The sequence below is a fragment of the Triturus cristatus genome, chromosome 2_2 (assembly GCF_964204655.1).
Source record: "Triturus cristatus chromosome 2_2, aTriCri1.1, whole genome shotgun sequence".
Classification (NCBI taxonomy): domain Eukaryota; kingdom Metazoa; phylum Chordata; class Amphibia; order Caudata; family Salamandridae; genus Triturus; species Triturus cristatus.
The window spans coordinates 1,012,050,577-1,012,122,665 of NC_140582.1; the positions used below are offsets into that span (position 1 = coordinate 1,012,050,577).

The 72,089-nt window shown below is 47.5% G+C and overlaps 1 protein-coding gene across 1 annotated transcript; it reads left to right on the forward strand.

The window, feature by feature from the left end:
* The first annotated feature begins 17,876 nt into the window (after positions 1–17,876).
* S100P (S100 calcium binding protein P) lies at positions 17,877–32,931 on the forward strand. Its single transcript, XM_085642447.1, has 2 exons — positions 17,877–18,132; positions 32,647–32,931. The coding sequence occupies exons 1-2, from the start codon at positions 17,995–17,997 to the stop codon at positions 32,794–32,796; spliced, it is 288 nt and encodes a 95-aa protein (XP_085498573.1). The 5' UTR covers positions 17,877–17,994; the 3' UTR covers positions 32,797–32,931.
* The last annotated feature ends 39,158 nt before the right edge of the window (positions 32,932–72,089 follow it).

Sequence of the window (72,089 nt, forward strand, 5' to 3'; positions counted from 1 at the left end):
CAAGTCCGTGCTAATATTGATCACCAGCTACTGGGAAGCATACCTAACGTCCCACTGCCACAAAGACTGAAAATTAATAAAGGTACACCCGTGTATATAAGTTTGTGCTACTCTAGATCAACAGCGACTGGGAAGCGTACCTTAAAGTACTGCAGTACATGGATTCTGATATCAATACGCTGAATCAATCAATACACAATAAATGGGGTTATAACAAGACTGTCGTTGTCGTAAAATATCTGTAATCCAAAAGAGACTGCATCAATATGGGGTGCCTGTAATCAAGACTATACGTATCGATGACCAACAGGATCCGCTTACCAACCAACAGACTAACGTCGCCTCAACAGTAAAAGTCCAACACCCATCTTTGTACCAATGCGAATTTTCAACACGGATATCTGTAGCAGGAAATACATAAAATATAAATACAATGCTTGCCTTATGTACAAGATATCCATCCTCGAACCAACTGGATGTAGCGCTAAAGATTACGCGCTTACCAACAAGCTTTGAATACAGCGTCAACTCCACGACCAGACACGCCAAGTTTTTGGCTCGAGAAACATTGCGTGATCACGTTTGTCAAAAAAGACGAAACTAACATAGAAACAGGACTAAGTTAGTAGTTCATCTAGCGGGCCACCCGCCCATGTTGAATATCATGCTGTGCAACAGTTAACCTCGAGAACAGGCTGTAAAAACAGCCGCCATATTGAAGCGTGAAGCCCATCACCAAGTGAAAATGAATACAAAATAAATAAAAAATAAAAAATGAGCAATGTCGAGAGACGACGTTAAACAAGAACAATAAAGTTAGAATGAAAGGAATAAAAAGGAATAAAATTAGGAGACCTTAGGGCAAATGGAAATACCTAATGAGAAAGCAATAAACATAAAATTTAACATAGAACAACATCACAGTTTCAACTTTGTTACAAAATGTGTCATCATAACAATCAAAAAGGGAAAAGGGGGTCCAAGGGAACGAGTTTAAAGACCTGCAAGAAGTTTTACCCCAATAAGTAATCACAAGACACACAAATAACCTCTCGGGTCTGAGCAACTTTAAAACATGAGCATGGGAAAGAAGAATACTATGATCAAACTGTGTCTAGAGTGACAGTGCCCTAGTAAGGAAAAGAATCCCTTTCAGGATGAATGCCCTCACTCACCAGAAGGTGACATGCTTCATCATTTGGGCTTTCTCCTCTCAGTGAGAAAACCTAGTCCCACTGAGGGCTACAACCACCGCTCTGAGAGGTGGGAGCTCAGGGATGTTTTACTGTTTTATGGAGAATTAGGATACTAAAATCCCAAAGACGAGCACTTATGTGATGTGAGGGCGCAGCGCAAACAATTATAGAAAAATGTGTGAATGTGATTTAAAACTGGCTAGTGCAAAAATGATTTTTATTGGCTCATTAGCCCTGCCAGGAATAAAAAACAGTGCAAAGCAGTAACTATTGAAAACTGCTTGGTGACAAAGGTCGACATGTTTCAGCCAATAACCATCTCGAGAGTATGTATGGCTTTCATCAGGACCAAAACAAAGCTGCTGCTAAGAGGTGTTACACATGTGCAAATAAAGTTTGAAAAAGACCAATCCAGTTAAAGCTCTTGCGGATACAATCTCGCTGGAACTTGTCCAATCTGTGGGACAAGTAGGCCCACCTCAACCTGGTTACAACTCAGGAAAGGGAGCCCCGCTCTCTCCGTCGATACTCCGTCGTAGTACAGAAGTTGCAACAACAATCTCAGTTTTGTTACAGAATATAAGAACAATACAATGTCAACATGAAGTGAGCAAATAACAGCTACTCACTTAGTAATGTACATAATGCGCATCAGGAACCAACCAGGAAAGAATCGTTTTTAAAAAAACATGCCAGTTCAAATTTATCATTTAACCCCTTTAGGAGTAAAGTTTGCAAAAACCAAATCCAATAGGATTCGCGTTGTGACAAAAGTTTCATCATGTCCCTGTCTAAACGTGGTGAAACTTTTTCTAGAACGCAGAATCTCAATTGAGCAATGGAGTGCTTCTTCTCTAACCAGTGCAATGCTAGCGGTGAACTTATGGTTTTAGTACGTATTCTACTCTTATGTTCAGTTATACGAATACGTAGAACCCTCTCAGTTTTGCCAACATAATACAAATCACACGGACATTTGATCAAATAAATCACATGACGACTGTTGCAATTCGCATCAAAATTCAACATAATCTTTTTACCAGTCCACGGATGGGTAACATACCTGCCCATGATAACATTGTTGCAATGTGAGCAATTCATGCATTTCGTCATACCTCTAAAGGCAATGTCAGAACTGACTGTGGTGCGACTCAAAATTTCTTTTAGATTGCTAGATCTTTTATATGCAAACAAAGGTCGCTCAGAAAAGATTCCTTTAAAATCAGATTCTGTCTGCAACAAATCCCATCTTTGTAAAATGCTTTTTTTAACTGAATCAGAGTTAGTAGAAGAAGTCGATACAAATACTTCGCGATTAGGTCCTGGTGGCTTGTCTTGCTTTTGTAATAAAGCCTCACCACTTTTCATCAATGATCTACTTGCGGCTTTGTTAATCACCTGCAAAGGGTAACCCCTGTAGGAGAGCAGGGTCTGCTTTCTATGTTCACCCCCACTTTTTGCTTTTGCTTTACTGGTTTCCGACTTAGATGTGGCTGTGGGCCTGCTAATCAGACCCACAGCCCTGCTGTTCTCTCTCTAAATTGATACTATGTACTTTAGGTGCATAACCCATTTGGATAGGATCACCTTATTGGCTCCTGTACAGTGTACCCTAGGTACCCAGGGCATAGGTGTACCCTAGGCCTACCAGGGGCTGCAGCATGTATTATGCCACCTCTGGCCTGGCCTTCCATTTTGACACAACTGGCTGATCACTCAGCTGGGGCAAGGTCATGTAATCATCCCTTGCTTAGGTGTAGTATTCCTATACCTAACTTACATATAGACACATGTGTACCTATCAGCCACTCCTATGGCAGGCCTTAACAATCCTGGAGGCAGAGTGCTTGGTAACATGTGAGATGGTGCTCTAGCATGAGCTGAGCCTGTCTGCAGCTTTCGGAACCATGTCCTTATAGCTGTTCTATGATATCGCCTACCATATACTCTTAAAGTGCCTTATAATCTTAAACGGTTATGGTAACTATGGTTTGGCTTTATCGAAACATGTTGTGTAAGGTGTCTAACACTGTGGAATAATACCCCCATACCATTTCTGGACATGAGGATATTATTCCCCCCTTCTAGAGGGAAAGACATGTTAAAATCATACTTTACTGTTAGCCTCTGACCAAAGCCTCAGCATCACAAAATGGATGCTGCTGCCACGACACAAGTCTGACCTCCTGCTGCTGGGAGTGATCCCAGCCAGGGAGGCCTGGACAATAGGTTTCCTGCTTGTGGAGGTGCTAGCACCTCCCCAGACAACCTTTAGTGTATTGGGGCAGGGTGGGCTGAAAGGAATGAGACATGCCTGGGGCACACAAGGTGTTCCTTGCATAGTCCAGTTCAAACCGGCGCTGGGGCACTCCGGCCCCAGCTCTGGCGCGAAACTGGACAAAGGGAAGTGGGTGTAACCACCCCCTCCCAGGTCCCACCCATAAGGCGTGACCTAGCAGGTATCCCAGCCCCCCAGATTAGTATAAGAGTGGGAGTTGGGCCTCAAGACTTTAGATTATCCTGAACCTGCAACTTGAACAGAAACTCTGGACCTTCGACATTCGACGAAAGAAGAAGACTGAAGAATCTCCATTGTGGCCAAGGAGTGGCTACCCCGTGCAAACAGGCACCATCAAGAGACTACCCTTTGCTTTGCTAAAGTTCTACGAGGGACCGACTGCAGAGCCTGTCCAGAGCCTTGACTTCCAGACTTCTCCGACCCTGATCCACATCCACAGCAGAGCTGAGATCCGTGGAGGCGACGAGAGACGTGGGACCGGCTACCTGGGAAAAGTGGCTAGTATCTTCAAGCGCAGCTTCTGAGGCACCCTCGAAGTTGTGCACCAGGGATTGAGAAGCCCCAACCCCAAGCACCATCTGCACCGAAGACCAGCCCCCCACACTCCACGAGTCCTGCGTGGGGCCCTTCTGCATTTTCCTGCTTGCCGCGTCTGTCCGGTTGCTTGCCCGCTGGCTAGTGGCCTTTGTGACGACGCATCCCGTAATCTTCAGCGCTGGTTTGGCTCCTCCAGACTGGCTCCTGCTTCTTTGAAAAAGAGAAGCACCCCAGACCCTCCTGGTCTGCACCAGAAGCAAGTCCTCCGTTCTTCGTGGGTTCCGCTTGCCAAGGCTGGGTGAGTCCTAGTCCAACTTCGACGCCGCCGACAGCAAGAGCCTTCGTGGGACAGCTTGCCTCCTGGTCCTGGTCGTCCTCGACGTTCCCTGGTCCTCGTGGCTGCAGCGACAAGCTTCACCTTCACCTGCAATCTTCACGACATCGCCTGGTTCCTTCCTGGTTCCACGTGGTCACTGGCTAGTGACCTTGACTCTGTCCCTTCTGCTTGCAGGTCTCCTCTCTTCTTGATCCCAGCCTTGGGGTCCACCGGACACTCTTCACTGACTGCCTGTCAGCATCTTTCTTCAGGCATCCATAGGAGTCGACGACGAAACCCGACGCAACTTCACCCCTATGCACCCGCAGCCTGTGGGCTAGGTAACTTGGGTACTCCGGTGCTCATCAGGATAGTGACTATCCTAGTGTCTAGTTTTCCAGTCTCGACTTCCTAGCTACTCCGGAAGTGTCCTAAATCTATCTATTCCTAAACTGTACTATTGCTATTGACTTTTACGCATTACGCGTGAGTGTTTCCACTCTGCACCTGAATCCCGTGGGCCTCCCACTTCCTAACCTTTGGTAGTATAGTGTAGCCCCAGCGATTCCCTAGGCCTAGGCCTATCCTATTTCCGTGACAGTGGTCCTGATACCACTTACTTAGTATATGGTTTGCGTGGCCCCTAGGGCCTAACTGTATTACTTACCTGTGTGACTTAATGTATGCTTGAATAAGACTGTGTTGTACTTACCTCTAATCTCATAAAGAGTGCTGAGGGTTTGACTAGAATAAATACACTTTATTTTATATATATCTGTTGTGGTGTCCTTTCATTTGGTATTCAAGGTATTATATATGGTATCACAGCTGGCTTCACATGCCATTCAGAGTTTAGCCTAAGACTGCTCTTGTCCATGCTACCACTAGGATAGCTGGTCTATAAGGTTGACTTTACAACCAATCACCATAAGGGTATTTGGACTGATATAAGGTGTACACTAGAACTAGTGACATCATACATCAGGCCAACTTCTCACATTGGTGAGCAGCGGTTGGGATCTGAGCTTGCTGTTGTAATACCATTGTAATCTTGAGATACTAAATTGAAAGATCACACAGATATTGTCTAGGTACATATAACATAGATTATAATACTTACGTCCTACTGGACTTAGTGGTTGTAGGTTGAAGGGAGTAACACACCCTGACTACAACTACCAGAGAGGTTTAGTAGAAACAACTAGTGTAGGTAGGTGCACACACCACACCCTCACTAGATCATGTCTCTGGGAGGAGATCAAGTAGATGCTCTCTCAGGAGGGGCAGGTCTGCAGAAGACCCCCTCTAGATATGATACCCTAACTTTCCAGGAGATGAGACAATTGTGTACCTCCAGAGGAATAAAACAGGGTGCAAACCCTACCCTCCTTCAGCTAAGACAACTCCTAGAGGAGTATGATGCTCTTAAAGCCTCACAGGCAGGTACCCTAGGTACAAAGGAGGGTCTACCCACCACAGATGAGTCAGATGGGACTTCAGATGAAGAGGTAGACAGCCAGGGCCAAGTAGGAAGACTTAGCCAGGCTAACCGAAGCTTACATGGGAGTTTGCATGGGGTCCCCCCATACAGACCCCCAAGTGGGCTTACACAGAGAAGCAGGAGGGACAGATCCCCTTCAAGGGAATCCATTCACTCCCATGTCTCTAGCATCTCTAGTGTTTCCTCTCACAGGGGAATGACTTCCCCCTGAGAGAAAGGAACATGAAGCCAGAATGAGGGAAGCTAATCTGAGGATTCAGAGGGAAGAACTTGCCCTTGCCAAGGAGAAGCTTGCTCTGGCTAGAGAGCAAACGTTAAGTGGGTCAGAGCCCACTGGTGGCAGCAATATCCCTAAGGATAGAGACAGGCACTATGATAATAGAAACCTGAGCAAGATTGTCCCTCCCTACAAGTGTGGGGATGACATCCACAAATGGATAACTGCTTTGGAGAGAGCTTGCAAAGTACAGCAGGTACCCCAAAGTCAGTGGGCAGCTATCTTGTGGCTCTCCTTCTCTGAGAAAGGTAGAGACAAGCTCCTCACAGTTAGTGATGAGGATGCAGATAATTACACTGTCCTGAAGAGTGCTCTAATTGATGGGTTTGGCCTAACCACTGAACAGTACAGGTTGTTGTTCAGGGATACCCAGAAGACACAGACTCAGGACTGGACTGACTTTGTAGATTGTGCCACTAAGGCTCTGGAAGGCTGGCTAATGGGAAGTAAGGTTAAGGACTATACAGGATTGTATAATTTGATCATGAGAGAACAAATCCTTAACAACTGTCAAAACCAGCTATTGCATCAACACCTGATTGATTCTGATCTGACTTCTCCCCAAGAATTGGGAAAGAAGGCAGATAGATGGGTCAGGACTAGAGTTAAGCAGAAAAACCAGAACCAGGGCGGTGATCAGAAAAAGGCAGACCAGAAGGGTAATGATCAGAAACAAAAAGACCAGAAGTCTTCACCAGGCCCCCAAAAGGCTCAGGGGGAGGGTGGTCCCAAAAAGGATAAAAAGAAAGAAGGCCAAAAGAAACCATGGTGCAACTATTGTAAGTCCAACTCACATTGGTTTAGTGAGTGCACCAAAAAGGATAAGCCCCCAGCCACCATTGCCCCTAAGGCAACTGTACCCCCTAGTTCAGCTGTAAGTGGTGGTTCCCAGCAAAAGGGTGTAGTAGGGTTAACCCTGGGAACTGAGGAGGATTCTGGCCTAGTCAGAATACCTACTCAGGCTGTTCTGATCTGTGATGGGGACTTAGCTTTGTCCTCTACTGTAGGCCCCAGTAACCTGGGCAAGTACAGACAGACTCCTTTTATCAACCAAAGAATGGCTCAGGCCTACAGGGACACTGGGGCTAGTGTCACAATGGTGACACCTGCTTTTGTGGACCCTGGACAGATCATACTAGGTGAGAATTACCTAGTGACCAACGCTAGCAATGCCACTACCTCCCATAGTGTGGCTATTGTTAACTTCTCCTGGGGAGGGGTAACTGGCCTCAAGAAAGTTGTTGTTAGTTCAGACCTTCCTGTAGAGTGTTTACTGGGCAATGATCTTGAAACTTCAGTTTGGTCTGAAGTGGAGTATAGGACCCATGCAGAAATGCTGGGGATAGATGCACATGTCCTTGCTGTGACCAAGTCACAGGCCAAAAAGTGCACCACTGAACAAGTGCTGGATCCTGAAACTATGGACCAGTCACAACCCAAGAGAAAGAGCAGTAGGGTTAAGGCTGTGCCTTCCCCCCTGCCTCAGGTGGTGGATCAGCCCTCCCAGGAGGATGATTCTGCGAGCCCTGAAGGAACTGTCCTAGAAGAACTTGAACCTGATCAGGTTGAGTTTCTTGGGACAGGGGGACCTTCAAGGGCTGATCTGAGGCAGGCTCAATTAGACTGCCCCTCAGACAGCTGGCTGCTGCTGACGCTGCAGGGAATGCTCAAGGTACCCATAGAGTGTATTGGGATGAAGGGCTACTGTATTCAGAGGCTAGAGACCCCAAGCCTGGTGCATCCAGGAGGTTGGTCATACCACTGAAGTTCAGAGGCTTCCTTCTTACCTTGGCCCATGATATTCCCCTTGCAGGACATTTAGGCCAGAACAAGACTTGGGACAGGCTTGTCCCTCACTTTCACTGGCCCCATATGTCAGAAGATACTAAGGAGTTTTGTCGCTCCTGTGTCACCTGCCAAGCCAGTGGCAAATCAGGTGGCACCACAAAGGCCCCCTCATACCACTACCTGTGGTGGGGGTCCCCTTTGAAAGAGTGGGCATAGATATTGTAGGACCAATGGACCCACAAACAGCATCTGGGCACAGATTCATACTGGTGATAGTGGACCATGCCACCAGGTATCCAGAAGCTATTCCCCTGAGGACCACAACAGCTCCTGTTGTGGCAAGGGCCCTGCTTGGAGTATTCTCCAGAGTGGGCTTTCCAAAGGAGGTCATTTCTGACAGAGGTGCCAACTTCATGTCAGGATACTTGACTGCAATGTGGAAGGAGTGTGGTGTGAACTACAAGTTCACCACACCCTATCACCCACAGTGCAATGGGCTTGTTGAGAGATTCAACAAGACCCTAAAGGGAATGATAAAAGGTTTACCAGACAAGCTTAGGCGAAGATGGGACATCCTTTTACCCTGCCTTCTGTTTGCTTACAGAGAGGTCCCACAAAAGGGGGTTGGCTACAGCCCTTTTGAGCTTTTGTTTGGGCATCCTGTAAGAGGACCCCTGTGTTTGGTAAGGGAAGGATGGGAGAGACCTCTCAGACAACCCAAACTTGACATAGTGGAGTATGTACTTGGTCTCCGCTCCAGGATGGCAGAGTATATGAAGAAGGCTTCTAAAAACCTTGAGGCAAGCCAAGAACTCCAAAAAGCTTGGCATGACCAAAAGGCTGTACTGACTGTTTACCAGCCAGGACAGAAAGTGTGGGTGTTGGAGCCAGTGGCCCCAGCAGCACTCCAAGACAAATGGTCTGGACCCCACACTATTGTTGAGAAAAAGGGAGAAGTCACCTACTTGGTGGACCTTGGGACTCCCAGAAGCCCCCACAGGGTGCTTCATGTCAACAGATTGAAGGCATATGTTGACAGGGCAGACATGGGGCTACTCATGGCTACAGATGAGGGGCAGGAGGAAGAGAGTGACCCTCTCCCAGACCTGTTGACTCAGAACCCTGATGATGGCTCAGTTGATGGTGTGGTCTTTTCTGACAGCCTCACTGCCCATCAGCAACAGGACTGCAGGCAAGTTCTGCAGTCCTACAGACATATGTTCTCTCTGACCCCAAGTCAGACAAACTGGTGCACCCATGAGGTGGACACTGGTGACAGTCTGCCTGTGAAGAGTAAAATCTACAAGCAACCTGACCATGTCAGGGACTGCATAAAAGTTGAGGTACAAAAGATGTTGGAGCTGGGAGTCATTGAACCTTCAGAGAGCCCTTGGGCTAGTCCTGTAGTCCTTGTGCCAAAACCTCACACCCAAGATGGTAAGAGAGAGATGAGGTTTTGCGTGGATTACAGAGGTCTCAATGCTGTCACTAGGACAGATGCCCACCCAATACCTAGGGCAGATGAGCTCATTGACAGACTGGCAGCTGCTAAGTTTTTGAGCACATTTGACCTGACAGCAGGCTACTGGCAAATCAGACTAGCTGAGAGTGCAAAGGCCAAAACTGCTTTCTCGACCCCAGGAGGACATTATCAATTTGTGGTAATGCCCTTTGGTTTGAAGAATGCACCTGCCACTTTCCAAAGGTTGGTGAATCAAGTCCTTACTGGGTTGGATGATTATTGTGCAGCTTATCTTGATGATATTGCTGTCTTTAGCTCCACCTGGGAGGATCACCTGGTCCACCTGAGGAATGTTTTAGAGGCCCTGCAAAAGGCAGGCCTCACTATCAAGGCCACTAAGTGCCAGATAGGGCAGAGCAAGGTTGTATACCTGGGCCACCTAGTTGGTGGGGGTCAGGTTCAACCACTGGAGAGCAAGATCCAGACCATAAAAGACTGGACTCCTCCACCTACCCAGACTCAGGTCAGAGCTTTCTTGGGCCTGACTGGGTACTACAGAAAGTTTGTTAAGAACTATGGGTCCATTGTGACACCACTTAATGACTTGACCTCCAAGAAGATGCCAAAGAAAGTTCAGTGGACAGTAAGCTGTCAAAAAGCATTTGATGACCTGAAGCAGGCCATGTGCAGTGCACCTATTCTGAAAAGTCCAGACTACTCCAAAGAGTTCATTGTCCAGACAGATGCTTGTGAGTTAGGTGTGGGAGCTGTTCTTTCACAACTGAATGTAGATGGTCAAGACCAGCCCATTGCTTTTATAAGTAGAAGGCTGGCCCCTAGAGAGAAACGTTGGTCAGCTATTGAGAGGGAGGCCTTTGCTGTGGTTTGGGCCCTGAAGAAGCTGAGGCCATACTTGTTTGGCACCCACTTCAAGATTCAGACAGACCATAAGCCCCTCTTGTGGCTAAATCAGATGAAGGGTGAAAATCCCAAACTTCTTAGGTGGTCCATTTCCCTACAGGGGATGGACTTCACAGTGGAACATAGACCTGGGACTGACCATGCCAATGCAGATGGACTCTCCAGATATTTCCACTTAGAACATGAAGACTCAACTGGTCAAGGTTAGTTTAATGTACCTAAGCTTGGGGGGGGGTTGTGTAGGAGAGTAGGGTCTGCTTTCTATGTTCACCCCCACTTTTTGCTTTTGCTTTACTGGTTTCCGACTTAGATGTGGCTGTGGGCCTGCTAATCAGACCCACAGCCCTGCTGTTCTCTCTCTAAATTGATACTATGTACTTTAGGTGCATAACCCATTTGGATAGGATCACCTTATTGGCCCCTGTACAGTGTACCCTAGGTACCCAGGGCATAGGTGTACCCTAGGCCTACCAGGGGCTGCAGCATGTATTATGCCACCCCTGGCCTGGCCTTCCATTTTGACACAACTGGCTGATCACTCAGCTGGGGCAAGGTCGTGTAATCACCCCTTGCTTAGGTGTAGTATTCCTATACCTAACTTACATATAGACACATGTGTACCTATCAGCCACTCCTATGGCAGGCCTTAACAATCCTGGAGGCAGAGTGCTTGGTAACATGTGAGATGGTGCTCTAGCATGAGCTGAGCCTGTCTGCAGCTTTCGGAACCATGTCCTTATAGCTGTTCTATGATATTGCCTACCATATACTCTTAAAGTGCCTTATAATCTTAAACGGTTATGGTAACTATGGTTTGGCTTTATCGAAACATGTTGTGTAAGGTGTCTAACACTGTGGAATAATACCCCCATACCATTTCTGGACATGAGGATATTATTCCCCCCTTCTAGAGGGAAAGACATGTTAAAATCATACTTTACTGTTAGCCTCTGACCAAAGCCTCAGCATCACAAAATGGATGCTGCTGCCACGACACAAGTCTGACCTCCTGCTGCTGGGAGTGATCCCAGCCAGGGAGGCCTGGACAATAGGTTTCCTGCTTGTGGAGGTGCTAGCACCTCCCCAGACAACCTTTAGTGTATTGGGGCAGGGTGGGCTGAAAGGAATGAGACATGCCTGGGGCACACAAGGTGTTCCTTGCATAGTCCAGTTCAAACTGGCGCTGGGGCACTCCAGCCCCAGCTCTGGTGCGAAACTGGACAAAGGGAAGTGGGTGTAACCACCCCCTCCCAGGTCCCACCCATAAGGCGTGCCCTAGCAGGTATCCCAGCCCCCCAGATTAGTATAAGAGTGGGAGTTGGGCCTCAAGACTTATCCTGAACCTGCAACTTGAACAGAAACTCTGGACCTTCGACATTCGACGAAAGAAGAAGACTGAAGAATCTCCCTTGTGGCCAAGGAGTGGCTACCCTGTGCAAACAGGCACCATCAAGAGACTACCCTTTGCTTTGCTAAAGTTCTACGAGAGACCGACTGCAGAGCCCGACCAGAGCCTTGACTTCCAGACTTCTCCGACCCTGATCCACATCCACAGCAGAGCTGAGATCCGTGGAGGCGACGAGAGACGTGGGACCGGCTACCTGGGAAAAGTGGCTAGTATCTTCAAGCGCAGCTTCTGAGGCACCCTCGAAGTTGTGCACCGGGGATTGAGAAGCCCCAACCCCAAGCACCATCTGCACTGAAGACCAGCCACCCACACTCCACGAGTCCTGCGTGGGGCCCTTCTGCATTTTCCTGCTTGCCGCGTCTGTCCGGTTGCTTGCCCGCTGGCTAGTGGCCTTTGTGACGACGCATCCCGTAATCTTCAGTGCTGGTTTGGCTCCTCCAGACTGGCTCCTGCTTCTTTGAAAAAGAGAAGCACCCCAGACCTTCCTGGTCTGCACCAGAAGCAAGTCCTCCGTTCTTCGTGGGTTCCGCTTGCCAAGGCTGGGTGAGTCCTAGTCCAACTTCGACGCCGCCGACAGCAAGAGCCTTCGTGGGACAGCTCGCCTCCTGGTCCTGGTTGTCCTCGACGTTCCCTGGTCCTCGTGGCTGCAGCAACAAGCTTCACCTTCACCTGCAATCTTCACGACATCGCCTGGTTCCTTCCTGGTTCCACGTGGTCACTGGCTAGTGACCTTGACTCTGTCCCTTCTGCTTGCAGGTCTCCTCTCTTCTTGATCCCAGCCTTGGGGTCCACCGGACACTCTTCACTGACTGCCTGTCAGCATCTTTCTTCAGGCATCCGTAGGAGTCGACGACGAAACCCGACGCAACTTCACCCCTATGCACCCGCAGCCTGTGGGCTAGGTAACTTGGGTACTCCGGTGCTCATCAGGATAGTGACTATCCTAGTGTCTAGTTTTCCAGTCTCGACTTCCTAGCTACTCCGGAAGTGTCCTAAATCTATCTATTTCTAAACTGTACTATTGCTATTGACTTTTATGCATTACGCGTGAGTGTTTCCACTCTGCACCTGAATCCCGTGGGCCTCCCACTTCCTAACCTTTGGTAGTATAGTGTAGCCCCAGCGATTCCCTAGGCCTAGGCCTATCCTATTTCCGTGACAGTGGTCCTTATACCACTTACTTAGTATATGGTTTGCGTGGCCCCTAGGGCCTAACTGTATTACTTACCTGTGTGACTTAATGTATGCTTGAATAAGACTGTGTTGTACTTACCTCTAATCTCATAAAGAGTGCTGAGGGTTTGACTAGAATAAATACACTTTATTTTATATATATATCTGTTGTGGTGTCCTTTCATTTGGTATTCAAGGGATTATATATGGTATCACAGCTGGCTTCACATGCCATTCAGAGTTTAGCCTAAGACTGCTCTTGTCCATGCTACCACTAGGATAGCTGGTCTATAAGGTTGACTTTACAACCAATCACCATAAGGGTATTTGGACTGATATAAGGTGTACACTAGAACTAGTGACATCATACATCAGGCCAACTTCTCACAACCCCTTGCTAAAAACTTGTTTTTAGAATCTTGAATGGTCTGCACGCATAACTCAGGATCAGAAGAGATACGCCTAATCCTTAAAAATTGTGAGAAAGGTAAGTGTCTTTTCAATGACCATGGATGAAAACTGTGGTATTGCAAGGCGTTGTTGCGATCAGTCGGTTTTTTAAACACAGATGTCTCAATGGTGTCACCCAATCTATTTAGTACAACATCAAGATAAGCAATACTCTGAGGGTGAATAAGATGAGTAAACTGAATTCTTGGGTTGATACAATTAAGTTTGTGAATTTGCAATTCAAGTTCAGATCGTGTACCATGCCATACAATCAAAATGTCGTCAATAAAACGACGATATAAAATGAGCCTCGCCGACCAGAGTGGATCAGAAAGAATGTTTTCAGATTCAAATTTTAACATGAAGATGTTAGCATAGCTAGGCGCTCCAGAAAAGCCCATTGAAGTACCATTAGCTTGAAGATAAAATTGACCTTTCCATTGAAAGTAGCTATGGTACAAGCAGAAATGCAGAAGTTCAACTAGAAACACCTTATGATCCCTAATGGGATTATTTGTGGAACTATTTCTACCATTGTGTTTTCATCCTATTGTGATTCACTGGTCAAAGAATTGGGTTTGAATGTTATAATATACTGTTTATAAATGTTTTGAAAACCCGCTGCTGTTAATTTTGAATACGTGAGTACGCCCCATTGGGGCATTTAGTAGTGCACTATCTATTTCTAGACATTGGTCTAGAATTACTAATCTTTTTGTACAAGTCAGGTGGCTGGCAGTGCCACTTACCTGGTGCACACATTATTGATCATTATTATCTGACATTTTGTGTAAATATTGAGTAATTGATTATTTTGTTAAAACGAGTGCATACTTAGCTGCTATTTTTCTATACTTTCAGAAAGTTGGCATTTTCTTACTTTAGTAATTTGGTGCCAGCTGGCTGTCTTTGATGTACATCTGGTGTGGGTGACAGCTGGGCTTTGTGTATTCCCCCTAAACAGCCAAACAGAATGGGAGCTTAGGAGTGAGTTGATGAGCCATCCTGGGAAAATGGGGGGAAGGGGGGCTAGAACCCAGATTCACATGCACGTGAATAGGCTGTGTCCTGTCCCCACACAGAGGGCTGCCTACCCATTTGTAGTTAATCTGGAGCGAGGGCAGGAAGGGTGGACCTCTGTGCACTTCAAAGACCTGTCCTTCAAGTCTCCCCCTCTTCAAAGGCACAACTAGGTATAAGTATGGGACCTCTGACATCACCACTTCAGTACACTTCTGGACTTGTGAAGACTCTACCAGGAAGAAAGACAGCTGTGCTGCTGAAGGATCGCCACTCTGCTGGATTGCTGCTTTGCTGGACACCTGCCTTGCTGTGCTGCCCTGCTGCCTGTTGTTCCCCTGCCTGTGTGAGAAGGACTGGACCTGCATCACTTAAACTCAGAGTGACTCCAAGGGCTTGCTGGCTTGCCTCCTGATCTGAAGTCTCATGGACATAAAAGACTTCCAACTCTTCTGCACCTGCACCTGGACTCTGCCATCTGTGAGTCTGCCCTGTCAAGTGGTGCCACCCCAGTCTTGGATCATTGGAAGTGTGGCCTAAGGTGCTTGCTCCAGTAAAACCCATGCATGCTATATCGAACAGGTGCATTGGCGACATTACATGGATTGGAACTGGCGCATCACCCCCTGTTGTGTGGCCAGAACCGGCACATCACCGTTCTGCATAAATTGACCTGAAGCATTGCCTTCGGAATCAGCACTGCGTGACTCCATCAACGACAGACTTGACAACGCCCCTGCAAACTCTGCAACACACCCCCAGCGCTCATTGGAGCCAATGCATCGCCGCTGTTGCACCTTCTAGGACCAGCGCATCGCCGCCATTGCGAGGGCCAACGCATCGTTTCTGCTGCACCCCGCATCCTCTTCTACGCCGATGCAGCCAGGATCAAGGTTCTTTTGTTCAGCAGGCCTAACTGGGTTCCTGTATGCGGCCCACGTTTCATAGCTTTTGGCTATGTCCAGGTCTTGCGTGACCAGAAATCCCAAGTAAACCCTTATTGCTTCTAAGTTCTATTTCACAGTTTATTCTTCAAAACTTCATATCTTGAGTTATACTTATTGGATTTTTGTCTTTTAGGTCTTGTATTTATTCAATGAAGCTCTGTTTTTCTAACCTGGTGTAGAATCTTTTTGGGTGGTGTTTCCACTGATTTACTATCTGGCAGGGGCGGCTCCTCCACTAGGGTGGAGGAGCGTCGCCCTACTGCTTCTCACAGTGAGAGAAGCAGAAACATAAAATGGTAATAACTTTCTGTTATTACCATTTTATGTTTGGCTGCGGGCGGGTGGGCGGATCAACTCTGAGAGCAGGGAAGTGGAGGAGTGGTGTGCCTGCCCAATCCACAGTGTGCAAAGACTGTTTGGTTGGACCCCTGGGGCCGCCCAAACCAGTCGTGTGTTCTCTGCCTTTTCTCCATGCAGGCTGCATGCAGCCTACGTGGAGAATATGGCCTCCCCATAAGCCCCTGGCTGGTCGGCGTCCCAACCAATCAAAACGCTGCTTGAGTAGAGTTGTGATTGGCTTTGGGGAGGGAGGGAGCCTGGCTGCCTGCTTCTGCTTCCTGTTCCTGGAGAGCAGAGAAGACGCTGGACCCGGGACCCGGCCAGGTAAGTTTACTTATCCTTTTTTTTTTTTTAATTAAATTAACCCCCCCTCCTCTCCGTGCGACCCCCCTCGCGCGACCACACATCCCCCCATTTACAAGTTGTGCCGGCTGCGACTGCTATTTGAAGTGTTGCACAAATACTTTACACATTGCCTCTAAGTTAAGCCTGACTGCTCTGTGCCTAGCCACGAAAGTGTGAGCACATAATTTAGGGTTGCCTGCTTCCTACCCTGACTAGGACTGTGGTTGCTGCTTGACTAGTGCTCATACCCCAGTCAACCCACAACCCAATCTCTAACACGATACGTCACTTTCAATAGTATGAAACGGAATTAGATTTGCTAGTGTGCGCTGAGTGTGCATTAGTGTGTGTGCATGACAGGAAGGGTTCATGCTTGGGCATTTACACTCAGGCAGCGAAAACTCTACAGCCGACCTTGCTTGTTTGTGATGTGTTATAATATGCATGTGATTTGCATCAACTGGAGTAGACGGTACAATAATGTGTAGTGATCGGCCTGAGGAGACACACTGCTTTGGTATTTCCTCACAATCAACAGAACACGGACTATGAGCAGTGATGTAATGTTCCAGTTACCTTTATAATTGTGATTCCCCTTCCTTGTTCTGGTACCGAGGCTTTCATCCCTCAGCTAGATCCGGTAGGCTTTTTATTCCACCGGGCATTTCCCCTGATGGGCTGGAACCCCTGGAGGCCAGCTTTGAAAGCCTAGAGTAGCTCCTAGTGTCTCTGCCACTTTCCCCAGTTTTCCAAGGTTAACTGCAGAAGGTACAGAGAGAGGGAAGGAAGGGGAAGCTGGAGAGAAAGCGACCGGAGAAGGAGAAGAGATAGAGACAACAAGAAGAGATAAAGAGAGAATGGATGGATGGAAAGAGAAAGATTGCATGAAGAGACATAGGCAGCGGCTGTTTTGAGCATTTTTGCCAGGGCTGCTACTTCCTTGGTCCTGTCCTGCCCAGTGCCCACAGCTAGATGGACAGGGGGTCTAAGAGACAAAGAGAGAGAGAATATAAATATATCTATCTAGATAGATCGATAGATAGATAGATAGATAGATAGATAGATAGATAGATAGATAGATAGATAGATAGATAGATAGATAGATAGATAGATAGATAGATAGATAGATAGATAGATAGATAGATAGATAGATAGATAGATAGATTAATTGATATCCCACACTGTGGGGACCGGTTCGGTCCTCATAGCGTGGGTTAACCTTGACAGAACCAGAGGGGGGCAGCTCTGCTTTTCTGGAGGACTCAGACTCCCTCCCTCAGTACTGGGATGAGAAATAGGGGACTCGGAGTAATGAAGAAACCGGCCTTGATTACAAGGGGCCGGTGTTTACGACGCTATTTATTGCAACACCACTGAGTTCCTCAGGTGCGATTAACAGCGTCCAGTTATGGGTTTGTGGTCGATAACGCGAGATAAAATGCTGATTTTGGTGCGTGCCCACCATCTTTGGATGACTTTGGATGTCCCACTAATTATTGGGTATTTTTCCACCTATAAACGTATCCAGGCTTGGCCTGCTGGGAAGATTTCTGGAGTGCGCTTTCCTCTAACCGCAAAACTCATATTCTAGAATTATCCAGGCCACTCACAATGAGGGCTAAATGTTAAAAGTGTGAAAGGCGTCCGTGCAACTGAAGTGTGTCAAAGTGTAATTGCAGTTAGTTGGCGCTCGGCGCCCCAAGGAGTGGCAACATCTGTACTTCCGGAGTCAAGGTGTGAGGTATACAGATAAGAAAGCAGCATTCGTAATGTTTGTACTATGGGTACACAACGACGCCCATCACACAACTTTGTGTACTTGGCTGCACCTAGATTGTGATAAGAGGTTTCAGGCTCTGCGTGTTTACTTAGCGATAAATCAACCTTTGGCCAGTGTGAGCAAGGGATAGCTCCTGTATAAAAGTCTCGAATTCAAGGCCCACTCTGCACGCAACCCTCTGTGGACAAGCTGCTTACCCCTATCGAGGAGACGTTCGATCCACGCGCAACCAACCATGTCTCAGCTGGAACAGGCCATGGCCCTGATCATTGGTGTCTTCGACAAGTACTCGGGGACGGAGGGCAACAAGTTCACCCTCAACAAAGGAGAGCTGAAGACGCTGATGGAGAAAGAGCTGCCCAACTTCCTCGAGGTGAGAGGCTACACTATTTCTTCTAAGACTGCTGCGGTCAGGGCATGTGTGGGAAGCGGCATGTAAGACAGAGTAAGCTTCCGCTTCACAGCACGCCACACAAAAACATTTTACGAGTCATATGTAGACCTAGTTAGATAGGGGTCAGTAAGCGGGTGAAGTGCAAAAACAAAAGTGCGTCATCGCGCTGCCGCACAAGTATAAATACACCTCTGGTATTACCACACAATTCAGTGGTAATGCAGGAAGCAATCAGGCACGGACTGGGGCATAAAATAGGCCTAGGTACCAAATTAAAAGTGACTCCAAGAGGGAATTAGATAGCAAAGAAAGTGGCTAACATTTGCAAATCTGGTAGTTTAAAAGTGGTAAAAACAAGCTGTGTATGTATTTTGGAAGGTATGGGAGGTTGCATGCATTTATGCTTGCTGCAGGTGATGTCTGTGGTAATGTCAAATAAATCAGCAGTAAAAACCGACCAAGCAGACCACAAAACAAGCTCTCAAACAGCCAGAAAACCAACTGGTCCACTCATCTGTCAGACCAGCTCTTCGGGCACTGGCAGATTACCCTGTTAGCCAGTCCAGCCCGCAAGCAATCCCAGTGATAGACCACTTCCAGCAATTGACAAAGATGTCCCAGCTCAGCCGTTCATTGCTGCAAGAAAAGATGGCAGATCCACCTGACAATCAAAAAGCTGAGGAGAAGGATGGCAGGTTTATGCGACGGAAACAATGGTTTCCATGCATAATATGCATAGGCCTTGCCCTAAAACAGCAGATTGTTCACTGTGGGCAATATACCAGTTTGAGTTTGGGGACAGGTATGTCTGCATCCTATATTTCTCTTTACCCTGACCCTACACTTAAGTCTAGAGAGTGTTTAAGTTCCATTATGAGGATGTGTTTACAACTCCAAGGACTTTAGAAGTAAGACACTCCTAAGCCAGTAGTAAGACGCAACAAAATAGAGAAAAAGCTTTATGAATCACCACGAATAGAGTGTGATCTTTTTCCTTTTCACGGGTTGGACTGAGCTATGGGAACAAAAGTGCTAGAATGTTGGGTGTTCCAGCAAAATATCATTTTGCCTCTAGAATGCTCCCCAGCCGCAATCTAAAAGGTATTTTTCAGACCTTTTACTGTAGTTGGGTGCACTGTCTAGTGACACTGTAAGTCTGCTGCCTTACCGCATGCTTTGGAAGCTAAAGTCAGTCAACAGTGGGACAGGAGGTGGATGCCTGGGTGGGCCTTTAGCTCCTTTATGAAAGTGAGGAGTGGTGTCTGTACCCGTATTGAATTGAACCTAAATATCTGTTTTGTATGGTACATAAACAGGCATGTCCCTGCAACTGTCATAGGCTAGAAATAGAGGGGTATTATAGATCTGTTTTGCCCTCGGTTTTGATAGAAAGATCTTAGCAGCAAAGTTAAAATGATTTCCCTTGTTCCTCAAAAACAGATGACATGCTAACAGTTACCCCCCTCAGATGGTGAAACATCATGGCCTCTGCCGCCTTAAAGTGCACTGGCGGCCATTTTGTCTTGCAGGTCCCCATAATGGCGTCTTCTTTGTATGGGATTCCCTCCTGCACACGGACTTTACTGTCACGTTTTGCTGTTAATCAGGGTCAAAAATGCCATTCAGCTCTAACACTAGGCAGGGAAGAAGGTACTATTCAGGTTAAAAGTGACCGATCAGTCCACCCTGCCACAACTGATGGGCTTCCTGGTTTAAAAGGTGATAACCTACCTGGTCCTACCCCACCAGTACCCATATTGAAGCCTTCTGAGGAAGAAACACCCCTCGGGTCGCGTGTAATCTCCTGCAGGTTGCAAGAGGTGGCATAGAACCTGGGTACAAAAAGGAGAGAATCGAAATGGTCAGCTTTTAGAGTGCAGCCTTAAGGCCAGCGCCTAGTGACAGCCTGGTGCAAAGCAGAGCTATCAAGTGTTTTCCCTTATGCATATTTTTGGACACACCTCTGTTTTAATGAATGACACGGAGTGCTGCACCGTGCTAGTTTACAAGCGTAAATGCCCATATTACTATCTTATTCTTTGTATTTTGTATTCGTATTTTGTTAGCATTTGTTCCCAGGTGCCACCGTCGCAACTTTAAACCACAGAATATTTGTGAGGGCATTTATAGTTCAAAAATTGCCACTTTAATACCTACCGGGGTCAAAAGGACCCACATTCCCTGCACAATCAGGCAGCTAGAGAAGACCAGCACTTTGAGTTGGTACTGGTCTCCATAGTCAATGGGCGAACAGTGAGTGCCCTGTGGGCAGAAGTTCAGTGGAAATATGGTCAGTTTTCCCAACTTGTAGATGCTCCAATATAGGGCCCTGATCAAAAAGGCCATCCCTCTCATTGTACTAGGGGAGACCATGAAGCAGAGCAATTAAAGGGCGTTCTAATTGGTGACAGATAATTGCATATTGTTATATTAATTTGCTCTCTATACAGTGCTTAACCTGTTAAGCCAATCATTTACTCATTAATGCATGCAGCCATGTGCACCGACTCGCCATTTCATCCATTCACTGATCCATTCAATCTCTCATCCCTACAGGCACTCACAAATCTATCCACATTTCCCTCCATTGACTAATGTTCGCTTGAGTCAGTCAGCCAGTGGACCATTCATCCAACCAGACACAAACTGGTCGATCCACGAAGAAGCACTTTCAGGTATACAAGAGCCAGGCCTATTGGCTGTGCTAGTGTTTGTTCAGAAGGTTTGCTACACGCACACACCCACATTCTGTACACGGGGCATCCACTGGACAGATATATGGGCAGCCCGGCAAATCACCCATGGCCAAACCTTTCTTGTAGGCCTCTTTTGCATCTCACAGTGAGGGGGAGTATAAACACGCTGCATTCCTATTTTAGCAAAACTCTGTCATTTTAAAAACTGTAATCAGTGAAAGGATATTTTGCACATAAAATGAGAATTCGTAATTTCAGCTTCTTTCCTCAATTACACACAGCCTCTTATATATTGATCATTGGAAATCTAATGACATTCTGCTTTCATTCAAGAGAAAATATGACTTGCCGTTGTTATCAGTGATTTCCTCCTTTACCCCTCTGTTTCTTCACTCCCTTCTTTATCTCTTTTTGATCGAGATTTGCGTAATGTTGAGACATCTTCGTCTGCTGTCTTGTCACGCTGCCATGCCCCCAATGTAAACTCCTTTCCATGAATTTTTGTTCCTGGCGCTAAGACCATAGGTTTTACACTTAGGAACTTTGCAAAAGTAACTTGTTTTTATTTGCTCCTGACTCTTGAAACTGAAAAGAAAGAAAAAGTAAGTAAGGAAATCCCACTCATGAAACCTTATTCCTTTGTGACATAGTACAGAGATACATTTTCATCTCAGCACCAGGGTGAAAATGTTGATTACGCGCCATTTCTTTTCTCTTTTTGCGGCCGTCCAAAAAAGAAGCCTTTTCAGGCGGGTTTTGGAGCAACTCTTGCAAATACGGATTATGCTACGAATAATTAGTCTATTAGCTTATTTCGTGATAGTTACTAAAAATACACGGGGCATGTTTTATAGAATCACGTTGGATCGTGCCATGCGATTGCGTGCTTCGGAAATAGAACAGGATGTTCCGGGCTGGCCATATGTTCCGAGCCCTGCGCTGTCAGTCAGACTGGTGCGCGAGCGCGGGCCTGCTTCAGTCTGACACGACGTCATATGTGGCTGGGGAGTGGGCGGGTGCACAGCCTTCTTTTAGAGAGCTGAGGCCTGGTGTGCGAATAGTGCGTCTCTCTGTCGGCGCACTGAATGTTCCTGTCGCCGAAAAAGCCACAAATGTTTCAAGTGAGGCGGACAGCTCGCCCACCACCTGTGCAGGGCTCAATCCACAGAGCCATATTCGCATGTAAATTCAAGTTACACGAGTAAAAAGCTCAATGCGCATGTAAAAGCTGTTTGAGAAATGTCATCTTGTAGTCAACACTCATGTTAGCCAGTGGCGTAGCTAGAGCTTGTGGCGCCCGGGGCTATCCCTCAGATTGCCGCCCCGGTGGGGGGGGGGGGGGGGGGGGGGGGAAGAAAGGACAGCACGCACTTGAAAGAGGTCCGAGAGACACGTTGTATCGCCTCTAATAGTTACCTCGATCATGCAAGTTACATGCACATACATGACACGGTCCAAGGCTACACAGTTGAATGCACCAGTGACCGGCAGTACAAAGGAGGACACACAGACTGCATGATCTATCTGGGGACTCAGAAAAACCACATGCGACATCTATCAGAAAGCTGCGTGAACGATTACCTGGTAATCACCTCAGCACAATGTAAACATGCACATACATGACACTGTTCGGGGATCCGTCATTTACAGCTGACAATAAATGTCCAAACATCATGGTCCCCCCCATTAAAGCAGTGGGGCCGTGCACAAACGTGATGTGCTCTGAGGACCCAGAGCCAACTTAACAGTGTCGAAGCCTGTAATTCTTTATCTTTCAAAAACAGCAAATTAATTATTCACAGGGAATGACTCACTGTGTGCCCTTAGAACTAAACTCAGCACAAAGGGGTCAGTCAGCTCCACAACCTTGCCAACACAGACCAGATACAAAGCCCGCTCTGGTGGCCCAATGGCAACAACCAGGGATCACGCCCTGTCATTACTTCTAAGCAGCAGCAACCAACTCCCTGGGACCCAAAGCCAGCTTGTAATAGTGCATCTCTCCTTAAGAGCAGCCTCAGCACACACATGGTGCACAGCCTACCCAGGGGCCCAAAGCTAAAATACAGGGAGTGGAGACACATTGTCATCACAATCCTTAAACACAGCTGTAGGGGCCATGGGAATATGTTCAACCCTATCCAGGGACTCCGTGAATAATCAGAAGAAACAAGAAACATTACATTGTTCTGCAATTTTGTTTTCACATTACTTTCATGGTAACCAAGTGTTAAAAGTCCGCAAAAACAGTAGAATCATAATAACGTGTCTAGTATGGAACGCCAAGGCTGTGTAACACACGTCCCTGTAACACACGTCTTCAGCTGCCTCCCAGACCCTAATGTAGGCATGGCAGAACCAAGGTCTGGAGAAAAATAACCACTTAAAAGAAGTCCGGATATGAAGTAAGTTATGTGTGCTTTTACGCATGTGTGTTTCAAAATGTCCACGGCTCAATCATTGGACAGTGGTAGCTTGCTACTACTGGTATCGCTCTACTCACAGACATCCGGGAATAAAGCCCTTCATCAGATCCCTTACGCATTTCAAAAGGTTCATAACCTTAGTGGACACAGACCTGGATGCGCCTAGACAACTGCTGACTAACTGGAGCAATCACACTGGCAACCTGCAATCACAACTGGAGCTCTCGTAACCTAGGCCCTGGTGCCCTGGGATCAGAGAATACCAGGTTCTTCTCTTGTATCTTGTATCTCAATCTTTTGTGTTCCTTTCCTCTCACAAGCCAAAATGCTTAAGGTAAATAGCTCACACAACATTCAACTCTCTCTAGAACTCTAGGCTCTACAGATGAATGCATTATTTAGGAAGAGAGAGATGAAAGGCTTGCCTGTGCTCGCAGGTAAATGTATCAATGAGAGAATGGAAGCAGAGAGGTCAGTTTATCCCTGCTGTTTCCTGAGGAGAATTACAAGAAGACATCAACATAAGGGCAGGGTACAGACTGACATTTACCCAGAGACAGGTGCAATAGCCCACATGTCTAACTGGCGCTAACAGCACAGCCACCACTTGCTCAGATGAAGACTTATTCCACACTCAATGCTTACAGTACAAGTATCACTCATATGTCACAGATAGCAAAAGTACTACTTACGTGCCACAGTGACCACAGCTATCATCACATGTCAAAGGCAGCTGATTAGTACCATTCATCTGATCATTGCCTTGCTCTTCTGGTTAATTTCTTACTCAGTACAAACAGCAAATCTATCCTTTAAGGTTTTTGTCAGCAGAGCTACTCTCAACAGACAACAGAGCATTCCCAAACAAGTTACAGGGAGCAAAGCTATGCCTTAATAGCAGCTGAGCTATCCCTGGATAGGTGATTGTCCTTCTGACAATCTGTCCGCACGGTGTCTAAGCAACTAGGGAACAGGGAACCAGTGAACAAGAGGGGTTCGGGAGCTAATGCTTTCAGAATGGCGTTTGGAGTAAGAGAGACTCTCATACTTTAGTGGGACAGGTAAAACAAAGGAACCGGGAGACGCAATACTTGGAGACAGACAGACCTCAATATTGAGCGGCTTTAGGCTGGGAAACATCAGGCAGAGTAGAAATGGAAGGCTAGAACAAGACAACAGAGACAATGAAAGCAAGAGACAGGCCAGTTCCAACTACAAGGATACAGGCAAATAAGAACCTAGGGTGGAATGTTTGAATTTGAACCTAGATGAGGAACAATGCATACCAAAGGAGAAACATAAAATCCACAAATATTGCACTAGAATGACTCTTACATCAACCACCTGTGTCATTTAGAAGGGCACATGGCATTACGTTCAAACAACACTACCATAGCTGACACTAATTAGGGGGAAGGATTCAAGGCCCTAACCTCCACTGTGAACCACCATGCAGAACCCCCAAACACACTCAACATTAACACAGGTTAGGCTGGAAAGTGTCAAGAGTCTCTCCTCCCCCCCAACTCCATTTATAGAACAGCTCTATGAGGATAACCAATGTCTTCCAAGCCAGCCACTCACATTAATGTGATTCAGTTCCTCTACTGGAAAACCTCTGATGGATGAATCACAAACGCAGACTGATGTCTGCATAAAGTGCCGAGGCCAAGTAATTGGCTAACTCTGAACCATATCTGGCAGGTCAACATAACAGAACTGCTGCTACACATGCTAAACCTCTTCTCTGTGTGTTTGGAAACGTTGCATACCAGCTGTCCATACTGTCCCTATGCTGTGTGTGAATTAGGGAAGCTTTAAGAGACCGTTCCACTTAAAAAAAAAAAAGAAATCAAAATGACTGTCCTTGTCAATTTTGTTTTATATTTAGCTGCTTACAATTGTGTTTCCATTATTTTTTTAATAACATTTCCCAAATTAAGCTTGAATATTGACGTTCAAACAGTTTGAATCAAACTTCTATGTAGGTACACCAGGAATACACTGTTGTATGTATCAAGTCTGCATCATCTAGGGCTGTAAGGGCACAGCCTGTCACCATTTCACATAATTATATTAAAAAGTAACGAAGAAAGCCTTTGTGTGCAAGGATAAACGTTTCCTGTCTCTGTCCCCATTTCTCTCACAAGAGGAACCTAATAGACAAGAACTGCGCCGGGGCTTACCTGTTTGAATGAAGCTCCCCTCACGCTACATTCCACAAACAGTGCTCCAGGTTTAAATGTCCCGTCCTCGCAAGCACCAGGAGACCCCAAGCCAAGGCACCCCAAGCTCCGCTGCACAGCGCCATCCACAGGAAGCGCAAGCACTATTTTGTGTCCCGACCCGGACCAGACCCCAGGCGGCGCGCACAATGAACCCGGACGCCTCCGCCCAGCGTGCAGTCAACCTTGCAGAAGCTCGTGCGACGTCACGGGCCTATGCTAGGTGGTGGTGGCGGCGTGCGTACGCTGCAGGCAGCAGTTGCAAGCAGCAGGTGGCGGTGCGCATGCGCTCGTACTTCAAACAAGGCCGCGCGAGTGGCACTGGTGGCCCATTGCAGTGGCCTTTATAATTTATTTGGGGACGCTGACACTACTGTAACAGTAGTGTCAGATTCCCCAAATAAATTATAAAGACCGCCGCAACGGGCCACCAGTGCTGCGCGACCGCCACCCCAAAAATAGTGCCGCCTGGGGCGGACCGCCCCCCTCTTAGCTACGCCCCTGGAATCAGGTGAGTGAGATGGGGCGTGAGAAGATGGGATGAAATGGGAAAAGGGAGGGTGGGGAAGGGAGATGCAATGGTGACTGAAGTGTAATGGATGGAATGTGATGGGAGAATGGTGGGATGGAATGCAATGGGATAGGGGATGGGAAAGTAAAAGGGAAGGGGTGGTCTTTGGGATGGGCTATGATGCGAGGTGATTTGATGAGATGAGGAGAGGGTAGGTGGGGTTGGGGTTTGATCTTGTAGCGTTCGGATGGGATGGATTGAGAAGATGGTGAGGTGGGATTTGATGCAAATGGGATGGGGTGGGGTGAGATGTGAGGGAAGAAATGAGATGTGAGGGTAAGGGATGAGATGGGCATGGTGGGGGTTTGGTTTGATGGGACAGGGTAGGGTTGTGGTATAGGGTGGGACAGGAAGGAGTGGGCCAGGGTGGAATGAGGTGTGATGAGAAGGCAGGGTACAGTGCTGCATGGTAATTGTTACTTCAATGCTGCACACTGGAGAACTGAATGTCAGCCTTGGATACATGGAGAATGTGAGAAAGGACAATTGTAAGAGCACTTTTCAAAAACTTCAAATAAATAAGAGTTATTGGCACCTGAAGCATTACTACAATAACAGTAAATTGGATTTTTTTTCAAATTAAATAACATATTCTATAATTACTTACAGAGTGCTCTGGTTATCAACCTTGAAAGGATGAAAGGCTAAGATCCACTTTACTGCGATTCAAACTTCTGACCTGCAGGTAAAACTAGAGGTCTTAACTTGCTGGGCCTTCTTGCTGGCTGCGGACGTATTACCACTCCTCCACCCACTCCTTCGGCATCGAAGTGCAGTGTGTGCACATTTTGAAACATAACTAATCAGTCCAGAAAGAAGTGTGGAGGAGCTATTCAGTTTCACAGTCCCGCAGGTTTTATATTACTAAAGAGAGAGAACGCACATATTAGCCCCACCTTCAGGGGCTGGAGCCTACTTCTGCTGCTAAATTAGCTGGGGTAAGGCTGGTTTTGGATATTCGCGCTGAAGAGGAGAGAAAGAGTTGATTTGCTGCAGAAGACGCAGGGCCTGCGCCACTAAAACATTTTAGCAATGCAGTGATCCAACCTCACGAGTGGGCGGTGGGGAGGGCAAAAGTTTAAGCATTATCAAAATTTCGCAGGCACTTTTGTAAAATGCGAGGCATTTTTACAAAAGTGTTGATATTGTGATTTTTTTTGCAATCATGACATCCTGAAGGGTTTGATTTACACCTTAAACAATAAGCATGCTAAATCTATTCATCGGTTTCTATGAAATGGTAAATGCAATTCATCCCGAAAGTTTCCAACAGTCAGTTTATGTGGCATTTAACCGTTTTCCTATGAAATCACATACAACCCTGTGGAGCAGGTAGGCACAGACTATGGCTGGTGCTTTGAAGAGACAGCCATTGTCACTTGGTGCTGTGTATCTGTGAAAGCATGCAGAACTTCCACAGATCTGACCCAGTGATGGCTTTCTGTGATCTCACTTCCAAGCAATCACCTGCTCGCACACAATCACCAGGCCTCGGGTCATCTACTGCATGAATTAGCTAGGCTGTGAAACAGTGGCGGTCTGTAGCCAATCAGTTCATGGACTGTCCAGTGCATCACACGTGAAAAACTATTTCAAGATGTTATGCACCTACCACATGTTTACTGCAGAATGTGTAACGTCATGCATATGGTTGCTAGATATCACAGCTCAACACTGACACACAGGTTCACCATAAACCCATGGCAAGTTTAATTCAAGAAACTAAAGAAGCTATAAACATATCACAAACACACCCTCCTTCACCCCCACTCAGTGGAGTGTGAACACGGAAGCACATTGGAGCAACTGTGCTTATAGCAGAACTCACAAAACGTATTTTCTTTTTTGGGCATATTTATATAGCGCAAACTCGACCCGAAGGTATTAGAGCCAGGGCCGGCTTAAGTGCTGGTGGCGCCCTGTGCGACAATGTTTGTTGGCGCCCCCCCAATGACCACCTCCACCACCATAGGTATCTCTCGCTAGCACCCTTTAACAGTGACCAAGTCTCCATAACCACACTCTCTCAGATGCACTGAATTAGTTATAGCGCCACTCATACCAGTGTAGGGTGTCCGAGCACTTTGCATCACACACACATTACACAGAGACAATCAATCATACGTGTGTAAATCAGTGTAGGAAATGTTACATAAGCCAAAGGACTAAAAGTGTAGGAGTCACATGTCATCCATACTGATAGGCAGTATAGTTTAAGAGTGCTTGGTGTGGAGAAGCACAAACTCCGAGGCGAAAATGAAACCGCATGGTTGGGAGTTTTCTTTAATAATAAGAATCGATTTCAAGCCAAATTAACCCTTTTTGCAACATTAATTAATGTTCTAATAATGTATACTTTGCAGTCTGTATGCAGTTCCAGGATGAAAGTTAATATCTCACTGTTCTATATTAGGACTTTAAGTTATAAATTGCAAGTAACAAAAGGATGTCTCTTTTGAAAGCAGTAACCTGCTGATCTGTTTACATCATACCCACTCTGTAATCTACTTGGTACACGTTCTTTGCAGCAGGCATATTAACCCTCTGCACTAACCACCTAAATCAAAACCTCAACTATACAAAATGCTGATCTCTTGCCAGGAAGGTAATTAATCACACGAGTTATCTTGACATTTATGTGAGGCCTGGTAATTGTGGGGGGGGGGGAAAGAGAAACGCTGCAGCAGGTGGTTCAAAAGCAATAAACTTTCAAACACGGCGCCCCCAGGAAGCCAGCACCTGGTGTGGTGACCTCGAGGCTCGGACTCTGGTTTCCAGCACCAAAGGCGGCAGTTTAGGCCGGCCGACGGACCACATCCTCTCCCCTTCATCTAACATCACTTACTTGCGCCCGGTGTTCTCAGAAAGTGCCGTGGAGGGTCCTCTGGTCTCTGCCCTGCCTGTAGGTACATCGCTTTACCTAGACTCGCAGATTTGTATTGTATCTCCTCTCTGCCTGCAGCTCCGTCGCCGTCGGCCTGCCACCACCTCCGCCCGGATCGCTGTCAACCTAGCAGAAGCGCTCGTGTCCTTCGACGTCACGGGCCTATGCTAGGTGGTGGCGGTGCGCATGCGCTTGCATTTCAAAGAGGGCCGCGCGCGCGGCACTGGTGGCCCGTTGCGGCGGCATTTATAATTTATTTGGGGACACTGACTGACGCTACTGTAACAGTAGTGTCAGTGTCCCCAAATAAATTATAAAGGCCGCCGCAACGGGCCACCAGTGCCGCGCGGCTGCCGCCCCAAAAATAGTGCCGCCTGGGGCGGACCGCCCCCACCGCCCCCCCCTAGCTACGCGCCTGATGTTAGCCATGGCCAAGATTATGCCACAACGCTATAGTATATTGTGCGTACATTGCACTCCAAGGGCGAGCCTGGGCCTCCTGTGGCGTCATGCCTCATCATCAGGGAACAACCACAAACAGACAATCCTTCTCCTAACCATTCCAAATATGGGAATGGTTGAAAATGTATTCCTTGTAAGGACAGAAGTAAATTATTTTCCAGATGGGAAATTGAACATCGAAAAATCCTTAGGTGTGCAGAGAAAGGATTTTTTAAGTAGAGAAAACTTTTTTCTCAATGGAGAAAAAACTTGCGATTGCACAAAGGTATTGGCATTCCCCCAAGCACACTTGTGCTGATTGGACAATGCAACACTGAGAATTGTTTCCCCGTACTTGCAATGGAAACTGTTGTCCTCCTCCCTGCAGTCAACAGTAGGCACCGCAGTCCCTCTGGTTGACACCTGTGGGGCTACTGGCGGGGATATGCTCTGAAGCCCCCAATTCTGAGCCTCCACTGTTAGCAACAAAAGGGCAGATTTACGAGAAAGTGACGCATCTGTGGAGATGCGTCACTTTCCCTGCGCCACCCTGATAAACCCTTGCGCGACCATGGATGCTCCGGGGCAGATTTACAGGCCCCTTGCGCCACCCGTGCGTCACTTTTTGTGACGTACCGGAGGCGCATTTTACTGCTACATGTTTAAAATGACAGGAAAAGCCACGCTGCGTGACTTTTCCTGCCCTTGTAAATATGGCCCCGATTGCACGCAGCACTTTCCGTGAAAGGGGCGTTCCATGGGTGTTGCTGTGGGTTTTCCCACGAAACACCCATGGAACCGGACACATTTCCAGATTTACGAGGAATCGTAAATCTGGAAATGCGTGTGAATGCTACGCCTCCCCAGGGGAGGCGTAGGGAGGCACAACAAGGAGAAATGTATTAATTTCTCCTTGTTTGTTTCGTGTTTCCTTAAGCGTGCTGCATTTTGCAGCACATATAGAAAGACAAAATCACCTCTAATGATTGTTTTTGTTCAGGAAGGGTTCCTTCCTGCACATAAACAATCATTGAAACAATGTTGTTTTTCAACTTCAATGTGTGCTAATGCAGCACACATAGAAGTTGAAAAACGGCATTTCAGATTGTTTTTTTGTAGGAAGGGAAGCCTTCCTGAACAAAAACAATCTCCCCACGACGCAGGCATCCTTGCACCATGGTACAAGGGTGCCTGCACCGGCGCATGGCAGCAATTTGTGCGCCAGCGCAGGGGAAGCACAGAGATACGACATATTGTTGTAAATATGCCGCATTCCTGTGCTTTGAAAGTGACGTGTTGCAGCCAAATGGCTTGCAGCACTCACTGAGTCCCTTTCGTTGTAAATCTGCCCCTCCGTATTTATAATATGGCGCACCATAGCGAAAGGATTGACAGATTCTCAGAAATTCTGACGTATCTGTTGGGGCAAAAGTCACGCATTGCTGGAGTCGTGTTGCAAGCACGACGCAACTCCAGCAATGCATTTTGAGGCCTATTCCCATTACACTGCGTCACTCCTTACGCTTGCTTCAAGCAGGCATAAGGTTTTGACGCAGTGGAGTCCTAGAAGTGATGCAGTGAAATCTTGTAGATTTCACTGCCTCACTTTTACGAGGCTTTCCTGAGTGGGAACGCCAACCCTGCATACATTATACCTGACGTAGGTATAATGTGACACAGGGCTTTAAAATGTGACACATCTCCCTAGATGAGTCATGTTGTAAATTGGCTGCTTTTTTTACGCCGCCGTTTAATCACAAAAGTGATGCAACAGCGGCACAAAAGTGTCGCAAGGGGCTTGTAAATCTGCCCCAATGTATTTTACCAATTTAAGTTAATGGGTGGCTGTATTTTCTACTTAAAATGCCTACACTGTTTTTTCTGATGAGGCATGGCACCTAAAATGGTTCTGCACTTGATCAATATCGGTTTGGAAAAACAAGAACACTATTGATAGTGGTGTGCAGCCACTGACCCCAGCAGTGGGGTTGGTCTAAAGATTGAAATGAGGTCTTTCTCATTGAGTAAATGTTGTTTTTTTTATGGGGCAACCCGGTCAGTGTTGTAGAAAGGTCGTTAACACAGACTAGCTACATAAACCTGAAGTGAGGGGGGAGCAGTTGGCCTAGCAGGTGTTTAGGAACAGCCTGAAAAGGTATCAGTGAGGTGAAGTGATTGTCTGTATCAAGTTCTTTGGAAATTGATCTAAGAGTGCAGGCTTCGAAGTGGTTTGAGTTTGAGGTTGGCGAGTCAGTTTTGATGACTGAAGAAATATTTTGCTTGTGACGGCCCCAGAAAAGCTCCAGGAGACCATTCAGGGATTACCTCGCAGATCAATGACAATTCTTTTGTCTAGACTTCTGCACTGAGATATAGACTGTATGGCTAGTCAATGGATCAATATAGTGATTGGGTTTTTAGATGCCTCTGCAGTAGCAGGTTACATTTTGGAGGCCTGCCACTGGGTCCAGAGCTACTATAGGTAAGTGGAAGTACCCTATTCCAAGAAAAGACCCCTCTACTATTATTAAATTACCTATTGTTAAAGTGAAAGTATCTGAAAATCTTCCTCACTGTGTACCTTTGGCATAAGGAGGATTCAAATGTCGTGTTGATCTATGTGGTTACTGTACAGCACAGAGCCTGTCATTTCCTGGTCCCTTGTTGGTTTTGGGTATGTTGGTGTGCAGGATGCTTTCTTGGATGTTGCAGATTTATTCAATTTCGTGGGTGATATAGCGAACAGGTCTTGCAACCTTCTGCCATTCCCATGTAAGTATGATAATTGGATCTTGTACTTCAGAGTGTGCCGGGAATTGTGTGAGTGTGTCTGTGTATGTGCACGTGTGTGTATTCATGTGCGTGTCAGTGTCTGTGGCCCAGTACGCATATCAGCATCTCCCTATCTGAGTGGCTGTATCTCCTTGTGCTAATATGCTTGTTTCCCTGTCTGTCTGTCGGTGAGTGTTTTGTCTGTTCCAGGTCTGTTGTATTCCACATCCCACTCTCAATGAACTCTCTGTCTCCCTATACCACAGGAGCTCATGCATGGGTAAACTTAAGGGCTTCTGGTTCTAATCTGGCTGCATGAATATGGATGATCTGGAGACGATGTAATAGAAATGTAGTCTTTTAAACATAATGAGAATGATTAATGCCTCGTGACTACAACCCACACTCACTCTGAAGTCTGCAGTGTTTGAACATTCCCTCACTTGAGTTAACATTCTCATATTTTTCCTTTCCTTAGTCTGCAAAAGACAAGGACGCTGTTGACAAATTGATGAAAGATCTGGATGAAAATGGAGATTCCGAAGTCGACTTCAATGAATTCATCATCTTTGTGGCTGCCTTGACTTGCATATGCCACAAATACTTCGAGGACAAGCCCCCCAAATGAATGCAAATCTCATGAACGCAATATAAGGGTCCATGCCTTCCTTGAATCGCATAAGCGGCTACACTTCTCGTTGCATTTGCCAATGTACTGTTTACAGCTCCACATGGAGTTCAAAATAAATCTTATTTTCTTTTATGCCTTGGTCTTGTATTTGAATTGCTTTCCATGCCTTGGCCATGCACTGTAGACAAAGCAGCACTGACTGATCTGCTAGTGCAGAGATCACTCAAGATGTGTATAGAAGCGTTTCATGGATACAACCTACACCGTCTGCAATGCCTGAACATTCCCTGCTCTCTCACAAGGAGAGTGGAGGAACTTAAATGCTGGAGGTTCCAATAAAAGGTGTCAGAGGTAAAGAAAGGCGTGTTCTTTAGGATTCCATTTGTTGAGTTTGGGCAGAACTCTTAAGGCTGTAGAGTTTCTCCTGCCTTGCAGTCATGGGTGGGGCTGGTCCTGGAGTTGTATTAAACATGGCAATGTTTACCTTCCCACCAGATCTTTAAGACAGCAATCTGTCGACCATATCAGCAGGTGAAAAGTGTCCCCAATCCATCATGGTGTTAACACGGATGTTGATACACTTTTTAAGTGGGTGCTCGTTGAGAAAGAAAATGCACTTTCACCACTCCACTGATGTGAGCCTCATCCTCTCCTCCCTTTTCTTTGATAAGATGCTCCTTGTGTCAATCCATCTACTGGTGGTGACTGAAGGTCTCCATACTTAAGAAAACATGATTAAATTTGAGACAGAGAAACATTATTTACAAATAGAAAAGACTAAAGGGCAATGAAAGCACCATTATTTAAATCCCCTTAGGTGTTGTTTGTCAGAATTTCAAAGACAGAAATATGATGCTACAAAAATATTGTCCTACACAAATAATTGTGGACAAAATATTAACACCAAAAATGTTGTGAAGGTAGATATATGTAAGTTTAGATGTACTACTCCTGGCTCCATGTGCACATAATTTGAAAATATATGTACCCTCAAGGTACATGTAGGTGGAGTTAAGCGTAGCAAACCTACTTTTATATACTCACTATCACGATATTTTTGTTAGTAGGCGGTTAGGTCAAGATATTTTCGTAGGACAATATTTCCTCCTCAATATTTTGGGTCTGTTCCCCTGTGGATACTATTTCAATTTCATTCAAACAATAACAAATTGAATCATAGTGTCTCATATACTAACACACCTTATCATACTTTTTGATTCAATATGTAAATATGGCAAGCAATTGTCCTATTGCATCATATTTCGCATTTTCCCATGGCTAAATTGACCACTCAGTGATACCCATTAAGAAATGATGAAACACAAATGCTCGTAAGAAACATATATGATTCAGGAATGACAAAATGTTTCCATGAAGTTGGGGTTTGCTATTCTTGATTGATATTTGCCAACTCCAATGAGAGAGAGCAAAATGTAATAATAAAAAAAAAAACACAAAAACAATATAGCACATGGATTCAAAGTTATAAAAAACATTAAAACATCCACAGAAAACAATAAGGGCCATATGTAGGTAAATTACATTTCCCGATTCTTAAATACCGAATTTTACCGATTCGGTATTTATGAATCGGTAAATGTAATGTAGGTAAATTATTACCGATTCGGTAAATATCGGTAATTAAGAATCGGTATTTACCGAATCGGTAATGGCAACTGGCTTCCCATTCATTCCTATGGGCCTGGAGGCCCATAGGAATGAATGGGAAGCCAGTTGCCATTACCGATTCGGTAAATACCGAATCAGTAATAGGGGAGGTATTATCATGGGTGGCAGGGTGTCACATTGACACCCTGTTGCACCCCTGATTCATGCATGTGTGCACATGTGGCGCACATACATGCCCTAAGGGCATGTATGTCTGCCACATTGCACATTTCAAATAGCACAATAATGCGTTTTTACAGGTATTCGTCATTTACCATCAACTTTTAGTTGGTGGTAAATAACGAATCCACACACCGACGACACACTCCCCCTACATATCATTTCAGGATTCGGTATTTACCGAATCGGTAATTTTACCGATTCGGTAAATTACCGAATCCTGAAATATGCCCCCTACATAGCAAAAGCCTAAATACCGGTCGGTAACGGGATATTTACCGAAAATCGGCCGTTACCGACCGGTATTTGGCTTCCTACATATGGCCCTAAGAGAGCAAAAATCCATTGTTATCCCGGGGGTGCAGGTAACTAGGCCCAATACACACTCCAGGCCCCACCAGCTGAGTTTGGAAAAGGGCTACTAATTCACACGTAGGCCCTGATTTAAATTTCGGAGAATAGGTTACTTTGTCCCAGCAGTGACGGATATCCCATCCGCCAAAGTATAAATCCCATAGGATATTATGGGATTTATATTTCGGTGGATGCGATATCCGTCATTGTTGTGACAGAGTAACCCATCTACAAAAATCTAAATCAGGCCCCAAGTCATATTTATGAAAGTATGCTTTCACTATAGAGGCAAGGTGAGATGCTGTCCCCAAGCAGGACTCCACAGGATTAAATACATTGATGTTGCGGTCCCAATGTAGGTTGAGATCTCGCTGCAAAAAAAACCCACATCTTTGTGGGACACCGTTGGAACTACTAGCTGCCAAATACCTGCAACGCTATTGCCTTGTCCTACTTTTGCGGTTTACCTATTGACCTAGAAACCTTTCCAGAGGTCAAAATCTGTCAAGAAGAAGGCTAAAAGTCATGGGCAGGCGGGGTTACAACAGAAAGTTATCTTTTTTCACTGGCCCACTACTGCTTTGAATCTTGTTGATAAAAGCCCTGAGGGGAACAAATCAGAAAATCTGTGTATTCCATGTGTAAGTCTGACACTTCCAGAGATGAAAAGGCTCCTTAGACCCAATGTTTTCCAAAATCCTGTGTCCGTCTTCTTGACACGCCAAAAGTTCCCATACTTCCACTTAAGTTTCCTTGGACATCAGTCACAATATTAAGTGAAAAACAGGCTTTTCCCCACTTTTAGACAGGACCACAGCCAAAAATCTAGTCATCACTGGTTATGTTGGTTTTATACCAGTCAGATGTATTTGCCTTTACTCCCTGGATCTTCCATACTTCTCCCATATAAAAGATGTTTCACAGCAGTCAGGCCTCTCCCAGATGGATCCTGGACTCTATTAGACTTTTGGGTCAGCAAGAGTTCAGTTTTCTGGGCACTCCAATCATAGACGTATTTCAGATCCAGAGATTTTAAGTGGAGTAGGAGTCATCACTCCTCAGATATTTGCCAGACAGACAGGACATTTTCCAGGCTGATCTTTTATTTTCTTCTCCATTCCAACCAGTTCTCTGACTGAGTATTTATAAGGTGAACCTAACTGTTATTGGCAAATTGTCCTCAGAAGATGAAGTATATATTCTCACACACTATTCCTCTGTTATCTTTATCACCATATTCCAACTCCTCCTCTAGCTGTACCCTTCATGGTAAAACTAATCATAACAATTGTAAGCAAATGGGTTATCAGTTGGGGAAGATGTGAGTAGTACCCAAGTAATAAGGCCAAAATCCTATCTGAACCAATACACAAATTCAATCAAATAGACCTGGGCTCAACCGCTGATAGCAATAGCACAGAGCAGACAGGCTTAACTTAAGGAAAATGTGTTAAGTATTTATCTGTTTCAAAATAAAGAAGAAGTCAAAAGCACCAGGGAAAAAGTAAGGCACCAATCAGAAGTTAATGTTTGTGGTTGACCGGGACCAAGACATGATTTCAGGCCAACTGCGATGGAGAGGTGGTTGAATACACCAAGCAGGTTGTTCCAGTCAAAGTTTTTACCTTCGGATCTAGTCCTTTTTAAGGAAGTTGAAGGCTGCATCTAGCAAAGTCTTCTTTGAGTCTGAGGTCCATTGGACATGGTTCCACTGAAGCCATTGGTTTTGGAGGGAAAAGCTCAGAGTGGGAAAATCTAAATTTCACACCCACCAATGCCCTCTTGTTGGTCACATACTTTTTGTGCCTTCAACAGAAAAAGATTTCTGCTTTCAGACTTAGGGCCAGATTTAGAATTTGGAGGACGGGTACTCCAAAAAGTGACAGAAATATTGTACGCTTTATTACAAGTGCATTAAGATGTGATGTACATGTAATAATGCCAAGGGATAGCCGTCACATTTATGATGGTGTAGCTGTCAACGGAACTCTAAATCGTCCCTCTTTTTTTGGCGCTCAAAAACATTCAGGAGGAAAAATGTAGAGATGTAGCTGACAAAGTCCTCTCGAAATTGGATGTCTTTGCCCTGAGGTCCCACAAAAACACCAGCGGTCTCTAGAGGTCTTGGAAGTCGAAAAACTTTCAGGAGCAGATTCCTCTTCGTCACTTCCAAGGCTCCTAGGACAGGACACAGGTACCAAGCACTCTCCAACAGAGGCTGCCAGAAGGGTCCAGTCCAGTTGTAATTGGTTAATTTGTAACCCTAGCAAAAGCTTGCAGCTTTTCAGTTCCCTGGAGCCACACAGGAAGTTCACTTCTTGGACTTCGGTATAAGTGGGAGCAGCTCCAGCCCTTCAGATACTTACCGGTCACAGGATCCCTGTAGCTACACAGGAAGTCCATTTCCTAGTCCTGGATACAAGTGGGAGCAGTTCCAGCCCTTCATGTCTCCACACAGGTTATAGAAGGCAAGTCCATTTATTTTTTTATTTTTTTTTAAACCTTTATTTACGTCAACATGGTACACAGCTATTCAGCCGACATCCCGGAGGTCTGGCAGCACGATGAGAACAATACGTAAGAAGGTCCATATCTATAGATCAGGAGTAACAAAGGTTTAGTTTTAATGCAAAATAAAAATAAAAAACACAAGCAAGGCAGAGCATATAATAAGCATGCGCTAGTTCTCAGCTGGGGCGAGGTCCCACTCCCTTCAGCGGGGCAGTACACCACGCCAAAGAAGTGAGGGGAAAGCAGAGGTACGAACTCCAGGTTGTGAACAGTTTTACGTCCAAAGTTGGAAGTAGAGCTAAGGGGAAAGTTGCACGTCAAGCATCTCAGTAACCGGGGGCACACAAATATCTCCCCTATAATGGTGCCATTGCCCCCGTATCTTATGCCATTTCTTAGGGCGACCTCGGGCACTGTACACCGTTTTCTCCCGGAACATGCCCCAGTCCATATTTTCCATCCATGTTACCAGGGTGGAAGGTCTCTGGGATCCCCACAGCTGCGCAATATCTCGCTTCGCCACCATATTCCCCAGGGTCACCTACTGGGTCTGAGCGCCATCATAGTCGGTGGGACCCCAGACATTCAATAGGCATCGTCTTGCCTCCGGGAAGAGTGCGATACCCGTGACCTCTTCCATCACGTCATGAATTTGTTTCCAGAACTCTACGATCTCCCCACACTCCCAAATAATGTGTAGAAAGGTGCCCAACATCCCACAACCTCTCTTGCATAAGCCATCATCCGAGAAACCCATGTGAATCAGGCGGGGCCCGTGACGTAAACCCTGTGAAGTATCTTAAGCTGCACCAGCCGCAGTCTCGCCGGGATCGCAACCTCCTTCGGAGAGGAAATGGCATATTACCAGTCCTCATCGTCCAACTCGAGACCATCCCTAGTCCATTGTTCTCGCACATCAAGGAGGAGGTTGGTCCGAACATTTACAAGCTTCTTGTAAATCAAGGAGATTGTACTCTCCGGCATATGACCATACAGAATCCGATCCTCCAAAGGAGAAGACTCAGGCACGACCTCCCCCTCGGCAAAGACAGATAGCAGAGCATGACGCACCTGGGCATATCGAAAGTATTCAGTACCCCCTAATTCGTACTCCGTCTGCAGCATCGCAAACGATTTCACCTTACCCTTGGCCACCAAATCCCCAACTCTAGAAATCCCAATTAGGTCCCACTTCTCAAATCCTTTCATGTGCCATAATTTCCCCAATATATCAGATTCGAAAAGCGGAGTAGCCTGGGTAAGTCTGTCCTTCCAGCCCAACGAATTTGTAACCGCCTTCCACACATGCACTGCCGTCTTGGTTGGTCCGTGAGGGACCCATCCAGTGATTTGGAATACAGCGCCCTAAGATAATTACCCCCGTGCAACAACCACCGGTCCATAGCAAACCCAGGGTTCAACGCCGGACCATAAACACCGTGGTTAATCGCTCCCAACTGGGTAGCCCAATAATATCTTCTGATGTCAGGGAGTGCAATCCCCCCGTCATACCATGGAAGGGTCAACTTTGCAATAGCGATACGCGGTCGACCGTCCCATAACAGCGAGCGCTGGAGACTCTCCACCTCACGAAAATAACAGGCCGGAACTAACTCTAGGGTGTTCTGTAGAGCATAGAGGAATCGGGGAAGAGACATCATTTTAAACAATGCGGCGCGGCCTAGGAGGGAGAGCGGCAGCCGCCTCCAACCCGCAACGTCCCGTCTCAAGCGTGACAACGGAGGGAGTAGGTTCTTCTCGTATCGGACAGAGGGATCGGTGTAAATATATATCCCCAAGTACAGAAAGCCCTGCTGGGCGATCTGGATGGAGCAATTCCACGGGACGATAGGGGTGTCTCCACTTAGAACATGTAAATGCGACTTTCCCCAGTTAATGGCGAGACCCGAGTTTCTACCAAAAGAATTCCAGACGTCACAGACCACTATGAGGGATTTCCTAGGTGAGGTCAAGTATAACAAAATGTCGTCTGCATACAAAGAAATTCGGTCCTCGTGGTCTGGCGACCATCGGATCCCTTTTATGTCTGGCTGCCATCTAATCCATGCCGCCAGCGGCTCAAGGGCGAGGGCGAACAATAGTGGCGACAGAGGACAACCCTGCCGGGTGCCCCTCCCAAGCTCGAACGGAGATGACGCCCTACCGTTCACCACGATTTTAGCCAAAGGTTCCTCATAGAGTAGCCTAATCCAGCCTATAAAACCCGGTCCGAAGCCAAATTTTGTGAGCGCTGCCCACAGATACGGCCATTCCACAGTGTCGAAAGCCATCGTGGCATCAAGTGACGCCAAGATGGCCGACTCCCGCAGCGTCCCAACCCTCGCGAGCACGCCATGGAGTCGCCTGAGGTTCAACGCGGTGTTGCGGTGTGGGATAAACCCGGATTGGTCCGGGTGGATCAAGTCCCCAATGACCCTGATCAAACGGTTAGCCAACAGTTTGGCGAGGATTTTTGGCTCAGCGTTGAGTAGGAAGATCGGCCTATACGATCCACATCTGTTCCGGGGCTTGCCATCTTTGGGTATAACCACTATTGTCGCCAGACGTTGGTCAAATGGGAGACACCCATTCTCCCGCGCCTCTACAAACATATCTCGCAAATGCGGAGCAATCTTATCCGGCCTGAGTTTATACAACTCGATCGGCAAACCATTCGGGCCCGAGGCCGGCAAGTCCATTCTTATTGTATCTTCCACAGGTCCAGATCTGGGGATGAGTTACCACTTTAGTAGGAATCCTGTGTAGGTTGGCAGGGTGACTCCTGGATTCTCCCTAAACAACTAGGTCAAAGTTCCTAACGGTGAATTTGATTTTGTTGGCCTTACGACTCTGTGCACTTTCCCACTGCTAACCAGTGCAATTGTGCTTGTGCTCACTCCCGAAACCATGGCAAAATTGGCTTACACTTGATTGGCATATTTAATGTAATCATGAGTCCCGAGTAAAGTGGTATATCATATACTCGGGATCTTTAAATTAAATGCTACCAGTGAGCCTGCAGCACTTATTGTGCCATCCACTTATGTAGCCCCTTAAAACATGTCACAGGCCTGCCATTGCATCATGCTAGCAGATTTAAGCTCCCAAATTGATCTGGCAAAAAAACGTTACCTGGCCTAAAACTAACTGGGGGCGGAGAGCTTTGCTCCGCCCGCATAGTATTCGGAGATTTGCCTACTCCGCGTTCCGCGGAGAGCGCAGAGTAGGCAAATCCCCGCACACTCTGTGGCGGAGCGGAGTTGACCAGCCCCCGCCTCCACCCTGAGATTGTGATGAAGAGGAGGACGGCAGCCCGTAGACGCCGTAGTCAAGGTAAGTCTTTATTCTTTTACCTTTAATGTAGTTTTAATGAATTCCTAATAGGGTGGGGTTGCAGGCGGGTGGCGGAGTTCCACGGAGTTTGTCCCCAATTCCGTGGACCTCCGCATTGTCCCGCTCCGCCAGCTCTGCCCAGGGTTACCTAAAACTCCCTATTCAATAAATGTCACCTCTAAGGGAGGCCCTAGACAGTCCCTAGGGCAGGGTGCATTGCAATGAAAAAGTTGGACATGTACTTTTAAGTTTTACATGTCCTGGTATTGAAAAACTCCTACATTTGCTTTTCACTACTGTGAGACCTACCTCTCCCATAGGATAACATTGGGTTACATTATTACATGTAATAAGTGATATCGTTTAATTGGGAGCAGGTATGAAAGTCATGTTTGGTATTGGAGAAATTGTAATATAAAATTCTCTTTAATGGTAAACTCTAATGTTAAGTTACAATTTTGAAAATTCCACTTTTAGAAAGTTATATATTTTAAAGAAACAAGGAACCCAAATAAGGTCTGCCAGGGACCTTGGGAATCAAGCCATTTTTGAGAACAGTGGTCCCTAGGAAAACGACAATAAAGAGGGGGGGAATGAATATAGACCCAGTCAGTACTATATTTGTATAACTTGTCCAGCCGGAAAGAAGTCAAATATTTAATATTTTAAATTCAGATAGGAACAATACAGACGAAACAATTTTGTATGTGGGACACAAGCCTGCATCTTACTAAACCAAGAGGGACAAACAATAGAAAACACAGAAGGCTCAGGCAAAGCTGTAGGTTTGTTAAACACGGAGGGGCAGATTTACAAGCCCCTTGCGTCACTTTTGCGCTGTTGTTGCATCACTTTTGTGACGCTTTGGCAGCGTAAATGTTGGGGCCCATTTACAATGTGACGCATCTAGGGAGATGCGTCACGTTGTAAAGCCCTGCATGACATTATACCTGCGTCAGGTATAATGTATGCAGGGTAGGCATTCCCACGCAGGAAAGCCTTGTAAAAGTGACGCAGTGAAATCTACAAGATTTCACTGTGTGACTTTTAGGACACCACTGCGTCAAAACTTACGCCTGCTTGAAGCAGGCGTAAGGAGGGACGCAGTGTATTGGGAATAGGCCGCAACATGCATTACTGGAGTTGCGCCGTGCTTGCGACACAACTCCAGCAATGCGTGACTTTTCCATCAACATGGTGCGCCGTATTGTAAATACGGCATACCCATGATGACGCAAGGGTTTTGCATGGTGGCGCAGGGAAAGTGACGCATCTCTACAGATGCGTCACTTTCTTGTAAATCTGCCCCAAAATTTCTCAATACCTAGGTCTTCCTGCCAAAAGACCCAAGCCATTGTTTCTCTTCTATGGGCAGTTTTCAACCCACATCAAGGGGAAAGCACTGATTTATTTATTTATTTATTTATTAAGGAGTTTTATATAGCGCTAGCCTGACCCGAGGGTATCGGAGCGCTTCACAATGGTTTTTGAGCAAGATTCATAAAGCCGTATTCTACATATAGGTTCGGAAAGTCCGCGTGTGCTGAGCAGCATTGAGGTAGTACGTGAGTCCTGAGATAACCTCATAGAGTGCACGTTGTCTTGGGGTGGATACAGTAAAGCAGTATTCTACATATAGGTTTGGAAGTCCAAGTGTGCTGAGCAGCATTGAGGTAGTCCGTGAGTCCTGGGATAACCTCATAGAGAGGATGTTGTCTTGAGGTTGAACCACTTAGGTGGGGGGAGGAGCAGATAGGGGTCAAATAGCAGGGAGGAGGTAAGTCTTAGAGCTACAATGTCTGGGAGAAACGACAAGCAGGGATTTGCGTTTAGATGGCGGCTATCCATTCTGGAGAGAGCGGTTGAGGAAAAGGACTTTTAAGTGTTTTTTTAATTTTGTGAAGGATGAGATAGTCCTGATACTGGCTGGGATAGCATTCCAGATTTTGGGCGCGTTTCCGGCGAAGGACCGTGCAGCAGATTTTTGTTTACGTGTTTTCATAGGGATGAGTAATAGGGTGCTGGAGATCCTGAGGTTCCTTGTGTGACCAGCCCTCTTGAGCTTAGCAGCCAAATAATCAGGTTTTCCTGTGTGCAGGGCTTTGTGTGTGAGGCAGGCAGCTCTGAAACTGGCCCGCAATTTGACTGGGAACCATTTTAGTTCTCTGAGTGCTGGTGAAATGTAGTCGTATTTCCTGATTCCAGTGACCATTCTAGCTGCTGCATTGAGAGTAGTTTTTAAGGGAGCTAGATGACATTTAGTTGTACCAGTGAGGGTGGCATTCCCATAGTCGAGTCTGGATAGCAGCAGTGATTGGGTGGCTTGTTTGAGGTCGTTGGTTGGGATGAATGGATTTATTTTGTTAAGTAGCTTAATGTTTATGAAGGCACTCTTTGCAAAGTTCTTGATGTGTTTGGCCATGTCGAATTTTGAGTCTAGGGTGATTCCTAACGATTTAATGGAGTGGGTCAGAGTGTGATTGCCGTTAAGAGCATCCAGAGTTTTTAGCCATTCCGAAATATGAGGGTTCTCTTCTTTGTTGGAGATGAGGAGGATTTTGGTTTTATCTTGGTTGAGTTTTAGGTGGTTAAGCGACAGCCAATGTTGGATTTCTTTTAGAGTGACATTTAGTTTGTGAATGTCATATATGGAGGAGGTTTCTAGATAGATCTGGGTGTCATCTGCATAGAGGTGGAAAGGGATGTTAGCTTTTTTGAGTACGGTGGTGAGGGGTTCCATGTATATGTTGAACAGTTGAGGTGAGAGCACTGAACCTTGGGGGACGTCCCTGTTGACGGGGTGTAGGTCGGAGGTAAAGTTTTTTTTTTTATCCTTAATGAGCGGCTGTGTAAGAAGGAGGAGAACCAGCACCTACCTTTTCTTGCAAAGCCTTGATGAGAAGTTGGTGATCAACCATGTCAAAGGCTGCCGATAGGTCTAGGAGAATGAGGAGGCAACTTTGGTTGGAATCGAGGGATTTGTGTATGTCGTCTTTGATGTTAAGGATCGCGGTCTCGGTGCTATAGCCTTTTCTGAAACCCGATTGGTAGGGGTCAAGAAGGTTGATGCTATCCATGTGCTGAGTCAGTTGTTGGAGAACGCATTTTTCAAGGATTTTGGATAGGAGGGGAATATTGGAGACAGATCTGAAGGTTTTCAGTTCCTTGGAGTCAAGGCCTGGTTTTTTTAGTAGTGGCGTGACTTGGCCAACTTTGAGGCATTCAGGTATGCTGCCGGTCCTCAGGGAGTGTTTATGATCTTTCACCAGAACGGTGCTATGGAGAGTTTCAGTTTTTTGGTCAGTTGGGTGGGTATCGCGTCAAGGACGTGAGAGGCTGGTTTGGAGGTGGAGATCAGTTTGAGGATCTCAGTTTCCGGGATGGGGTTGAAGGACTTCCAGGATTTTTTGGGGTGCTTGGGTGTGCTATCTACTGTCACTGGGGGCAGGCCTTTGCAGACAGAGTTGACGTTGATGTCCAGTGAGAGCTCAATCTTGGTAATTTTTTCTTCGAAGAAGCTGGCAAATTTTTCACACAAGTCCTTGGAGGCCTGTAGGGAGGATTCTGGGGGCTTGGAGGTTTGTTGCCTGATGATTGTGAACAGTTCGTTGAGTCTTTTTATTGCGTTGTCCAGGGAGGCGCAGAAGAAGGTGGATATTTCGCTGCTGATGTGTTGTTTGTATTTCCTTCGGGCTGCTTTGAGTTGTTCGAGTAGGCTTGGGGAGGGGTTGCCCCTCCATAGTTTTTCTGTAGCTCTTAACTGTCTTCTTTCGTTGTTAATGTCCATGTTGAACCAAGATCTGCTTGGGATGTTCCTGGGTTTTTTTAGTTTCAAGGGGACTACTTGATCTAGAATGGATGTCATGTTTGTGTTGTAGTGGGCGGTGAGTTCTGTTGTGGATAGATTATCTGTGGAGGCCGTGAGGAGAGAGTTAACCCTTCCCTCTAGGTCAGTCATGTTAATCTGAGTGAAGTTTCTAGTCCATTTCGGAGGGTCTTGGGTGAGGGGTTTAGGTGTGATCGGCTGGGTGAAGTGGAAAAGGATTAAGTGGTGGTCAGACCAGTCCATGGGTAGGGTGCAGTATATCGTGACTGTGTCGTGCTGGGCGATGATGGCGTCTAGGATTGCTCCTTTGTTGTGTGTTTCCTCCAAGCAGTGTTGGGTAAGGTTGTTGCTGTGAAACAGCTCCTTCAGGTTCTGGATTTGCAGGTTGTTTTCTTCATTCCAGTGTAGATTGAGGCCGCCCAGAATAAGGTTGTTCATGTCTCGGAGAGAGCAGTGGGCAATCAGGTCGGACAGGTGTTCAGTGAATGTGGTGGTGTTACCTGGGGGGTGGTAAATAAGGTGGCAGATAAGTGTTTTGTTGTTGCTAGTGTTGATGTTGGCGGTTAGGCACTCGAAGGTGTTGTAGTTGAAGGAGTCTAATTCCATCACGGAAATATTGTTTTTGTGGATGATTGCTATGCCTCCACCTCTTTAATCTTTTCTATCTTTGTTGGTGATAACAAAGCCAGGGGGGACAAGAGTATCCATGAGTGGAAATGAGGAGTCATTTAGCTATGTCTCAGTGATAAATGCTATGTCTATGTCGTGGGTGAGGATGGATTCCGCTAGCTCTGTGGCATACTTGGTGGCTGATCTGCAGTTTATGAGCATGCAGTTTGTGGGGGACGTCTCTGTTGTGGGTTTTTTCATTAGGGGGCCGTGGGGATGATAGTGCATGTGGCCGGGGGTCTAGGAGATTTTGGAGGGGCCTGTTCTCTTACAGGAGGGTGGAAGTAATAGGATTGTCGTACGAGGAAGCGAGAGCTGCCGCTTCACTCGCAGATGTTTCATCTCTAGTTCTTTTTGGTCTCTATGGCTGATTAGAATAGGGTAGAGATCCCTTTCGGGTGGGGAGCCTTGGAAACCTCTGTTGAGAGAGGGAGGGGACGGAAGGGAAACGGTGAGGCTATAGGGGTGCGGCGAGGTTGGTAAGGATTTCACTAAGACCCTGGATTATGGTTGTTATCTGGTTTTCAAGCAGGGTGAGCCGCTGCCCAGTCTCTATGTCAGTGTGGGTGTTCTGGTCGGGGAAGTTACACCTGGGGGGGAGAGCCTAACGTTGTTAATTTCCTCATTGTAGGGAAGGGGGGCAGGGGTCGGGTGAGGGTGATTCCCGGAGGGGGGCAGAGGGGTCTTGTTCTCTCTGGTAGTGTTGGGGGTGGTGTTTCGCAGCGGGCAGAGGGTGCGGAGAGGCGGGGCCGTGTTGGGGCGTCAGTGTTAAATTGCATATGGGTTTGGGGAGGGGGTTGGTAGTCACATGCTGTGTGTTGAAGTCGGTCGAAGTGGGTTGGCATGGGTGGAGGGCGGGGGCGGGTGAGGGTGAGAGTGGTTGCCGGAGGGGGGTAGGAGGGTCTTATTCTTTCTGGTAGTTTTGGGGGTGGTGTCTCGTGGCAGGAGGCAGGTGTTATTCCTATGGTGCACCGGAATAATGGGTGAGTTCAGTTGACGGGTCGGGTTCTTCAGGGAGAGGAGGATGGGTGGGCAGGGGAGCAGTGCGTGGGAGGGGGAAGTCCAGAGGGATGGGAAGAGGGCATCAAAGGATTCTAGATTGACATTGTTGGCTTGTATCAGGACTGTGCCATTGGAGCAGATGGTCGCAGTGGTGTTCCCATTTTGACTAGTGCGGTTAGGGGCTGAGAAAGTCAGTTTGCAGCTATGGGAGGTGTTAGTAATTTTGGAGATATTGAGTTGGTTTTTTTTTTCTTTTGTTTTTTTTGCAGAGTTTTATATAGCGCGAACTTGACCCGAACCCAATCAGGTATCAGAGCGCTTTACATAGCACCAGTTACGTTACATGAGGACACACATTCATTTTTTTTTTTGTTAGGCACGGGGAGATTAAGTGATTTGCCCAGAATCACAGGATGTTCAGCGTCATTACCGAGACTCGAACCCAGTTCCCCAGGTCCGAGGTCGAGCGCCCTAGCCGTTAGGCCAACTCCTCTCCCCAGTTGAGTTGCGATCTGAGGATGGAGTTCCATATTTCGGGTCTTTCCGTGTGGAAGATGAGATCCGTTTTTACTTGTCCTTTGGAGGCTCAGTGATCGATGTCTGCAAATAATGATTCAGGATGTTGTCTAATCAGTTTTTGTTTAAAGTATTTTTTCGCTTTGGGTGAGAGGTTAGGGGGGAAACTGCTCGAGAAGGAGTTTGGGCCGTGCGGTTTTAAGTGGTTTGCAGAGGCGGGGTTGGAGTAGGCTGAGGTGGCGGATGGCATAATGACTATGTGGGACGGGGGCAGGCTCCCTATATGGGAGGGTGGGCTAGAGTTTCCAGAGCCGTCCTTTGTGGGTAAAGTGCGAGTGGTAGAGAGATTCGTGCTATTGCTCTAGGGCTGGTCGTGGACTCTCTGGAGCATAAGGCTGAGGGTGACTCATAGGAGGCCATTGAATCACGAGGTAACAAGAGTCAGTGGGTTATGTTTAAAAGTTTTGGAGGCGGAAGGAAGGAGCCTAGCGCGCAACCAAGATGGCCGCGTAGGTGCGAGGCTCCCGAGGACCTCCGCGACCTCCTGAATAAATCCTGGAAATATCCTGTCCTTGTTAAGGGGACTGTGTCGGGGAACCCGAGCTGAGGCACTACCCGTTTTTTGGGCTCGAATCGGACCCCGAACACCGGTGGGAACATCGACTGAAGGTTGCGGCCTTCTCCTCGCCGGCCCCCCGGATTGGAGTAGGGGCGCGATCCGGGGACAAGGTGAATAACAGCGGCGAGCGGGGCTGGGCGACTCGCGCACCCCGCACTTTCACTTTCGCTTTTGCGCCCTCCTTGCTCTCTGGCGAGGTCGGGCTGCGGAGCGGGGTGCGGTGGTGTGGCCTTGTCCAGGTACCCAGCTGGCCCGCCGGCGGTGGGTCGACCCGCGGCTCTGTGGTCGCCCCCTTGACACCCGTGATCTGGTGTGACGGCCCGTTTGGAGATCTTGGCGCGACGGTGGAAGGGCCAGCATGGCCACCAAACAAGATGGCGACCGGGCGAAGGTGAAGACGACCCGCCGTGGCACGGCGCACCAGGCCAATAGTATGGACCGCTACACGCTCCAAAAGGGTTCTCCGGAGACAACGCGGTCATCCCCGGTGGGACCGACGGAGACACCTGCCCATCCAGTGGATCTAACCCTCCGGGACGTCATGGGCGCCATCGCTGAACTGAAGGCCTCAGTGGACCAGCGTTTTGATACCTTGTCGCAAAAAATTGACTCGGTCCTGGTGGATGTGGGCCTTGTGAGGGCGGACTTGTCAAAGACGAACGACCGAGTCGATTCCCTGACCCACACCACAACGAGCCTCACGACTGACGTGGTGGCCCTCCAGAAGGAGGTGCGCCGGCTTGGCCAGGCGAGCGCCCTGATGGACCGGCGACTGGAGGATTCCGAGGGACGCGCCCGGAGGAATAATATCCGCATTATTGGTGTGCCGGAGGGACGTGAGGCGGAGGCGGCGGATCTCTTCGTGGAAGACTTGATCCTGACCCATCTCCAGCCCCGGGGGCTGAGTAAGTTTTTTGCGGTGGAACGTGCCCACCGGGTCCCCGGGGGCCGCCCTAAGACCGGTGCCCCGCCGCGGCCCCTTATTGCCCGAATCTTTAATTTTCGGGACCGAGATGCCATCCTCCAGACCTCCAGGCAACAGGGACCGGTCAGGTTGGACAACATGGACGTAAACTTCTACCCAGACTTTACCCCGGCAGTCCAGAAGCAGCGGCAGAGCTTTATTGGCATCAAACGTCGTTTAAGGGACCTAAATCTTAAGTACTCAATGCTCTTCCCGGCTAAGCTGCGGGTGGAGGTGGATGGTCGCACGCACTTCTTCGACCGGCCCGAGGCGGCTGGGGACTGGTTGGACATCTTGCCTGGGGATCGGGGCCGGGGGGGTGGGGGGAGCGCAGCTGGCGAGGAGGGCCCGCTGGATTAGAATTGAGGGGTGACTGTATTGCCTTACTCGGGACATTGTTCCTTCACCACATACTGCTTCTGTAGGTTCCCCTCCCATGGAGGTCATGTGGGGTCTGCTGGGGGCTTCCCTCCTCCTCTGGGGGACTAGTTAGTATTTAGCTATGGGGCGACAGGCACACTGCACTTTGGGGGGGCTGTCTGGGCTCATGCAGGGGTGCAGGGAGGGGGGAGTTTTGTTGGGACCGGGGGGTGGGGGGGGTGTGTTGTTTGTTCGTACCGCAAGGCAATCCTGCAACTGTTTTGTTGTCTTTAGACTGCTCGGTGGGGGACGACCGATTGTTTCGACGTATGATGGGGGGTAGGGACTTGACTGTGTTGTCATGGAATGTTAACGGCCTGGGGGATAGGATTAAGCGTGGTGTGGTCCTGCAGTATTTAAAACGTATTTCCCCAGATGTTGTCTTTCTGCAAGAGACGCACCTTATAGGTAACACCTTTCATGCAATGAATCGGAGGGGATACCGTTTGGCGGCCCACTCTGGCTTCACCTCAGGCTCGCGGGGGGTGGGTATTATGGTTAGGAACTCGCTCCCGTTGGAGATTGATGAGGTGCACCACGATGAGAGGGGACGTTACACTGCTCTGGCGGGACGTATGGAGGGTAGAGTGTTCAGTTTTGTGTCGGTGTACGTCCCGCCTGGGCTACAGGCCACTACATTTGCGGACCTGGGGCGCCTCCTTCTGGAACTTCCGAGTGGCCTATTGGTGGTTGGAGGGGACTTTAATGCGGTTGTTTCTGGATCTATGGATCGCCATCCCCCTAGGGACCTCCCCCGGGCACAGGCGTGGCTGCCTGGCCTTTTAGACACACTGGGCCTGGTGGATTGTTGGCGCTTAAAGCATCCCGTATTGCAACAATACACCTTCCACTCGGGGGCCCATGGTAGTCTTTCGCGGCTTGATTACATCCTTGTCCCAGCGGCCCATGCGGGGAGGGTGGGAGAGGTGCGCCATCTGGCACGGGGTATTTCAGACCACTCCCCATTGTTGTTGCATTTCGATGTCTTCCCGAGGGGGGATGGCAGGGTGGCCCCGATTAACGCCTGGTATCTGCGCGACCCCACCATTCGTGCCGACTTGATCACATCCTTGCAGCGCTATTTTGAGGAGAATGTGGGGTCGGTCCCATCTGCCATCTCCCTATGGGAGGCTTTCAAAGTGGTTCTTAGAGGGGAGGCCCTCTCCTTTATTGCCAGTGCCCGGCGGCGTGAGCGGGAGGAGGTGACCCGGGTGGAGGCCGAGATTGCGGAATTAGAGGGTGACCTGGGGAACGGGGTAACAGACGCCAGGTTACATGTTCTGCAGTTAAAGCAGGCGGCCTACCGGGCCCTCGTCACGGAGGCGGCCAGGGGCCTTGGTAGAGAGCAGCAGGGGCGCTTGTATGATGTGGGTGATAAGGCCGGTAAATTGATTGCGTGGTTGGATAAGAGAGAGAGAGCGAGCCGAGTGGTGCCTTTGATTGAGAGTGTGGATGGTGCGTGTGCCACGGAGCCGGAAGCCATTGTCTCCTGTTTCGCGGATTATTTCCGCGGAGTCTACTCCCCTGCTTCTCCCTGTTCGGAGGCGGACTCCCGTGCCCTGCTTCGGGATATTGCACTCCCCTCCCTTACGGCGGAAGACAGAGATTCGCTGGACGTCCCTCCCACCTCGGACGAAATTGCCTCGGCTATTCGCTCGATTTCATCCGGCAAGGCCATGGGCCCCAATGGCATTCCCATTGAGCTATATAAGTTACGCCCGGATGTGCTGGCACCCCACCTGCGAGCGATGTTCCTCGCGGCCCACTCGCAGGGCTCCCTCCCGCCGGACCAGCGTCTGGCCACAATTGTGGTAATCCACAAGGAGGGGAAGCCCCGTGAACGGGTCACATCCTATCGGCCGATTTCGCTTTTGAACGCGGAGCCCAAAATCCTCGCCAAGGTGTTGGCTAACCGGTTGGTTGGCGTGGTGGGCGATTTGGTCCATCAAGACCAATCGGGCTTTATCCCACACCGCAATACGGCTCTTAATCTACGGCGCTTGCACGGCGTGCTCGCGCGTGTCCCATTTGTGCGGGAGCCAGCCATCTTGGCGTCCTTGGACGCCACCATGGCGTTTGATACGCTCGAATGGCCATATCTCTGGGCGATGCTCGCGAAGTTTGGGTTTGGCCCGGGTTTCATCAGCTGGGTCAAATTACTATATTCGGGCCCGATGGCGCAGGTGGTGGTGAACGGGCGTGTGTCGACCCCGTTCGCGCTGGGGCGGGGCACGCGACAGGGTTGTCCCCTGTCGCCTCTTCTATTCGCCCTGGCCCTGGAGCCCCTGGCGGAGTGGCTGCGGTGGCACCCTTCCATCCGTGGTCTCCGCTGGACCCCCGAGCACGAGGACCGCGTGTCCCTCTACGCGGACGATATCCTTTTGTATCTCGCCTCCCCGCGCAAGTCCCTGATCGTCCTAGTTGATGTTTTGCGCTCCTTCGGTCGCAACTCAGGCCTAGTCATTAACTGGGCGAAATCCTGCGTCTACGTGCTTTCCGGGGAGGCTCCGGTCCTGCCGCGGGACTGCCCGATCCAGATTGCCTCCCAGGGTTTCCGGTACTTGGGTATATATATCACTCTTGACCCGGAGGCCCGCTATGAGCGGAATCTGCTGCCCCCTCTCCAGCGTTTGAAGGAGGATGTGGTGCGCTGGCGGCGTCTCCCGCTCTCACCGCTCGGTCGAGCGGCCTTGTTTAAAATGATGTCCCTGCCGCGCTTCCTCTACGCCCTCCAGAACACTATGGATATGGTCCCGGCACGCTACTTTCGTGAGGTGGAGGGCCTTCAGCGGCGCCTGTTCTGGGACGGGAGGCCGCGTATTGCTCTGGCTAAACTGACGCTCCCGTGGTACGATGGAGGGGTCGCCCTCCCGGACATTAAACGGTATTACTGGGCCTCCCAGCTAGCTGCAATTAATCATGGCCTTTACGGGCCCGCCCTGAACCCGGCATTCGAGATGGACAAGATGCTCCTGCCCGGTGGCGATTACAATCGAGCGCTGTACTCTGGCGCGCCTGACTCCCGTCTGACGGGACCGACGCGTGTAATGGTGCGGGTTTGGCACGCGGCTAATGCAGCTATGGGGTGGAAGGACCGTTTGACCCGGGCGTCTCCACTGTATGCCTCTGAGAGACTGGGCTCCCTGTGGACATCGAAGGGCTTCGAGAAGTGGGACACGATCGGAATCAGCACAGTGGGGGATCTCTGGACGAGGGGGGGATTCAAAACTTTTGAGACGCTGCAGGCGGAGTTCCAGCTGCAGGGCAGTGAGTACTTTCGGTACCTGCAGGTCCGCCATGCGCTGGGCTCCGTCTTCCCGGATGTTGCATCCATTCCGGAGTCTTCCCCCCTGGAGGACAGAGTGCTGGATGGCCATGTCCCGGACAGCACGATCTCCCTCATATACAAGAAGCTGATTAATGATAGATCGTGCCTGTTAACTAGTCTACGCGAGGCTTGGGTGGCCGACGGGCTGGAGCTGGACGACGAGGATTGGATGTCCGCGGTGGCCTCTCCGAAAGAGGTGGCCATCCCGGCTCGCCTTCGTTTTGTCCAGCTCAAGATTCTTCACCGGGTCTACGTGACGGGGCCGAGGCTTCTACGTATGGGTTTTGCCATGGACGGACTGTGTAAGCGTGGCTGTGGTGCGTTGGCGACTTTTATGCATATACTGTGGGAGTGCCCGAAGGTGGAGCGATTCTGGCGTGGTGTGCATGAGGTCCTGCATGTGGTCACGCGTGTAGCGCTGCTGCCCGAAGCGAGGAGGTGCTTGTTGAATGTATGGGAACCGAATGACTACTCGGTTCCGCAGACGCGGTGGGTGACTCTGGGATACATGATAGCGAAACGTGATATTGCTCAATTGTGGGGATCCCAGAGGCCCCCTGCGGTGTCGGCCTGGAAAGAGCACATGGATTGGTGTATGTTCCGTGAAAGGGTGGTGTATGTGGCGAGGGGCAAGCCTGGGGCGTGGGTGAAAATCTGGGGCCCCTGGAACGCCTACCGTGGGGGCATTTGTGAGCCACCACAGCTGCCGGCTGCCTCGCCTGCTCCGTCTCCCTAGCTGGACCCTCTTGCTCGGCCGCGGGCACGCGGCCCCCCAGTCCTTGATCTCCTCCCATCCCCCTCTTCAGATCTTTCCTGCCAGTCTGGATCCCCCACTATGGAGCAAGTGTTGTCATCTTGAATCTCGGGTTGCCTTGCGGTTGTGGTTTTTTGTTGATGTTGTTAGTCCTTAAAATGAAACCGTACTCTGTGGCAGGACGCCGTGAGGCCTGCACCGTTGATTACTCCTGTGTTTCTACTGTACACCGCTGAGAGACCTTTACTGTCTGTATGTACTATATTTGTGATGCTTTAGCGGCCGGCCGTGCGGTTGTAGGCCCATAACTGTAACCTTTTTATGGATGCAATAAACGGTTTCAAAAAAAAAAAAAAAAAAAAAAAAAAAAAAGTTTTGGAGGCATTTTTGGAGAGATTAGGGGGGTACTAGATTGAATATGAATTCCTACCTTCAGGTTTCAGATGGGGCCCTGTCATGGTTATGATTGATCTAGCGTCCCAGACCACCATTCAGAGTCAAAGTTAGTGACTGTGCCTAATTACAGCTTAATCTTACTTGTTATATCCCGTGGGCTCATCATCAGGATCTGTATCCACTTTCCTGATGGAATGCCAAAGGGAAATGCCACGGAATTGTAGTGATCAGGGACACTGAACCCAGTGCCAGTTACAAACGACGGGTGCAACACGCCGAGAGACTATCTCTTCTGTCTTGGACATGAGCGCTGCACACACTACACGTCCCTTACTACAGTGAAGATCAAACCAGCGAACTGCACTCCACTTCGGGTCAACGGACGCATCCAGCAGCTGGCTCCACAATGCCTGGAGTTCATGAGTGAAGGAAGTAATGAGGGGGGGTGGCGAAGATCAAACTGGCGAGCTGCACTCCACTTCCGACATGTTGACTGAGGAGCGTAGTAGGCAGCGATTATAAGGAGCCCAGAAGCATAAAGGGTGGAGAGGTAGCTCAATTAGGAGAGGGTCCTGTTAGCGGGCTGTGGCTCGAGCCTCATCTCGCCCGTGTGTGTTGAGGAAACATCCTTTCAGGGGTGAGCCAGTACGTAGGAGAGGGCGTTAGACTGGGGGTGGGGATCGCTGCTGGTAGCCTAATGCTAATTAGCCATCTGTAGCTTCAGGCCGGCAAAATCTAACTTTCTAAAAGTTAAATTTCCTGTATATCTGTCCTTCACCATTGAAATGGGATTTTAATAAATATTACACACAATTATTGAATGACTTACCTTTTTTCAAACCAATGTCAGCAAAAAGAATATTTTAATTGTACCTTAGGTTATTCTCATAGAAGCTTGCTATAGCCCTATACAGTGAAAATAGCTTTTGGGGCCTAGTTATGTAGGGACATGCCAACATGAAATTCTTATATGTTCGATTTTTAAATACCGAGCTCCCTACCTCATGGGCTATAAAGCCTACTTAAAGTAACTTTTGTAATACATAAAAGTAGGGGTATGTCCAGTCAAAAAGGTGTTATTTAGACAGGTTCACATACATGTCTAAAAGCTGCAGTACTCATCCCAGACCTGTAGACCTGAAGTAATGTTTTTCCTTCTCAGCATTGTGGATGGCACAATAGGTGCTGCTGTCCACAGATGACCTTTAACTTTCCATGTCGTTGGCATTTTTCGTGCACCATATACCTTACTGAAAAGTTAAATGTACTAACTGGGGAATAGCCAACTTTATTATGTTTTAGGGTTTAGAGCACATACACTGTGGACTGGATAGTAGTACTCTAGTCTGCAGAGTTCAAAACCCAGTAATGCAGTCAGCAAAAATTGTGTTGACCAAGCAAAAGGAAGGATTGTATCACGACAATTAGTTATTTTATTGAGCTTTACAAAATGCAGAACTGTGTTTGCTCTAGGATTCTCCTTTCTTCTCCTCCCTAGTCCATCGTCCTCCAGCCTCACTTGGATGATAGTACAATCCAACCGTATATGGGCACATCCATTGTTCTCACCTGGAGAGAGAGGCCCTCCAAGTGTGGGAAACCTTGTCTCTTCCCAGCAGTGAAGTGCCAAGAAGGTCCTGTCCTTTGACACATAGCTTTCAAAACAGAAGGGCAGGGTCAGGAAAGAAGAATTTTCTGCAGGGAGAAATGTGAACACTGGAAGTGGGGTGCCTCTCATACTGGATGGAAATAGGTGTGCAAGAAATGTATTGACTAGTGAGCAATAGGTGGTCAATTGACACCCATCATAATTGGACAACTGCGGGGCAGTTCATTGCTCCTGCTGGATATGTAATTTATGTGAGTGCATTCTTACACAACTGACATACACAGTGTTACATCTGGTATTCTATTAACAAAATATGGTCCAGTTTCATTTGAACTACCCCGGCCCCAGTCTAGTGGAGTGTATGACTGGACCCTCTGCTCATGTTACAGATTTTGATTCATGTGTGAGTGGAGGAACTTCTCTTCAGTTTTAGGTTTTGGAATTTTAGATCTAGGCAGAGTTATGCATACTTTTCAGCTGACTTATAAAAATAGCCTTCCTAATACATATGCATGCAGCTTTTAGTTATAATTGCATTTCTGGTGAGTGTACATATCTTCTCGTTTTTCAATTCCTTTTGAGCATGGGGCCTAGACAGCTGTAAGGTTTTCACCACTTTGTGAGCAAGCACTCACACATATATTTAGTAACCCCTTCCATTTGGGTTTTACATTTACTATTACAAGTACTCTCGGATCTGTTTACATTGTGTCAAAAACAGTATGTTTCAAATTGGACTTCCTTACATTCAGTGATCTTCAGTTTAAAAAAAAAAAATTTTTATTAACATTCTGGCAACTCAGATCTAAGCAGGCAACATTTAAGCTAATAGACAAGCCTCAGACACGAGTTTCGGTATTATAATTCTCTTTGCAGATCAACACAATCATAGCCCTGGTATGTGTACCTATTTGAGTAGAGACACTTCGCCACTTTGTGTAGTAGTTCTTAGATGTGAATAGGAGGTGAACAGGTGAATAAAGTAAGAAGTATTCACCATTGAGGTTAAAGAGGAGTGGACAAATTAACTGAGGGCCAATAGTAAGGGGATAGTATTCGTAGTGTCTCAAGTAAGGGCGAAGTTGGGTGGAGGGGTTGTTAGGTGATTCCACTATCTGACGGAGGAAATCCATTCGGGTCGGATGTCTTAGGCCATGCTTTGCACTGCCCGGGAGGTGGTGGTTCAGTCCTCTTCGGTGGACATTTTGTCCAGGATCTGAATCAATCGCCCTCTACCGTCTACATGGGCTATGCTTGTGTGTGGTCAGGACTCTGACGCCCTTTACACACCTCAGTGTGTAGCAATGCCCCTCACAAGAAGCCAATTTATCCAATTCTCCACCCCACTCCTGAAGTGGGGGGTCTATGGGAGAGGTCCAAAACAAAGTGATCTGACACCGGTCAAGGATCAAGGCTAAGTCTGTGGATTTCAGTGATTGTATTGACTTTAGTTCTAGGAAACAGGCCCAAGAGGCAGGTCGCTGCGGATCTGGTGATACTGCCACCTGTGGCGGTGTTAATGAAGTTCATCACTGTATCCCAGTATGTTGTAAGGGCTGCGCATTTCCACACAGTATGAAAGAAGTCTGCCCCAAGTTCCCGGCAGTGGGCGCATGCTGCCTGCGTCCCTAGGAACAGAAGATTCATGCTTTTTGGTATAAAGTATGCTCTATGGATGTAGTAGATTTGAATTAACCAAAACTAGACATTGCACAAGGTGTGAGGCACTTGTTTCAGTACTTTGTGCCAGTCGCCTTCCATAAATACTTGTCTAATGTCTCGTAACCATCAGTCTCTCAAATCAGTCAGTGCACACTGTAGGGCTTATTTACAAGCCACTTGCGCCTCCGGTGGGTCACTTTTAACATGGGAAAAAGTGACAAATACGGGCTGCGCAAGAGGCTTGTAAATAAGCCCCTGTGTCTGTGCTAACAGCGCTTTATAGAAAGAGTTATCGCGTGCGATTGGCTGGTTATGGAGCGAATTGTCTCTAGGCCCGAGGGTTTTGTCCCCCCATGCCCATCGTATACTCGCTGCTACTGCCCATGTAATAATAAATGATGGGTGGGTAGCTCATACTCAGTAGCTCATACTCATCGGCGAACTCTGCAGGGTCTCACACCTTCTTGTACCAGTTTCCAAGCATCATCATACCTCTTCTCTCCCAGTCTTGTAACCCTGACCAGTTTGCCTCATGTGGGAGATCTAGTGATGCTGTCAGGGGAAGATTCCTGGCTCATATACACTGAAGAGTATCCAGTAAAAGTCAGGGGTGATCGTTGCTCCGCCCAATATTTGGGTTAACCAATATAGCCAAAAAAAGTGGTGTACTTCGGGATGAAGTGTACTCCTGGTGGCATGCCCTCCCATCTGCAATGCCTCCAAGAGGCCGCCAATTTCAGCTGTGCTGCTAGATTATGGAATTCCAGGTCTGGGTCTGTCAGTCCTACACCATCAGATAGCAGAAGGAATTTGGCCAATGCCAGTCATCTGTGTCCCAAGCCACAGATGAAGTGAAGCAAGAGGCTGTCCATCTTGCGAAAGATAGCCTTTGGGAGTCGGATCGGCAATGCTGGTAAATAGTGGGGGGGGACTATCTTCGACAGTGCGACCCTCCCTGCTACTGATAAAGGCAGTGTTAGCCAGAAATTAACAGTGGATCGAAGAGATGCCAATGCTCGTCGCATGTTACTCTTCAGCACGTCAGCTACTGTATGATAGATATGACCACAAGGTACCGAACAGTACAAGGTTCCAAGTGGAGGTTATGGCCCACTTCCGGTGGTATAGCAGTCGTTTCCAGAGCATGCATGGGTAAAAGCATTTGGTTTATCCCAATTTACGATGAGTCCTGACAAGCGGCCAAGGTCCTCTAGAGCACGGCAGGCACTCTCTACATATGAGCGTTCCCCCCTAAGATATAATAATAGATCATCTGCATATAGGGATATGTAAAGGTGATGACCGTCGATTATGAGGCCTTGATAGAACTTCCTGCATCAAATTTGTAGGGCCAGCAGTACAACAGTCATTGCAAAAAGCACTGGTGATAACGGACAGCAATGCTGCGTGCCTCATTCTATCTTGTAGGAGGTAGAAAGGCTACTCCCAGTTTTGACTCTGGCTGTTGGGGATGAGTATAAGAGTGACGTCCATGTAAGAAAACCACTCTCCACCCCTATGTTGGCCATTGTAGCACAGAGAAACTCCTACTGCAGGGAATGCAATGCTTTCTCCATGTCTATGAAATTGCAAGCGCTTTAGGGGAATCCTCTAATGGGGTGTGTATAATGTGCAATAATATGCCATTATCGATAATGGTGCAATGGTGTGGAAGTAGTCTGGTAACTAAAATTTTACTTGGGTATTTTAAAATAAACAATTAATATAGAAAGAGGTCTGTAAATGTCACCTGATCACTATACTGGCCCTTCTTGAGCAGAGGCACTAATAAGGCCTTCCTCATTGGGGAGGGGAGGGGAGGGATGGCGGTTCCCAGTTGTCCTGACCGTATTATACAGTGTAGTCAGAATCGGGGCCAATGTGCCAAGGTAAGTCAAGTAAAATTCTAGTGGTAGCCTGTTTGATCTTGGTACTTTCCCCTGTCTAGAGCTTTTATTGCCCTCTTACCTCCTGTATTGTGATTTCGCCCCCAATTGAGGAAGCCACTTCCAACAGCTGTCTCGTTGTTGCTGCTGCCAAGATAAAGTCATAGAGGGCTTGAGTGGAGGTTATATCAGTACATCTATAAAGGGAGAGGTAATAATTCAGTGAGGCCATATTGTTCTCCATCATGTTGTAGACCATCTTGCCCTCTGTGGTGCGCATCTGGAGTATTTGGGAACCCTGCGGATCTGGGTTGGCCAGCCAGGCCAGTAATCTGCTAGTTTTGTCATGCTCTGAGTGGGCCCTAGTAATATAAGCTCGTTAGTCGTACGCTTGGAGTCTATCTATTAATTCAAAGAGATTTTCTTGTTCATCTCGTAGTCTGTCCCGGGGTAGAGTGTTCCCTCAGTGGGTAATTCCAGACTCATCAGGAGTAGTACCTGGGCCACTATCTCAGTATAGAGTTGGGTATGGGACCCCACAGTGGTCGAAATGCATTGGCTATGCACTACCAATTTAAATGCCTCCCATTCCACTAGTGGAGATAAGGTTGTGCCAGTATTTTCCCAGAAGTAGTTATCGATCACCTCCCACAGGGCTGTTTTGAAGACCCGATCGTCAAGGACAGCAACACTGAGGGGCATATTTATCAAAAAGTCATACAGCGCAGCAAGCCGCCTTGCTGCTCTGAGTAACCGAGAAAAGACAGGAATGCGCCGTATTTAACATCATACGATGCATTCCTGTCCTTTCCCTACACTGCCGCACAATGTGCTGACTAGAGCCAACACAGACACTATGAGAAAATGGGGTTCTGTGGCAGTAGCCCCCCATACACACTTTTTACTTGCCCTTTGATGCAACTTTGACTGTAGAGTACTGGGTCCCTGCTGTTCAGGTTCCCAGTGCCAGTGTTTTTTCCCTAAAAACATGTCCAAAATTGGTAATTCTGCTGTCTTGTAAGTCCCTAGTATGTGGTACCCTGGGTACCTAGGGCCTGGAGCTGAAGAGGGGCCCCTCACTAGGACCATGCCACTGGCCCTGTGAGGTGAAAGAATGACCAAGTCGACATGGCACACTGCCTTTGTGCCATGCCAGCGAGCACTGCCTAAGATATGAATAAGTCACCCCTCTAGCGGGCCTTCCCAGAAGTGAGCAGATAAGCCCCTACATCTGGGCAGTGGTGTCAAAACTCCTCCCCCAGGAGGGCCCAGTGCTCAAAGAGGGAAACTTCAAAGGCCTGCTCCCTGCGACCCCCAGCCTCTGCTGCTAGCAGCAGATGTCAGCCCCTGGTTTACACCCACTCTTTGGGCGGGAAAATAAAAAAAAGAAAGGAGGTGTGCCCATCTCTGCCAACCCCACCCCTAAGGTGGAGGAAGCGAGGTGAAGCACAACTTTCAGTCCCAACCATCTTGAAGATAGGGAGACCCCTCCAATAAGGGCTAGGTCTCTTCCCCCTCCCACAGGAGGGTGGCATAATAGAGGATGTAGTCACCCCAGGTAGGGTGCCATTGGCCCTACCTGCTACTCCCCTAAAATGTCTCCTAAATGTAGTAATTAGGTGGCTCCCCCAGACCTGGCAGGCAGATCTGCGATGACCTAAGAAGAAATAAGACTCTGCAGCAGAAGCCAGAAGATGACAACTGCCTTGGCCACAGCCCTACCAGTCTGTATCCTGCTTCGCTGACTCTGTGGCCTGTCTTACAAGAGCGACCTCTGAAACCACTGAGAGGACTGTTATCTTTGAAAAAGACTCCACTCTCCCGTGGACAGCGGACCTGTCCAGAAGAAACCTACTCCAAAGACTCCGGGTCCAGGCAGATCCGCGTCTACTGCCCATTCTGCACCCATCTGAGTGGCTCTCCTGGGCAGTGAAGTCTCCCTGGCGATCCTGACCTCTCGTGCCCTCCACAACGGAGCCTGCATTGTGAATCCGGAGGCTCCCCCTGACCGCTACCGGCTCTGGTAAGAAGACTCTAACGTCGTACCCCTGCACCTTGAGCTACAGAACCTTGGTGAGCTGAACCAATGATGCCCTTATGACCCCCTACATCCCAACTTACCTCTGCTGTTGTTGGTCTTCCATGCCATGCCACGCAAGCAGCCTCTTTGCCGACAGCAGAATCCTCATTGAAAAGCTTTGGGTGCCGGAGGCGAAATTGCTCCCTGCACCCGGCCACCCCTGTGCCGCTTGTGGTGTATGTTTGGTGTTGCTTTGTGGCTCCTCCCTGTGCTTGTGCTAAGCCTCAAAGCTTGGCCCTGTAACCAATTTACTTACCTGCAAGCAGTGTGGCTCCAGGCATCCCTCGTCTCCATTGGAAAGACTTGGGTCGAACTCTGATTTTGGCCACTGCACCCGGCCGCCCCTGTGCGCTGGTGGTACTGTTTTGGTATTTACCAGACTCCTGGCTCTTGCTGACTTTTGGCTCCGAAGACTGAGATTGTAAGTTAAATACTTACTTATTTTACTGCAATATTGCTTTCCCCTTAGGATAATGTCAGCCAGTCAAAAAATCTTTATTTCGGCTACTAGGGCCACAAAAGCACATAAAAAACAATACAATATGTACAATTTATAACAGCATACTTTGAGGTATCAATAAATGAATAGCAGATTTTTAAATAGATATGCTAGTCTATCAGAGATCATAAATTGCAAAAGTCATCTCTTCTGGACGTCCTCAAACAAGGGAGTGTGCAGTATACTTGTTCTACATAACCTATACATTTGCCGTAGGATAAAGGAAAATACAGTGCATGTGCATTATCACGTAGCCAATATTAGACATAGAGATATTTTATTCAAGCAGATTATCTTAAAGTAACACATAAATAGTACACTATGGGGCCGATTCCGATCCGGGTCGGAAAGCACTCCGACCGAGCCGGATCTGGAGTGTTTTCTGACCAAGCCGGAGTCTTTTCAGTCCGACCGAGCGAGTACGATGCGGCCGTATGCTGCCGGACTCGGTTCGGTCGGACTCCCATAGAAGTCAATGGGAGCCGGTCGTACGACGCATACATGGGCTCCCATTGACTGAATGGGTATGTTGCGGTCAAGTGCGCCCCCTACAGTGGGTACGCGTCAGTGCCATCCGCACCGTACATGCCTGTGTTGGGGAGACCCATGGGTCTCCCCCTGTGTCCGAGTAGTAGGGTTGCGAGTGACAGGGGGTCCGATGCAGACCCCCAAGGGCAACCACCCAGACAACTTGCGAGCCGGACACTCCGGCTCGCACAGGCTGTCCGACGCGTGCATCGTACTGGCTCAGTCATTAATCGCATCCATTGCAAGCCACGGTTAGCTTACGGCCGAGACGTACGGAGCGGTTCGGACCCGGAAACGACTCGGTCGGTGAATTTCATGTAGCTCGCTTCGTACTTACTCGCTCGTACAGCTGTACGAGTCGGCCGGAAAACACGCGTACGGCTCGTAGTTTTTCAGGCCGGATCGAGTTCGGTGCCCTTCCGACCCGGATCGGAATTGGCCCCTATGTAGCAAAATGTCCAAGTGTAGAGGAATGGCAATCTTCTTTTTTTTTTAAAGAATGACAATAACAGATAAAATATAAAGATAACATTTTAAAAACTTTTTATAAAACTCCTTTAAAAACTGATTATAGGCAGAATGGTGGTGTACCGGAGAAGCAATGGTTGACAAGTGCAGAAAGGAAAGGGAAGGGTACATTTCCTGGAGGGGATGATGGCTAAAACTGGGCTCAGATTGGCCTATAAACTCTTCTTTAAAATAGTTCTACGAGTATGCCACATAGAATACAAGAAACGTGAGATGGAAAACACAGTGGGCATTTGAGTGTCATACTTGAGTCACCTAAAAGCCTCGGAGCAATGTCTGAACCCCAAGTTCCTGCACAGCTGTACCAGCCAGTGGGAGCTTGGCCTCCTGTCGGCAAGGCAAAAGAAAAGTACATGCATTTCAGTTTCCTCCACATTCTGGCACGCAGGACAGTCCCGACTTCGGTCGCCCGACCACTTAGTGGTGAACGATCGGAGCGGAAGTGTCCTGTGTCTGAACTGGAGGAATAGCTTCTTTGCAAGGAGAGGCTGGATGTCATCTAACGCTGATTCTAGCTTATATTGCAATTTTACTTCCATGAACCCCAGGGCTAAGCGCCCGGGCGAGTTCCTCCAAAGATGACTCAGTTTTAGTTCTCTATAGTTCTCTTTCTGGGGGTCACAATGCTTGATTTTTCAGCAGAACTCCACAGGTTTGCCCTCCCCAGGTCCTGGCAGATGTTCCATATATATGCCAAACATGGAAGTTTTCCCGCACCTGGTAGGCTCTTAATTTCTCTCAACTCATCCCTATATGGGGCAAGTTTGGTAGTGCTCCATAGTCATCACCAAAATAGGAGGGGTCTTAGCGCTACTTTATCAGCAATACGGCTAATTCCAAGGTCCATTCTAAGGGGAATTGAAGGTGAACTAGAGGGAAGACACAGAAGTTGCCTGGCAAAGGAGTTCTCTATGAGTGATATGGGGGTGGTAGAGCAGTGGCCCCATAGTTCTACTCCATACAAGGTAGCACTCCTAGCCTCTGCCTTGTTAAGTTCGACAGCGGGGCCTATTACTTTATGGGTGCACTTGTTATACGCCTTTAGAATGCCCCCCGAGGACTGGACCAGTTTTAGGCTAGCTTTCTTTATTTAGACCCCCCAATCCATTTTCCCAGTTAGTGTGATCCCCAGATAGTCAAAAATCGACACCCTCTCAAAAGCCCTTCCATCTAAAAAGGGGTTTGGGCGAGTGCTGTTATTTGCATTCAAGACCATATACTTGGTTTACTGGAAATTGATCTCCAGACCCCTGTTTTTACAAAAGACACTGAATGCGTCAAGGACCCTTTGCATGCCCATGGGAGACTTCGAAAGCAAGAGGGTGTCATCTGCGAACATCAGGGTGGGTATCTTACGGTTCGCTAACCTAGGGGCATCAATATCTTTTCCTGCCATCAAAGACTCTATTAAACCATTTATAAAAAGGGAAAAAAGAGTCGGGCCAAGACACAGCCTTGGCATACACCTTCCTCTACCGGAAAGGGAGCTGAAAGTTCTCAATTTTTACCATACCTTATTTGAGCGAAATTGCCTTGATGAAGGCGTTTCATCTCATGACAAAGGTAATCTGGAGCTCCCATTTCCATTAGTATTCCCCACAATTTATCCCTCGGAACTAGATTGAATATGGATTTAAGGTCCACGAATATAAGATAGAGGCTGCCACCGTCTATAGTCACAGTTTCCAATATAGGAGCTGTAATCTAAAAATGTATTCAATAGTGGAGATCTTAGCCCTAAACCCAGCTTATGGGTACATTACGCCCTTCTTTCCAGGTCTGGGGTCGCCCCAGAAGTGCACGTGCGCATATTTTCTGGCTTACATCTAGAAGGCTGATGGGGCTATAATTGGTAGGACTAAGCGGAGAACCCCTTTTAAAGATTAGAATAATTTCTGCCCAGGTAGTGGGAATTGCCATGCCCTGAAGGATGGCGTTGAACAGGGACCATAAGTAAGGAGCCCAAACAGAGGGTCGCCGGGAATCTTATCCAGCTCTGCTGCCTTTGTTGGGAAGATCGTACCCAATGCTTCTGTGATCTCCTTTAGGGAGAACAAGGGCGTGTCTCGATGTGTTGACTCTAGATAAGGGGGAGTCGTTGTCATCAACCCAGCTTCCTCCTCTGACATTGGATATAGAGATTTAAAGTGGGCTCTCCAAAATTCCTCCCCTATGTTTGCTGCTATCGCTGGTTTACCTTCGATCGATCCTGTGTTAATCAGGTTCCAAAATGCCCGGAAATCATGATTTTCCAGCTCGGTTCTAAGTTTGACCCATTTTTCGCATTCCCAACCGCTTTTTGCCTTAGCTATGGCTGTTTTATAGTTTGACCTGGTTTCCTTAGTTTGCAGCCTATTGTTTATTGTGATGGCCTAGCCCCTGCAGTGTTCGTTGTACCATGGGTGTCGTGTTTTTCTGTTCAACCTAGTCTTTCTACTAGTGAAAAAGAAGGAAGCCAGAATGGATAGCAAGTCTTGATGGTTGTTGGACAGCTTGGTATGGGAGGTTGGAGTATCATTCATCACAGAATGTTGGTATACTACAGTGAGTAAGGGAATGATTGATGGTATAAGGAAGCAATCTTATCCTGTGATCGAGAAAATTCCCCCAATGTACTCTCCTTCCTCCATTGGCCAGAGTAAGACTGGGAACAGGTAGTGATGGTATACCGAGAGAGCCTCTATTATGTGGTGGAGTTATATCTAGTACAAGGGCATTGTGATCACTTGCGTGGCGAGGGATGATCTTAAAATCAAGAACCTTGTGCCACGATTTGGTGTCCACTAAGATGTAATCTATAATCAATGCCTGTCCTGATCTATTAAAAGTGTGCTTCCCGGGGCTAAATGGATAACATTGCACTGTGTGAAAAAGTTGTGTTGATTTTTCAAATTGAAAAGTATTTTTAATTAAAAACGCACTTACCTTATTACGAAGACCTGGGTCTCAAAATAAAGTACAAACAAAGTATAATTTTATAACATTGGTCTGGATCTCCTTCTTGAGTTGTGTGTCCATTATTGATCACTGTTGTGCAATAAATGTCTTACACTCCTCTGTGTTAGGCCTAAGGCTGCTCGCCCATACTACCACTAATAGAGCACTTTGGGTTTTACATTGAGCCCTGTACACCTCTGAGGAACACCTGGATTCTGTGCACAATATTACCACCAAGTTGCAATATTATATACAGAGGAAGCTTCCTACAGGCACCCTTGCACCATCGTGCAAGGATGCCTGCGTTGTAAGCAGGATTGTTTTATTGTACAGGAAGGTAAGCCTGCCTGCACAATATCCCCAGAGGTATTTTCCTCTTTCTATGTGTACTGCACAATCCACCACACATAGAAAGAGGAAGCAAGCATTGGCAAAGCCAATAGTCCTCGCCTTTAATAATCATAAGACAAACTTCCGGCTTTGCTAGTGCTTCTTGCTGATGCTAAAGAGCTTTAGCAAAAAGAAGAAAATAGATTAATTTCCAACTTTGAACACCATCAGAAAAAACTAAAATAAGTCAAAATGATTGGCCCGAGATTAGTGATTTATACATGTGTGTGCGTCACTACACATGTGCACTTATGCACCATCACGCTGTGATGGCTATTTTCTTTAAACCTTTTGACAATGATAAATAGCATTAGCAACGACAATCAAAAATGTTATTGCCAGTATTCATTAAAAGCTTCAAACATGTTGATGGTCCTTGTCTGTGGTTAGTTCACATAATTCCCATTTTAAAAAGGTGTATAGTCTGGCTGCAATATTGCTTCGCAAATAACATACATTTGTATCTGATTAAGCTTCTAACACCCATTCCTCACATTGGTAGTAATGCCTCGTAAAGTCAGTCTATGTTTCTGTTCTGTTGCAAGAACAAATTGTTACACTTTGCTTTAGCAATAAGAAGGGTTAGTCAATGAACATTGTGCAAAAGCTGCCACTTACTTTGTAAAGATGAAAAAGTGCAGTTGCACTTAGACTCAACCTGCAGTAAAACAAACATTGGCCTCAGTATTGATGGTGCTGTACATAATTCATACAATGAAAATATAGGCGACCACAGGATAACAGTAAGATAGGGATGACAGAAAATAGAAAATATACCCACAGCACACATCAAGTGTTTCGGCGCCTTTTAACATATAAAGCGTTATATTAATGTGACTACAATACAAAACCGTATAATAAGGAAAGCATAAAAAGAAATCACAACAAATTAATAGCAATAGAATGTAAATAAAGGCATGGGTACAACAACATAATAAGGCAACACACTCGCAGTAACACCACCACCTGGTAATTTTAAGGTAAGACATATCTATTTTATACTGGATTACAAATGAAGTAGAACCGAAAATAAACATAAAAAATAATTATTTTACAACAGCTTTACCTACTGCAGAGAGTAAAAGCGAGAGTCAAGTAAGACAGAACAATATAGGGGTGCACTGACCGTGACGGCCATAAAAGGGAAAATATAGCCATGCTGAATCCCCGCCCAGCCTCTTGTCTGACCATAAGATTTCTGAGATAGTAACTTCATGGGCACATTCTTATCTCAAAAAGCTTTTACCTCACAGAACCACTTTTTTTTGTTATTAAGTAAATGCCTTGTAAAGTCAGCCTGTGTTTCTAACCTGCTTGCCTTCAGTACCAAATTGTGCTTTGCTGTAGCAATAAAACATGTTCCGTTTCTGGGCACTATATTGACGGGGTGCTGCCATTTCAATGATAAAGACACGAGAGGCGCTGCTGCTGTCAGTGAGGCGCTCTGAAACTAAGGTCGCACCTGTACTTGCACCAGTGTACATAAAGCAGTTAAAGAGGAGGGGAGTTACGCTGCTAAGAAATCCCTTTGTCACACATAAGGACTAGGAAAGGAAAATTATATTTAAAAAGAACTCTTTCAGTGTCTAACGAGCGCTCACATCAACTGCGAAAAGTGATGCTGAAAGTCCAGTAAGAGCCATTCAAGCATCCGCACCTCTCTCTGTCAGTAAGCTAAAAATCGCGTCCATAACAAGTTCCAACAACTAGAGCTGTAGGCAAATATAAAACGGCGTCGAAGAGAGAAATCTACCCAGGAACAGTAACGCTGTAACATGAAACCTGACTGGTGCCGCTTGCAGTACTGAAGAGAAAGAAAGAAATACGCGTACTTAACACAGAGCAAGAGGCGTTTAAAATATGGTTTGTGTATAATAACACTTGAGCCACGCATTCACACGTCACTTCACACACAATCTACAACGCATTCGCTCCAAAGCACAGCATGTGTTTCTGTGATGTGGGGCACGGAAACCACGCATTACTAATAATCGGTGCTGAGCGAGGCATAACAGAAGGTGGGGGAGGGAGGGGAGAGCTCATCTCGGTAGATGCTGTGGAAACAGGATGTGACGCAGATCGGCAATGAGAACCAATCAAGAACAGGACACAGTGAGAAATGAGGGAATAAGAAACTGTGTTCTTGTGAGACAATATATTTAGTCTCAGAGCCTGAAAGTGAAGCTGCAGGGGAGGTGGGTGGAGTGGTCAGCACTCAGGGCAGAGAACAAAACCGCACATGCACTCTCATGGCAAAAATAAAAAAGTTCTTTCCAAAGCAAAAGAGCAGTGGAGGGGCACAAGTAAAGAGGATATTTTCCATGGAAGAAACACAAGATGCAGTAGGCAGGCCATCAAACAAGAAGCAAGTACATGAAAGTGAAAATAAAGCCAACCAAAGGCCAGCAACGGGCAGGCTTTATGTACACTGCAATATATCAAGGTGTTTGTTGAGCGCGACTACTCACCTGTAAGGGTCTCAAGGCGCTGGGAGGGGGGGTCGTAGGTTCCAGTCCATCAAGGAGGGGGTCTGTTGAAGAGCCAGGGTTTGAGGTTTCTTGCGAAGATGGGGAGCAATGTTGTCTGTCTGAGGTGGAGCGGAAGGTCGTTCCAGGCTCTGTCCGCGAGGAAGGAAGAGGAGCAGCCTCCCGATCGGGTCTTTCTGGTGCGGGGGACTACTGCGTAGGAGAGCTGGGCTGATCGTAGGGTCCTTTGGGGTGCGTGGAATTTGAGTCGGCTGTTCAGGTATGCTGGTTCGTTGTCGTGGAGGGCCTTTTGGGCATGGGTGAGCATCTTGAAGGTGACTCTAGCTTCGATGGGGAGCCAGTGGAGTTTGCGCAGGTGCTGGGAGATGTTGGCAGTGACTTGGCTGGTTGAGGACCAGTCTTGCGGCAGCGTTTTGGATGTTTTGTAGCTTGCGGGTGAGGTTTTTGTTTATTCCGGCATAGAGTGCATTGCCGTAGTCGAGTCTGCTGGTGACCAGGGCGTGAGTGACGGTCTTTCTGTGTTCGAGGGGGATCCATTTGAAGGTCTTACGTAGGAGGCGGAGGGTGTGGAAGCAAGAGGACGAGACGGAGTCCATTTTGAGCTCTGAGGCCAGGATGATTCCCAGGTTGCGTGCGTGGTCCGTGGGGGTGGGCGGGCTTCCGAGGGCGGGGGGCCACCAGGTGTCGTTCCAAGTGTCAGGGTTTGGGCCCATGATGAGTACTTTCGTTTTGTTGGTGTTTAGTTGTAGGCATCTGTTTTTCATCCATTTGGCGACTGCTTCCATGCCTTCTCGAAATTTGTGTCTGGCGGTGTTGGGTTCGTTGGATAGGGAGAGAATGAGTTGGGTGTCGTCTGCGTATGACACAATGTTGGGTCCATAGGTTCTGACGATGGGGGCGACTGGAGCCATGTAGACGTTGAAGAGCGTAGGGCTGAGGGAGGACCCCTGGGGGACTCTGCAGGTGGTTGGTGTAGGGTCAGAGAGGAAAGGGGGGAGTCTGTCCCACTGCGTTCTGCCAGAGAGGAAGGAGCGGATCTAGTCGAGGGCTTTGTCTTGGATCCTTGCGTCGTGGAGTCTGCGTATTAGGGTGCGGTGAGAGACTGTGTCGAACGCCGCTGAGAGGTCGAGGAGGATGAGGGCTGCTGTTTCTCCTTTGTCCAGTAGGGTGCGGATGTCGTCTGATGCGGCGAGGAGGGCGGTTTCTGTAGTGTTTTTTTCTGAAGCCGGATTGGGAGAAGTCGAGGATGTTGTGCTCTTCGATGAATGTGGCGAGTTGGCTGTTGATGGCTTTCTCGATGACTTTTGCTGGGAACGGGACCAGGGAGATGGGTCTGTAGTTTTTGAGATCAGTGGGGGGGTTTCTTCAGGAGGGGGTTGATCTTGGCGTGTTTCCAGTCGTCGGGGAATGAGGCAGTTGCTAAGGAGCGGTTGATGGTGTGGCAGAGCATGGGTGCGATGGTGTCGGCGGCTCTGTTGAAAATGTGGTGGGGGCAGGGGTCCGTGGGGGCCCCGGAGTGGATTGACTTCATCGTCTTCAGTGTGTCTTCAGTAGTGAGGGCTGCCCAGTTGTAGATCGCTGACTTCAGGGTGTCGGGTGGTTGGTGAGGGTTCAGTGTGTTGGTTGTCTTCGTCGAAGTTGCCGTAGATGCTCTTGATTTTGTGGTGGAAAAAGGTGCTGAGTTTGTCGCAGAGGTCTTGTGAGGGAGGGATGTCGGTGGACTCGCTGGTGGGTTGGGTGAACTCCTTGATGTTGAAGAGTTCTTTGCTGTTGTGTGCATGAGTGGAGATTCTGTCTTCAATCGCTTTTTTCCTCGTTTTTCTGATGAGTTGATGGTGAGCGTTGGGGGTGGCTCTGAAGTTGTTGTGGGCTTCTGTGGATTTGGTGTTCCTCCAGGCCTTTTCGAGGCGGCGGCAAGTGCGTCTGGACTCTCGAAGTTCAGTGTTAAACTTGGTGAGGGTGTTGTTGTTTTTCTTGAGGGGTGCAATGGTGTTGACGCTGTCGAAGATCCATCTGTGTAGGGTTCGGGTTGCGGTGTTGGGATCGTCGTTTTCCGCGACGGTAGGGGTGGAGTTGCTGAGTGATGAGGTAAGCTGGTCGTCGATGATTATGGTCCAGTTTGTTTGTGGGAGCAGGTGCTGGTGTCTGTGGATGGTGGGTGTTCTGAAGGTGAAGTGGACGCATCAATGGTCAGTCCATGGGAGTTCGGTGGTGTGGCTGAAGGTGATGGAGTTTCCTGTTGTGAAGAGGGGGTCGAGGGTGTGTCCTGCTGAGTGCGTGGGTTCGGTCACGATCTGGCAGAGCCCAATGTTGTGTGGAGGAGGGATGTGGTGCTGGGGTCCAGTTGGTTTTCGAGGTGGAAGTTGAGGTCCCCTAGTAGGGTGTAGTTGGTGGACGCGATGGCATGCGGGGGGCACTGCAAGAGCTTGGTAAGCTAACAATAGGTCTTGTCCAACCAGACAGCTTGGGCTGTCTAGTAGGCTGCACCTAAAGACAAGGAGAAATAAAGATATGTCTCCTCATTACGCCTCCCCTGGGCATGCGTAGCATTTTGAAACATTCCCAGGGCTACCAGGAATGGTAAATCTGGGAATGCGCCAAAATCCATGGGTGTATGTGTGGGCACATCCACACTCCACTCATAGAACGCCTCTCTGGGGCACGGAAATGCAATGCAGCGATTTTTGTTGCATGCATTACTCTATATTTATCAAGTCACTCAGAACCACACAAGGTGGCCTTGCGTGGCTTGATAAACCTTACTTAAGAGGTTTTTAAAACAATATTTTTTATTGATTTATACAGTATTATCAGAGAGCATTTTCTACATATCGTACTTTAGGATCACTGAATAATCATTAACACTTAATACAAACTTGTTCACCCCTTCTCCCACCCCCGTGCAGCTCAGTCATGGTAAGATACATACTTGTGTCTTAACTGCAGGTGTATTTGTGACGTTTCAATATCTCATTATTCAGTTTATCATCTTCACAGCCTAACCGTCTGTGCCCCTGGTAAGAATTGACATATCCAAGTTTAGACCGGATCAGCTATATAACGTTTGTGTACCTTCCTCTGTTATTCATATATTTTCAGGTTCCACATCTGACCCTACCTCGCTTGCACGTAACTCTAAGAACATCTGTCTCCACTCCAGAAGGGCATCCTCTAATCTATCGTCTCGCCAGACATTTTTCATTTGAACCTCTTCAGCCACTGCCCAGTCAGACATATCCTGCAACCATTCTTTATATCTGGGTGGGTTTCAATTCATCCTCTTGATGGCTATCCGACGTTTGGCTAGTACCATCCCCACCATTAGGAATCTGCAGCTGAGTTTTTTCTTTGAGCGAGCAGGAAGAAGGCCCAGCAGTGTCAAACCTTCACTCACCTGAAGTCCGGGGTGTCACCTTGAGAGACGTGAAGATTATTCTCGACTGCCCTCAAGAGTTAACCTCCAGCAAACCAACTGTAAATTGCGGCTTACTGAATGCAAACACCTAAGGGAAGGGGGAAGTGGATAAAATAAAAAAAAGAGAGAGAAACACGCCACTCTTCTACTGCGCAGTGATTGATTAGTCACCTCTGGTTGTATCTTGTATCTTTCTCTGAGTAATCAAGACATAAAATAAAACATCATAAGTATTTGTTTCACCAATAAAAGTAATGCGTTTGTGTCTGGTAATCACCTTCTATTACATTCATACCTCTTAATTCTGGTCTTACTTCTGCCAGAATGTCACTTGGTTAAAGCGCTGTATTTTCTACTGTGCTGATTTTTAACACTGTTCTCTGTAATATAAGCAAACAAACTTAAACTATATCCAAACACAGCTGGACATTTACATATACTCCAATGTCTTTATAACTTACAAAATAACCAAGTTGGCTAATCTGTAGTAATATTGTCCTTCGTTTTTTCAATTGTAAAGTACTTGTGTCCTCTTTCAGATGCCTTAAGCTTTAAGACAAGTTCGTGCCAGGCTGAGGAAGGAGTCTATAAGATAAGTTTTATTCTTTCTCTCAGCGTTTTAAAACAGAATTAACGAGGACTTACTTGTTCTGTCTTCATGTATTGCGCGCAAAACACTTAACTCTGTATCTTTTCTTCTTTTCAGGACGTGGCTCCTTTAAGAACTGAG

Coding starts and splice junctions, on each gene's coding strand:
- S100P (XM_085642447.1), top strand. CDS start 17,995: ATGTCTCAGCTGGAACAGGCCATGGCCCTGATCATTGGTGTCTTCGAC. Junction 18,133..32,646: donor AGCTGCCCAACTTCCTCGAG/GTGAGAGGCTAC, acceptor TCCTTTCCTTAG/TCTGCAAAAGACAAGGACGC.